Below are 71,555 nucleotides of genomic sequence, written 5' to 3'. Positions count from 1 at the left end.
TTGTTTTGGAACACCAACATGGCCGCCGTTTCATTATTTTGGAACACCAACATAGCTGCCGTTTCATTGTTTTGGAACACCAACATGGCTGCCGTTTCATTATTTTGGAACACCAACATAGCTGCCGTTTCCTTGTTTTGGAACACCAACATGGCTGCCGTTTCATTATTTTGGAACACCAACATAGCTGCCGTTTCATTGTTTTGGAACACCAACATGGCTGCCGTTTCATTATTTTGGAACACCAACATAGCTGCCGTTTCATTGTTTTGGAACACCAACATGGCTGCCGTTTCATTATTTTGGAACACCAACATAGCTGCCGTTTCCTTGTTTTGGAACACCAACATGGCTGCCGTTTCATTATTTTGGAACACCAACATAGCTGCCGTTTCATTATTTTGGAACACCAACATGGCTGCCGTTTCATTATTTTGGAACACCAACATAGCTGCCGTTTCATTATTTTGGAACACCAACATAGCTGCCGTTTCATTATTTTGGAACACCAACATGGCTGCCGTTTCATTATTTTGGAACACCAACATAGCTGCCGTTTCATTATTTTGGAACACCAACATAGCTGCCGTTTCATTATTTTGGAACACCAACATAGCTGCCGTTTCATTATTTTGGAACACCAACATGGCTGCCGTTTCATTATTTTGGAACACCAACATAGCTGCCGTTTCATTGTTTTGGAACACCAACATGGCTGCCGTTTCATTATTTTGGAACACCAACATAGCTGCCGTTTCGTTGTTGTGGAACACCAACATAGCTGCCGTTCCATTGTTTTGGAACACTAACATGGCTGCCGTTTCATTGTTTTGGAACACCAATATGGCTTCGTAATGTCATGTGAAAAGCTCTATTGTGCATAACGATATGAGGCTCAGAAAAAGTATCTGTGTGTGACATCATTGGCAAAATTTAGGAATGCAAAAGAAGAAAAGAAAAAAGTAATCTATTTTTGTAATTAGGTATAGGCGTACGGACCGGGGGGTGCTGGGGCACTGCAGCTCCCCCAAGATTTGTGTAAGTCAGATTTTGGGGGGCAGCAGGAGAAATTTTTTAAAGAAGTTTCGATGTTTTTTTTTTTTCGAAGAGATAGTTTTTTTCTATTTCAACCTGAAGTCGGCGTGGTAAAGCCAGTTAAATTCTCACGAGACATTGTTTGCCTAGCACGTAATGAGTTTCTGGTTATTAGAGAAGTGGATCATATGTTGATATACATATTTGCATTTTTTTATTGTTAAGATATGAGTCATGCATTTGCTAGGCAACCAATGTCTGGTGTGAATTTAACTGGCTTTACCATTTGCTTATGTTCGAAAAGCCAGTGCAATTCACGCCCGTAGTTTCGTTTAAACGTGCGCGACACTGGAAACAAATACGCATCATACATGCGATTTTTTGTTTAGAATTCGCCTCTTGCCATATTAAACATGTCGAATCCAGCCCCACAAGAACGTTATCGGGTCTCTCGCCATCGCGTTACCTGTTCCGAATGCAAATCAAAGGATGTCTACCGGTATATTTTAAGTTTGTCAAAAAATGAAAATATCATTTACGAAAAAAACAAAACAAAACAAAACAAGAAGACAAAAAAACAGAAAAAGAAAAAATTTTCCGACGGCGAGAGTCGAACCCTGGACCATCAACGTGATAAGTGAACGCGTTATCTACTGCGCCACAACAGTTAGTAGTACGTACAGTTAAATTAATCATCCTTAACGCTTTTGCCCATAAAGTTCTGCCGGTCGACGCTGTTTGAAGCCCGTAGAGCGTTATTTATGAGGAATTGAAAGATATATTCGAGGTAAACAGGGATGGTTTTGACAGTGAAAGGTGTACTTTAACTCATTTCGTCGCCTTTGAAGAACATGGCCGACAAGTGTCTCGCAAAACCGTCGCAAAGTCGACCTCTTGCAACTTGCGATTCTAGGCGTTTACATGAGGACAGCCACTTACGATTCAGCAATAGTAAACATTTCCGTTTTTATTGAACAAAAAAACATTTCATTTCAGAATGATATTTCACTAAAAACCATGAGATTGGGAGTCTTGTCGTGAGAAAAGTTAAAACATCCTGAGACTCACGGCAGAATCGTGAGCTTGGACCACCTTCGCTTGGGAGTCGAAGAGCAATTGCTGATCTTATCGGCGTCATGTTTATCGCCTGGAAGAGTCAGAAAGCTTCAAAAGTTCATAAACGTCTGTCTCAAAGTTGGCCATACCTGTTCTGATTTGAAACATTCAAAGTCCACATGAAGACAATCGACTCCTGTGAAATGTACAAAAATCAGCACACCGCGGGACGGGAACGATCTACGACAGTTTTCGTTTTGATATCGGGCGCTTTCGTGTGGAGCCGAATGATTTACGAAAGGTGTCTACATCTGAGTGACAAATCTGCATATCGCATTGTCCGCAATAGCTTGTTCCTTACGCTACGCGTAATCCACAAGTTAAAAAGACATCGTTGCTGAGTACCGAGACGTTCATGTAAGAACTAAGCATATAGGCAAAAAAGGTAAGTTTACTGTTTCTCACTTGTGCCAAATCAATCGCAACTAGGTTTCACCGGCGGCGATGAAACAATCGACGCCGAAAATGTTGACTCAGATCTTCAGAACGACAGCAGTACAGATATACTGGATTCAAAAGAACATCGACCAACGGGGCCCGGCACGATGAACAACGTAACAGTTTGAGTAATAGCAGTGATGTACATAGAGGTAATTTTCTGGAATTAATTCACTTGCGGTGCAAGGTCATAGCTTGGCTATCGATAGCCGGCATCAGAAGCACGCGTAGTGGAAATCTCCAGTGGTACAAAACGAACTGGTATATTATCACCTTGGACCAAACATTAGCAGAACCGAACAAGTTTCACTTTGCCTTAGTTTCGGGCTGAATTGAACGAAGAAAAAAATATTCATTGGTTTCTACTCCACGAAATCAACCGAAGGCGAAGTACTGTATGAACTGGTGAAATATGCTATCACTGCATGAACAAAATCTTGACCTCAAAAACATTGTTCGTAAAACATTCGATAGGGTGGCTAATATAAACGGTGTACACAAGGAACTGTCAACAAGAATGGCAGAGTGCCCCGCTCACTATCTACGTCTACTGTACTGTTTATGCAGATATGTGTTCAACCTCGCCCTTCAGGACACTATGACACAGATTGAACCATTGGGAAACGCTCTGGGGATTATCCAGGTTCTGTGCAACTTCTTGGAATCAAGCCCTAAACAACACGCACTGTTTAGTGACACAGATCAAGAACAAGGTGAGGATCTGAAACTGACGCTAAAGTCATTGAGTGCCCCGCGATGGTCATGAAAGCCGGAAAGGCCGTATACGGGCAAATGGAACGCATTTATCAGTTGTTTCAACTGATAAATGGGAGCTTCTCCCGCGTTGCTAAATTTTACAAAAATCGACGGCGAGACTTTGGAGGCCGAGCAGAAAATGTACGAGAGTTTTGGTCTTGTGCGAGGATTAGGCTACTTGATGACTTTTTCAGAAATGCTGGAGACAATGCACGAGAATAATCTATTTGATATGTTTTCAGAGTTTTCTTATTTGGTACATATCCCTGCTGTGATACCTGCTACATCGCGTTCTGCACAACGATCATTCACTGCTTTGCGCAGATTGAAAACTTATTTCCGCAGCACATGGGGCAACAACGTCTCGGTAACATTGCACTTATTAATATTGAAAGGGCATATGTCAACTCTGTAGTCATAGTTCGTATCAATGATATCTTCCACCGTCGAAATGGCAGATCCTGATTTCTTTTAACGTGTTTCATGAGCCCATATGACAGATTTCTGTTCATATGTAAGAATATTTTCACTTCATATGAAGGCCTATGTTAGTGCATCGTATGAACCTCGTTTCTTTTCGACTGTTTCGTAAATATTCGGGAAACTTGCGAGAATTTTTTGGGCAAATTGTTCAACGCCCAACCATCTCCCCCCTCCCCCCTCTTAAACGGCCCGTTTGCCTACGCTTAAGTTACCAGTTACATGTTGTTACTTCTTCAAAAACGAGCGATTACACCGAGTTTTTTTCCAAAACACGGGTACCAAGACCACAAACTTCCTTGAAGGGCAAAGGGTTGCACCCTTATTTTATAGAGGCTGTATTAAGTATAGCACCCTATCAATTACCTGTTAATTAAGTCTTGCTATCTGTAATAAAAAAATTGAGACATAGGCGAAAGTAATCCTGAACTGGACAAGCCGCACATACACAGCAGCAACATAATGAGATACTAGATGATGATGATGAGGATGATGATGGTGATTAAGAAATGTTATAAACAATAAACTACCTTAATTTCGCATTGGTCAGAGTAGTACCGAAAGTTGGCACCGTCGTCGCTGTACTGCACTTTGTATTTAGTAACCCACTGTCCAAAATTATTTCTTCCTTGCGTTGCTAGACCAGTTAGTTTGGTGAGCTGATTACCTAGGTCAATTTGGAGCCACTGATCGAGGTTATTAAACCTAGCTGACCAGGATCCTGCTTTACCGGGTGTTGCTAAATAATGCAGTCTTCCCTGGACAGCCGCATGATTGACGTCCCACACTGTAGAGGCCGTAATTTGCCTATCAGATATATCACTGCTTTCCATGCCGAGAGCATCGTTGCAATCTTAAAATGAAGTGCAAATACTCATGAATAACTCATAAAGAAAATACATGTGAATCCTTGGGGGCGAAGCACAAACGAGCGAGCGAGGTGATTGTTATCTGGTAGCAGACCTTTTCCCGACACGCCGTGTTGAGTCCGAAGAAAAATAAAAACAATAGAAAGGAGAATGAAGAGCAGATGCAAAATATAAGAAAAGACACTGAAAAGGTAGACAGCATAAAGGGCAAAGTTCGCTGCGGAACAATGAAAGGTATTTTTGACAGAAAAAAATGATGAGAAAACGTTAACAAGCCTCAGTTTTTAATAATCATAAGGCCAAGGATGTGGGGGGGGAATGAAAAGATCTTTTACAGAAATTGTTCAAGCCATTTAATAACACACATTTCGTGCTTTATCAAGTTGAAACAGACAATCGATTCGAGTTTCTTCTCTATCCTCTTTTAAGTACTCATGACAACAAGCTCGTTTTATTTAACTTTACCGCGGCAAAACCCGTTCTTAAAATTAGTGAAGTGGGCAAAAAACTGCCTTGCAATCTCAAGCTATGAGAACATCAAAAATTAAAAGCTTCAAATCAAATTTTATGGCAATTGGCTGGCCTTTTTCGGCGTTATTCATGATCAACAGTTTATTAATGGGTCTCGACTGTAATAAACAACTGAGACATTACTGTACACGTGCATATTATAAAGAATACGCGTTTTTCTCACTGGCTAAGATATATCTAAATCTGTTAAAATCAAGATTTAGCAGAGAGTTGTACCTTTAAGTTATTGGTCGAAATTTTGGCGAGACAGTATTTTAGACAGTGATAAAAAAGGGGCATTAAATTTCGCGATTCAAGCGTTCTCGACTTCATTTTATTTTCAGAGTCTGCATGTTTTTAAATTTCTAGACAAACTACTTACTTTACGTGCTTACTTTGTAGCTGAGATGTACAATGTTGTATGCTACTGAAAGACAGTGTCTTTGTACTGTGAATTGATAAATTTATGTGCCGTTTAAAGACGAGTGTGAGCCTGGTTTTAGCTACTGGACACTAAAAACTGTAAGTGGAGTCATAGAAGTGACGTCGTTGTAGTGACCTCTTTTAAACGGACACCTCTCTAATACGGACACTTTGCTCTGTCCCTTATTAGAGAGGTTCGACTGTACCAAGAAGGTAATTAGTTGTTTCGATCACAAACAAGAAAATACTCAAAAATTTCAAGCAGAGAAATATGACTGACTATTTAGCAGCATTGTAACATTATATATCATCTAGACTTTTTTCACTAATTTATGTACCACGGCTTTGAAATGTGCCCGGCGTTCAAAATATACTTTCGATTTATTTTAATACATATGTTAAAGATCCAATTTGTTTTCAGATTAATTTTGATTTAACCTAGATTGATTCTCAATTTCCTTTGCCTCCTAGCCCTAGGAGACAAAAGAAATTGAGAATCGACCGAGGTTCAAACATTTCAGTAACACATACATATAGAGGTTTTTTGCAAATACCACACGGAACTGCTAACAAGTGCTGTGCGTAAAAACGTGTGCCAATCGCGCCGGTTATGCTCCGGCCGTTTATCCTTTTATCCTTACTTGTTGCTGTGGCAACAGATGATGCTAGTTTTCCTGTATCCCCGGCAACGCGGCTTGACAGGGGAGACGAAGTCGCTTTTCTCAACAGTTTGGTTGTAGAATAAGCTGACAAAAAGGTTTCCTTGGAAGAGCTTGTTAAATGAGGGGTTGCCATGGCCGATGACCTTGAATAAGTTGATAGTTCCTTAGTGGACGACATCAGTAGAGATTTGTGTCCCAATTTCTTAGAGGTACCTCTTATCGAACCTGCTATCATGATGGAAGTCCTTGTTACCTGAGGCCTTTCCAAGGGCGCTGCTGTTGGCAAATCCTTGACAGATAAAAGCAGAAGAGATGTGTGTCCCAGTTGCTTAGCATAAAAACTGGTTGCCACTGCTACTATATTGGCAGTTCTTGGGCGCTTTCAATTCAACAAAAATTTCGGTTTGAAATTTCGGTCAAAGTGGACTACCTTCAAAGCTGGTCCCGAATATTCAGGTCGGACCGAACCCAAATGACCCGTTCCATTTGATGTACGAACCGAAATTTCCGGAATTTTTTGTTGAATGGAAAGCACTTCTTCTTACCTTAAGCGCTTTCAGAGCTACTGTCGACAAATGGTTCATTTCCTGTTGTGTACCGGTCGTTGGCCACGACGCGCGTGAACTGAATATCTGTCCTTGTGTGACAACAGTGCTGTTCGTTGGGACTGTTTAACGGGAAATAAATAATGCATTTTTAACTAAAAATAAACACTAATAAAGAATCCCAGTACCGTTTCAAAAAAAAATAGCCTGAATAACAGTTGTCATTCACCCAAGCAAGGAAGCCCACTTTATTAGGCGTGTATATGGGAGGCAGTGGTCTAATCATTTATGCTGAGTATATAACTACTCCTATATCGAGAAATAGATACAGATGTACCGGTACATCAATTTAAATATAGGGGAGACTACTGTTGCTGTATTCAAGAACAAGATTACACGGCAAAAACTTAATTTAAAATCACTTGTCTCGGCTTCCAATGAATGGTGAACTCATTTCGAAGCGGGGATGGAAGGTGTCTTGTGACTTGAAGTGGGGATGCGGAGAACTAAGCGTTTTTGAAAAGAGGCGCTTTTGGTGACAGTTTACGTAGAATCCGTGTGGACAATAGGCTAATCCGGAGAATAATACCTCCGTTTTCAAACAAAATCAGATATCTATAGACGGGGTCTAAAGAACACTCTTTGTGCTCGCACTGTTTCTAGTTGTTCCCTGACAAAGGCCCTGAAGAGTTCGGACAAATGGCCCTAGGCTAAGTGCCATTAGGCCGGAGAGCTGCAGCTGAAGTTTGCAAAAGTGTTCAGAGTGTGACTTTTTAAGATGCAACTCCACAGTTGTTTATAAGTGAATAAAGTAGTCTACTAGTTACTGCTGTTCTTTTCTAATTCCAGGAAGTCAGGCTTTTCCCACTGGTACCACGCCTGAAAGCAAGAAGTTTCTTTAGGGTTACCTTCAGGGTTCCCTTGTTTTTAGGCTTAAATATAAGCTAATATGGCCTGTTCCAGGCGTTCAGATAGTAGAGCTCCGGTAAGTGGGGAGCGACTTAAGTTGTACTCCGGGAAAACGGGGGGGACGAGGAGAGGACTCCCCCTTTCCCCCTCTAGTCTTCCCTCGTTTTTTTTCTCTTCGTGAATTTTTCTCCCGCGCTCTACTATCTGAACGTCTGGAACAGGCTAGCTTAAATATAGGATTTACACCTCTACGCAAGAATAATGTTTTCGTTGTAATTCTGTTTGCCAGAATTATTATCCGAAATGACTCTCCCATCCCCTCTCCTCAATAATCAAAAGGTCAGGGAGCGCCATGGCAGTGGGGACGAGATACGAGACTCCTTCGATTTGGAGTAATCCTTCCGCCATCTTGTCTTTCTGCATTGACGTGCCGACGAAGTGGACTTTGCCATATGACTTTGACTTTGGACTTTGCCATATGACTATGACTTTACCATAGGCAGCCCATAAACGTTCTTCTATCAGTCGTCACTCACTACACTCCTTCATGCCAACCCTGACTTTTGCCGCAAGTTTAGTGGTCTGCGAGTCTATGGGGTGATAGAAACTCTCCAAGCATAGCATTCCAACCATAGGGTTAGATGAAGTGTTATGCAACGGTCATCCGAAGAGAAATACTACAATGCGGGTTCCGTAAAAAGAGATGAGCCAGCAGCTAAGTTAGCCCTTCGATATGAGTTACAGGCTAGTCTCGTACATATAACCACTGCAATTATTTTTCAAACGTGCAAGATCCTTTCTTGGGGTGGGGAACTACCTTATTTGGCCTAAGCAGGTATGTGCCGCTAAACAGGGTGTGGTTTTCACGTTCTTGAGTCTTAAACAAGGTATACAGTTTCACTAATTCGTGTCTTGAACAGGGTGACTTTTTGCACCGAAAGCATTAAGAACAGTTAGAGGGTTGGCAATGTGCGGTGTACATGGATAGTACCAACAATTTGTTTTGTTTTGTTTTGTTTTGCACCTTGATTGCAACGAACGATGGCTCCTTTATATCAGTACAAACTGCTTTGCATTTACCTATTCCTTTATTTTCTCTAATCTACAGCTTTGTGGGGTAATTGTGTTTACACATTGGACACTATATGTGGGATCGAAAACTGTGATTTTTTTCAGCGTTTTAATGCGTCTCGCGCCACCTCCTTTCGAATAATGCCACTCCTGCCTTTACAGTGCGAGTAAATAGATATTCTACTTAAGACTCCATCTCTTTGAGTTTTTCTATTTCGTAAAGCTCTGCGCTTTTCATTACACCTGGTTGACTCTGGTGAAAGTGAAATAGATGAAAAATACTGAACGTTGCATCAAGTTTTATGACTGTTCCTTTTATTTTAAAAGCTTCTTCTTTTTTAGTCTATTTGGGTGTTTAGTTGGTATTTCCTTCGGCAGCTCTCCATTTTTTGGTAATTAAAAGTAATTTTATTAGTAGTTTAATTGCTCTGTGGTGTAGTTCTCAAAGTGTTTATATACTCTCTATCTGTGAATTTCATTTGTGAGAACTGCGCCTTAGCTAGTTTTTCGTCCATAGGCAAAAAAGACCTCTTTTTCTTCAACGTGCACGCGATCCCCGGGGAAGGGAGAGGAGGGGGGGAGCATTCAAGGGAAGTTTAGTTATAGGGGTGCCGCCGAGCCCTTCAAACTATCACCCTGTTAAGTAGCGATCTCACAATAAAGTGGCTTGGCTCCCTGTTGGGATTAGTTTGATGTTAAACGACATTTTGTCTGGACTACCCTGGGCGATAATTGCAAACGACCGTTCTTCAAAAGTCACTTAAAACTTCTCCTTTCATTGTATGGCTTAGATATCTTCCGCTCGAGGACCGTGTTTTTAATTCGAGGGAGGAGCGACGCTTGAGAAAATCAGTATAAGTGCAATTTGTTTACCCAAGAAGCACTTACGAGTTCTTACGAACTCGTTTAAACGTGTCCGGGCATTCCAGATCGAATTAAGTGGAATTTGGAATTGTTGGTTTTTGAGGACAGGGGAAAACCGGAGTACCCGGAGAAAAACCTCTCGCAGCAAGGGAGAGAACCAGTAACAAACTCAACCCACATATTGCGTCGAAGCCGGGATTTGAACCCAGGCCACATTGGTGGCAAGCGAGTGCTCTCACCACTGCGCCACCCTTGCTCCCAATCAAGGAAATATGTCTCTTATATCCCTTAAAAACGCCAATACTAAATCCTACATTGTAACCCGGCGTTTAATTGGAGACACACGCGTTGCTCTTGCAAGTATAATAAAGGACTTGTTCTTCCTTTAAGTTGTATAAGCTGCCAATTTGGCCAGAGACCTTGATGGGCCAATATAAATTTGGATCACGAAGTCTTGACCATGCCCTCCCCGCTGGTTAAGTATACAGTGTGTGTAAAGTAATATTTAGCGCTAATACCATAGTTGTTATAGTACAACAACCACAGTGATGCACAGCGCATACAAATTGGGTTTTAAAGCCCAGCAGGAAATACAAATTTCAGCTATCTATTTCAGTGCAAATATGGAGAGAGAAAGGCAGAGAAATGTACAAAAATGCAAGGCAACCGATCCAAAGCCGATTACCAAGGGGACTGGTATAGGGGAAGTGTGGTCCATCGTACGGCACCAGAGATCTGGAGCGTCATGACAGCAAGAAATTCAATGGCCATATATAAGTGTACATGTATTAAGGGGAAGAAATCATTTTAAATTCATCTGTTCGCTGCGGTTTGAAAATATGTTGCAGAGAACTGAGCGTGACCCAAACTGCTGCTTAACGTCCTCAAACGGAGATAAAATTTTCTTTTAATAATTTCAATTCTTTTGACAGGTCTTATCAACTTAATTTCTTTAACCAGTTTTTATCCTTAAAAAAGCAAAAACCGAATTAATTAAAAGGGCCACCTCTGGCTAAACTATTCCTTGACTGACCAAGACCAACGACGATCAAGAGGTAAAAGCAGGCGCCCGTTCAACGGTGATTATCAGTTTGTATACACAGGGCAAATTTATTTCCTCTTCGAAGAATTATGCCATCTGAATTAGAATTGTATAAGTGTATAAATTATGGGTTAAAACGTTGACGCTGCTTTGAATGTTTCTCCATGTTTTGCTGGCAAACAGTATATTACTATAAGAGGGATGCAAAAGAAAGACAAGAAAACGAAGTAACTTACCAAGAGGCCCAAGCTCAACCACACGAAAGCACTGACAAATAATCACAAGCATAAAGCAGACCCAAGTCATACTCACGGAAATACCTAGAGGAACAGATGTTTCAAAATAACCAATATGTTTGAAATAATGTTTCGAAATAACTTACATGTTTGGGCAGCAAAACATAAATATTGAAAAGATAACGCTAAATTTCTGGATAAATTACCCCGATCGATCTTATACTGTTCACCCCAAAAACTAGTGACTATTAAGCGTTCCGCGCTCTTGATTAACATTTAGTAAGGCATAATATGATAATAAATACTTACTAGATAAGCGTCACCTATAAGACATTGGGTATGTATTCAAATGCTAAATTAACGACAATGATGGACGTCATGAGAAGTTTTCTGTATACTTTTAATACTAATATATAACTTAAAACATGCATAGGCTAAAAAAAGGTCCAAAAAAAATCATTCATATATAGTGCTAGCCTGCGTAGATGGCGATAATGTGTTGCTGCGATTACAGTTTCCGCCCCGTTTCCTGTTTCGAAAGAATCGTTTTTATCGTACTTGGTTTTCTTTCTAAGTCTCTTTCGTGTTATAGTTCTTTATTGACTTATGTTAATGAACCAGTCTCTGGGTGCCAACATCTCTTTCATGCACGATTAAGATCTATTTTTTTCCTTACCAAGCATGGGCTTCGTCGTGTCATGTGCAGTGCTTGTCACTTACCCTGTCACTGTTGATATTCTTTTGAATGCTTTAAGGCATTTTAATTTGTCTTGTACGCTTTATGTTTGCACGCATGCTGCTTTTCTAGTTGCCTTTTTTTCCTTTCTCCGCATTTCTAATTTGGTGCCACATTCTTTGGATGATCTTTTACCCACAGCAATCATTTTCTTCGCAGCAAGGATGTTTCCTTCACACCCACTGGCGCAATTTTACAGTAGCAAAACTATTCAGTTTCGTAAGCTCTTTCTTGAGATTCCTTTACCATTTATTCCTAATTCGGTTTTGTGCCCCCTTATTGCATTGTCTCGTTATTTACGCTCCGTGCCAGCGCCTCTGTTTCTTGTTTCGCAAGGTGCCAGCCTTCGGCCTACCCTCGCGGCGCATTTCTATCAGTTTTTCAAAGCTTGCGTAGTTTCTGTAGGTCTTAACCCAGGTTTTTTCTTTTCCCGGAGTTTTCGTGCTACTTTTGCTTCCAATTGTGTCGCTTCTACTGAGCTGATTAAAGCGCAGGGCGATTGGCGAAGCGGCGCCTGTTTAATTTATCTCAAGGTTTCCACATAGGAGAAACTTGGCACTTTACACTCCATTTCTTCCCGGCTTGCTCATTTATCTCTTCGTTAATTTTCCCCCCTTTTTCATTTCATTTTATTTTTTTTTCCTTCCACTTCCACATTCTTTCCCCTTGGGTTTGAGGTTATTCCTTTCATGCTGTTGTATTTCAGCCAGTTACGATTAAAGCATTTCATTTGGCCCAAACTCGCACCTTGTCCTTGTGTTATTGTAATTTAGGGGTTTTGATCTGTCAAAACACTTAATTGGTAACACACCCCTTCTTACGTCAGTTGCCTATTTTCATTCTGTCAAGTTTCTTCTCGGGGTCATTTAGCCTTTGTCATGGTAAAAACTACTGAATCATAGTTTCCACCACAAGAGAAATGGTGATTTATTTTCACTCGTCGACAATTGAGCGAATTCTGTCAAATTTGAATATCTAGAAAAGGAATAGGAACTCTTCTTTATCTTTCTTTCAGACCTTCTTTCTTTCTTTTTATCATTTTTTTTTTGACAGGGTAACGTGTTAAACTGACATAAGCATGTCGGGATCAAATTTCCCGTAATGAGCCGCGCATGAAAAATATTTGTCTCCAAGTAAATCGACAGAAAGCCAACGAGGTCGAAACAAGAAGATAGTTCAGTGTCAAAGAAAATTTGAAATTAGTTCAGATCAATTAACAAGCAATAACCATTTCTTGGAAAAACAGAACCTTAACGAAAGGTTTAATCATTTCCAGTTTAAGCGACCTCTAGTCGTCTCATTTAGCCATGAAAAACAGAAGCGACCAAAAGCAGGGTTAATATCTCGAGAAGACAAGCAAGAATGTACCCTTCGTGTAAAAAAAATGCAAGCCTGTCGAATACATTAGGGATAATTCTAAATTATTTGGCTGGTTTGCAAACAGAAATACTTGCCATCAGCTCTAAATACACAGCAAATAAATGTGACGTGCAAGATCAAAGCATTTCACAACTATGCTCTTCATAGAAGCCGTAGGCAAGAGTTAATGTGTTAATACATTTTATGTTTTCACAATCTCCCTGTCAAAACAAAACGATATTGAGGGTTTGGATGGGGTGCGGGGTAAAAATGTCCGTTGTCATTTAAAATTTCGGCCATTTTTCAGTTGTCAGTTAAATTTTAGGCTTTTTGTCAGTTGTCATTTAAATAGTTATTAATGATTAACTATGAAACCTATTTCTATATTTTTGATGCGAAATTTGGCTTAAAAGGCACATATAATGTAAATTAAAAATCAAATTTGCAATATTTGTCACTTATGGACACATCTGAAATGTACCCCACTTTCTCTTTCAGAATATAATGACTTGACGCATTCTCATGATGACTGGTATTGTCCTAGCTGCCTCTCTGACACGTTTCCTTTTAATCATTTTGATAGTGATACCGATTTCTAGTTTGCCTTGTTAGATCTTCAATCTTCTGCCAATTTTGACGGCTCTTATTTGGGAACTAAATATTTTAATCCGTTCTTGGAAGACCCTGATACTTATCAACTTCTTCACAACTCTGACCTTGATCCAGATATCAATATGCTCTCATCAACTTCTAACTTACTGTCTAGATGTACTGATATGAACAGTAGACAGTTAAATGATCTGTTCTCTGACTCCTCTAACTCCAACTGCTTCTCACTATTTCACTTGAATATACGCAGCTTTAAAAAACACTCTGTTGACCTAGAGGAATACCTCTCCACCCTAAATACATCTTTCTCAGCCATTGGCCTCTCTGAAACCTGGCTAGACACCACTTCTAATGATTTGTGTAGTATCCCTAGTTACCATTTTATTTCTAAACCCAGACCTCTTGGATCAGGAGGTGGTGTTGGCATATTTCTTTGTGATACTTATGAATACAAGAAAAGGTGTGACCTTGAATCTATGCATTGTGTCCTTGAATCTGTTTTTGTTGAAATTGTCCAACCAAATAGTGAGAAAAATGTCATCTTGGGCTGTTTATACAAACCAACTAACGTTCTGACTGAAATCTTTAATGATAAAATTAAACAAGTCCTTTCTAAAATTGGCTTTGAGAACAAATTATGTTTCCTTTTTGGTGACTTTAACATCAATATTCTTAATGCTGACCCACATGTCCCTACTAATGATTTCATTGATCTCATGTATTCCAGTGGTTTCTATCCTCTTATCTCTAAACCAACAAGGATCACGTCTCATTCAGCTACTTTGATCGATAACATCTTCTCCAATGACCTTGACAATCACAAATTTAGTGGTATCCTTTGATCTGACATTTCTGATCACTTACCTATATTTCAGATCACTAATTGTTCCCTTAAACCTAAAACTAAATCTTCAGTTTATCATAAACCTCTTATAACTACTCATAACATTGAAAATTTTCGTTCCCATCTTTGTTCTATTAATTGGGATTTCTCACAATCTTCCTCTTCAAAGGCATTGTACAATTCTTTTATGGACTGTCTTTATCCAATCTATGAAACATGCTTTCCTGTTAAGATTAACACTGTCAAAGAAAATTCAAAACCCAAACCTTGGTTTACCTCAGGGCAACAAAACTCCTGTCGTAGGAAGTACGCTCTCTGTAAACAATATTGTAATAATCCTACACCAGCTAACAATTAAAGCTATATATACCAAATTCCGTAACAAATACAACTATCTAATAGAACTATGTAGGAAAAAGCACTACCATGATAAATTGTCTTCTATATGTTCATCACTAAAACAAACCTGGTCCTTAATTAAATCCGTTATCTCTTCTAAACATTCCAGTTATGGACCTACTGCCATGAGGGACAACAGAGGTAACACTATTAACAACCCTCAATTAATTGCTAATAAGTTTAATGAATTCTTTACTAACATTGGTCCTTCTCTTGCCACTAAAATTCCCCACTCCACTGTTGACCACAAATCATATTTGAGTGGTTCTTTTAGTGATAGTTTCTTTGCTTCACCTACTACCCCTGATGAAATTATCAATAAAGTGCCCTCTCTGAAGAGTAGTAACAGTGAGGGAGTGGACGGTATTAATGTTAATGTGATTAAGGCATCTATTGATCTCTTGGCATCTCCCCTCTCTCAAATGTGCAATATCTCCTTTTCAACTGGCATTGTGACTGATAAGCTTAAAATCAGCAAAGTACTTCCCATATTCAAAAGTGAAAATAGCACTAACTTCACTAATTATAGGCCTGTCTCAATCTTACCTTGCTTCTCTAAAATCCTTGAGAGTGCCATGTACCGTCGTCTAATGGACTATCTCACTAAACATAGCATACTCAATAATCATCAGTATGGGTTTAGAGAGAAACATTCTACTTTTATGGCAATACTGGAACTTACTAATAAAATATTTGATTCATTTGAGAAGAACAAATTCACAATTGGCATATTCATTGATCTAAAGAAGGCATTTGATACCGTTAATCACTCCATCCTCTTAGATAAATTACACTTCTATGGTATTCGAGGCACACCTTTTAACTGGATGCATAGCTATCTCCTCTCTCGCTCTCAATATGTTCAAATTGATTCCTGGAAATCTCCACTGCTTTCAATTAAATGTGGTGTTCCACAGGGATCTATGTTAGGGCCACTTTTATTTCTTATATACATTAATGACATTTTTTCATGCTCTAATTATCTCTCATTCATCCTTTTTGCAGACGACACTAATATTTTCTTTCAACACAAAAATATCTCTGAACTAACCAAAATTGTGAACCATGAACTTTCTTTTGTGGCTACCTGGTTCAAAGCTAACAAGCTAACTTTACATCCCGGCAAGACTAAATTTATTTTGTTTCACCCTGCAAGAAAGAAAATAAATCTTGATGGTCTTTCTATTAACATTGATAAGAATAGTATTAGTAGAGTAGAACACACAAAATTCTTAGGTGTTATCATCCATCAAAACCTCTCATGGCAGGCTCATATAAAAGCGATTTCTTCCACAATTGCCAAATCCACTGGGATTATTATCAAATCACGACAGTTTTTCCTTTCTAATACTCTTTGCACATTATACAACTCTTTAATACTCCCATATCCTAAATACTGCTCTATTATTTGGGCATCCACATACTCTTCTCATTTACGATCCCTTTTCCGTCTTCAGAGTAAAGCTTTAAGAATCATTACTCATTCTCCACCACGTGCACATACTTACTCGCTCTTTAACAAATTCAAAATACTCAACATATTTAATATTTATAAGTACCAAGTTTCTTGCTTTGTTTTCCTTCACATGCAGAAGCTCTTGCCCTCTTCTCTTTCATCTCTTTTCGTTCTTAACTCTGATTGTCATCAATATCCCTCCAGGCAAAAAGACAACTTACATCTTCATACTCACATATATTCTTTTTCTCTTCGGGTACAGGGTCCTCAAATTTGGAATGACTTTCCTCTCTCACTTCGTCATTCACTTACTCTTTCTAGTTATAAACATAAACTGAGAGATTATTTTCAATCATTATAAGTTTAAACTTAGTTAGGCTAAAAAATTTTTATTATTATTATTTTTATTTTATTTTTTTTCTCCCTTCAAACTCTTTTCTTTATTACGTTTTGCACACTATCATTAATTGTTATGTTTATTTTGCTTTATATGCAGTAATAATTCTTTATATGTTGTAATAGTTTTCCTTTTCTCTGTAAATTTTGTACTTATTAATTTTTATTCTCATTGTAACTTAGCAGCACATTGTAACTCTCTGACCTACGCCATATAAGCCTCTAGGTTTGGCATCTTATTATCGTTAACGTTGTGCTTTGTGTACTAATTTATCAATAAAGAATCATTATATTTTTGCTAAATTCGCGAACTCAGATGCCACCAATGCAAGCATTTCAAGTGGTACTTGGCTTTTCTCAAGTCTTGTGTTACTCTTCTCCACTCAAACGTTTTTGCTGGCCAGAGTCCAACATTGCCAACCATTAAGCTAATCAAAATTTATACCTTCAGAATACAATGAAACCTCTATTAAGCGGACACCTTCGGAACCTTCTCGCGAGGCTCTCTGCGCTTGCCTAAATAGGAGAGCTTGCTCGCAGGTTAGTGTCCGCTTAAACGAGTTTTGTAAAAGTTGCGCAATGTTTGTTAACGATTAAGTTTCAGCGGTTACGCCTGTGGACTAAAGACATCGATCTCACGCATCAAGGACAATTTGTCACGCCTGACAAACAAATCTGGACAAATTGTTCTTAACACATGATGACTTTGTGTCCTTTTTTGTGTTCTAACGAAATCATATCAAAGCACGCTAAAAGTGTCGTCTTTTAAGTAGCTTCGGAAGTGCTCAAATGTCATCTGCAGACATTTTCGGCAACGTTCGGAAGTCTTCGGAAATTCGTCGGAAATCTTCGGAAGTCGCCGGGACGTTTCCGGAAATCCCGGTCATGACAAGGTGAAAATCTCACGCATTTGACTCAGAAAAAGTTGGCAGGTATAATATTGGGACGTAGATCATAAACACTTGCAATAGACCTTTTTACCGATACGGCGGCCATATTGAATTAATTCGATTTAAGGAGTATTATAGGATGCCAAAGGCGCATGAGCATATTTCGTTTGTATTTTTGAGCGCTTTTCGGGACATTTTTTCTTAAAGTTTTCTTAGAATAAGATTCTAATAATGAAAAAGATCCTTGTGCCGTATTTTGATGTAATAATGATCGCCTTTTTCCAGAGAAACATACAGTGAAACACCATATTTCTAATACTAAACTAGAAAAAGGCGATCATTATTACATCCAAACACGGCACAAGGGTCTTTTTTCCCATTAGAATCTTATTCTAAGAAAACTTTAAGAAAAAATGTCCCGAAAAGCGCTCAAAAATAGAAAGGAAAGGTGCTCATGCCCCCTGGGCATCCTATAATACTCCTTAAATCGAATTAATTCAATATGGCCGTCGTATCGTTAAAAAGGTCTATTGTCTTTGTAAGCACAGGTAGCCCAAGCTCGAAATATGAGCATCGGCGAGCATCGGCATTGTTGCGTAACATTCGAAATATAAGGATTTGTATGGGAAAAAAAACCTATCGTTTCTGTAACCTACGAAAATGAAAGGATTTCAATAAAAAACAGCTTACCTTACTTAAAATGTGTCTTACATCTCTGCTGTGTGGTCCACGGGCCGATTAATGGCCGTTTTATGGGTTTTTATGTAAACGGTTTTCTCTCGAACTGTTTTTTATTGAAATCCTTTCATTTTCGTTGGTTACAGAAACAATAGGTTTTTTCTCCCATACACATTCTTATATTTTGAATGTTACGCAACAATGCCGATGCTCGCCGATGCACATATTTCGAGCTTGGGCTACCTGTGTTGTAACGCCCTTATTCTGAGCAGCCATCGTATACTGGACGCGTTCTCAGAGGAGCGTAAATTTGAGATCATAGGTCATTAACAACAGATGATGGCACACATGGATTTTACAGTAAAATCATTAAAGAAATATGACACTTAAGCGTCTTGCTGGTTCCATTAGAAGTGCATTATCATGGAGCTTTGGAAATATCTTGAATTAAGTTCTTTTGACAAACAATTGTTCTGCGGCTGGCCCTCTTATTTCTCGGATTCAATTTTTGATTTGTCCACCTCAGTTCAAAATGATGCTGGAGAGAATGAAAGAGCTAATGTTATTTCTGTTTTTAAAGCTGATGCTAGATGTAGTCGAAAATTATCGATCTATTTCATTACTACCCATTCCGAGTAAATGTCAAGAGAGGATTGTGTATAATGCTGTATATTCGCATGTGGCTCCCTATCTGACAGATTGGCAGCTTGGGTTTGTGAGGGGACGTTCATGTGCTACTCAGTTAGTTCTGTCAGACCATCAATGGTCAAAGACCTTAGATGAGGGTAAACAGGTGGACGTTGTTTACCTGGACTTTAAAAAGGCTTTTGACAGAGTGGCACATAATACCCTGCTGCATAATTGGTGTGATTTTGGTATCTCCGATCCAGTGCGCTTTTGAATTGGTGTAAGGATTATCTCACCGACCGAGAACAGAGAGTTGTTATTGAAGGAATGAGTTCCACATGGTGTGCTATTCCATCGGGCGTACGTCAGGGCTCCTTATTGGGCCGTTTGTTCTTTGTAATTTTTATTAGTGATTTGCATGAAGTAGTAATACCTGGGAACTGTCTGTCATTATATGCTGACGACTACAAAACATCCAGGATTATAAACTGTCCAGCTGATCATTCCGTATTTCAGTCAGATCTCAACAATTTATATTCATATAGTCAACAAAACCTCACGGAGTTTAACGTGAAGAAATATAAACTAATGCAAATTACTAAAAGGAAAACAATTATTCACTCTGACTTACACTTAAATAATAATATCCTGGAGCTAACATCTAACCAATTGCAGTCTGTCTTGGACACTCATAACGATAGAATATCGAATAAGGCCAACAAGATCCTAGGTCTAATTAATAGAGGGCATAAAAGAATGTTTTTTTTTTTTTCAAACTATCCTTTCCTATCGTCTTAATCATTCTATTATCCACTATAATTGGCGCCCTGCGAGCAGAGCCTCTATTTGCCTTCTTCAGTGAGGAGATAAAAGGAGGCTCTAACAGAATCGCGTTAAGTCTTTGAAGTCGCCGCAGCCCAAACTTCTAGAATCTGGTCTAGTCAAGCAGGTTTTTCGAGTACGACTATCTGTTGATTGATAAACCGATGGTCATAACAGAGCTCGCTAAACCAAGGGAACGGCTATTAGGTCTCTATCCTAGCAACATGCAGCGTATGCTCAACAGAGATCTAACTCGGTCAACTGGGTAAACTGTGAGTTAACAGCTGTTTTCTTTAACTGGTGGTCCCCTCCACCAGAGCATAGGCTCCTTGTCTGGTCGTCCAAATTCATGGAAATGCGAGGGAAATATACTACGAGCGAGCAAAATCACGAATGCACACGAAAATCGCCACCCGCGAGGGAGAAACTCGCGGAGAGAAGATAGAAAATAAGCTCCTTAAAACAATTTCCGCTTTTCCCCGCGTGACAATTTTCACGCGTGTTTGCTTTTTTCACCCTCTCAACTATCCCTGATGAGGGACTGCTCGTAGTCTACAGAGAAAACGTTTCGGCGCAACTGTAAGTGAAGGTATTTAGCTGGAAAAATTCCCCCAATGACATGACTGGAAATCAGGTAAATTCCCATATATAGCCCAACAATTTGGGAAACCGGCAAAAATTCCTTAGACCACAATTTCCCAAAATAACAGAACAAAAAGATTAAAAACGATGTTGTGTTTTCTGAAATAATATGCACGGGAGCATGGTTCTTCTTAGTGGGACACCTCAGCAAGATACAATGTGACAGTCAGTAAGTTTTCTTGCTGCTTTTCACATATTTTCAATCCCTCCACAGAGTGATCTGGCCTTACTAAAACTTATTTCACTATTGCGTGAAAACTGTTAACAGGTGACGTTTGCAATGAACAGATAGGAAAGAATTGAGATTACTTCCATAACGTAATTGAACCTACACATCCATTTTAAATATATCTTGAGTTGAACATAATCAAGTTCCTAAAATATGAATATTAAATATTATGACCTTCTCAAACTACATTGTGTTTTCAATAAGACCAAAAATGTAACTGTAGTCAATCATTTCGGGATGACAAGTGGTTTACTTTCTAGCCTTGGTCTTAAGGTTAAAGCAACGGACGGTCCCATCATCTGAACATTAGTCTGCACAATGTATTTGTCTCCGGTCGTTGAAAATCTTCTGAGGGTATTTTTGTTAAGCCTCACAACTGCACCAACATCAGCAAGCCGCTTGCGAACATTATCGATTGTCTCATCGTCATCTACCATGGACTCAGGAAGGTCTCCCAACAGATCTATGAAATCTTCATTAGACACAGTCTTTTGCGAAGCTATCGTTGGCGCGAGTAAAGCCTCGGGTAAATCACCCAAGAGATCTAAAAGTTCTTCGTTAGAACCGTCATCAGATGCGACAGAGGGCGGCTTACTTTCGAAATCAGGTTGATCTCCCTCCATGGCTACCTCATTAACATAGATAGCTTCAGTGCTGATTACACACTTAGCAGTCTTCTCATTTTCTAGTAAGGCAAGCTTAGAAGATGAAGAGTTTACAGGATCCCACGTTTCAACGATGGCAGGGTAATCAGAAGGTAATGACGTGAAACTACCAACACTGTCTCCTTTTATCTGTGATTTCGATTCGTTTCTAGACCTGTCATAGAGTTTATGTCTAAAGCCAACATTTCCAAGCCTTCGCTTCAGTATTTCATGCAAGCGATGGATTCTCGTTAAGTAGTACTCCTTGATGAAATCACCAAGCTCTGCGTCTGCAAATTTACCGCCCGAAAGTTCCCTGACGCTTTCATAGGAGTCGTTTAGAATCGCCAAAAACATGTTGATGAGGATAAATGTCATGCTAAGCATAAAGCTGATTATGTACGTTGGACCCAAGATACGGTTACTGTACTGAAGTTCATAAAAATATACTTCATCTCCAAGGAACTTTTGAATAAGGGTGCCCAATGCGTCTATGAATGAATGGTACGATATATTGTCATTCCCGAACACAAGATATCCAAGGAGTGCGAACGAGATCAGGTTAATGAAAAACAGAACAGAATAGGACGCCACGTTAGGCGACGAAATCTTGAGGGAGGCAACCATTTGACAGACGTGTCTGTTGAACCGAATTAGCCGTAGAAATTTTACGGTGACAACGAACACAACTACTGACAATACAAGTAGCTCCAGATCGGACCAGAAGAGGGCGTAGTCAACACTCACTGTCTCGAAAGGGTTCGCTTGTACTCGTTTTACAAACGATGAAATATACTTCTCCTTGAAAAAGAAGAATGCAATTGTTATGATTGCTGAGACAAGTTGAAGCAAATTCATCCAGTTCCAAAATGATACAAAGTACGAGCAGCGTTGGCGATAAATCTTTACAGCCTCGAGTATAAGAAAATAAGCGACTAAAATTAACAGGATAATATGACAGGCAACGAAGAGAGAACGCAGCCTGGGATCAGAAGTGCCATATATGGAAAGCGTGTGAAAACGTGCACGGGTTTCTGGTTTTCCAGTTGGAATAACTTCGTAAAGAAGCTTTGCCACGCTAAACAAAGACGTCGAAGGCTGAAAAACGGTAAATTCTATCAAGACAGCTGCGGTCTTTTCATCAATCCAATCGTTGCTTTCCAAGTTACGAACAACTCGAGACGCTGTTCGAGAATTGTAGCCGAGATCAGCAATGTATCCTCCACCTTCATACTTAGCATGCTTTCCGGAATATGACAGAGTATCAAGCTCCACTGATGTATTATACCGCCAAGGCTTCGGGCAGAGTCTCAGCAATTCATATACAGAGTGATATTTACTTATATTCGTCACTGGTACCCACCCAGGTAGATTAAAACGTGTATCGTCTTCATTATGTGGTGAATATAGTGGAATGCATCGCCCGAAAATGGCTTCTACCTCCGAGTAAACTTTAGCAGTCTTGCATGCTTTTACTAAAAGAAGAAATGAACAGAAATGAACATGATATTCACGTCTCTACAAGCTTTAGGGACTGTGAATTAGGCTCGTCGAAGAGATTCTACTTAACGGTTGCAAGATAAGCTTAGCTGGATAAGCGCCGTTCTGCCTAGCCTGCGTGCGTGAGGAAACTGGACGTCTGCGCGCAGGCAACGTTCTGTCGAGCGGGAGGCCGCTGGTTCAAACACCAGCTGGAACAATACACAGGTCCTTCAAATGAATGAGGAGAAATTTCTAGTTTTCTGGGATAAGGACGATAAACAGTAGGCCCCTTTTCACAACCTGTGCACGCATAATACATTCTTTGGGACGTTAAAGAACCCACATTGGTTCAAAAGAATACGGGACTTTGTCCACGTAAGGGGGTATTTATAACTCTTTACTTCCCTCCATTACTTGTAAACTGCGCCAAAAGAAGTCGGACAAAAGTCCCCCAACTAGGGTTGTAAATTTTCCCTGAAAAGCCTTGAGTGGAGTAGATAATGAGATATTAACAATTTTACCTGAAAAGCCCTGAGGGGAGCGGAAAATGAGGTATTTACAATTTGCTATTTACATGTACGCTTCGGCAGCAAAAAGGTACGATGCGATAATATTGGATTTTTTTTTGTGCTAGAGACACTGGAGAAAGTCTATTATTGCGACGAGGCTTTGTGATCAAGAAGCGAGTTTTTATGGCCTATCCGTTATCTATCAGTGTCTGTGTTAATTACCTAACTATCTCTTACTAAACCCTACCTTCTTTAATTCTAGTTTGCTTGAATCTAGGCATGCCCACCAAGAATGCTTCTCGAGTGCTTAGAAATCCCTCCGGAGCAACAAAACTTTGGTCATTATACCACGTAGTGTCATAAATTCCAGGAATGAATGACTCCTCGATCCAACCCCAGAATGCATCTGTAGAATCAACCTTGAAGACAAAAGCCACAAATATTCCCTGAAAATTAATACTTTTTTTGGTGGCCGATAAAAGAGGCATCGGCAAACTTTCAGAAAATTTCTTCAATTTCAGCTTGTAGCTGAGTCGCTGCAATTTTAGTCTCGTCCTTGATTTTTTTATTTCCACATCCATACCTAGTTCAACAAGGGTTGCTTCGGCAACTGGTCATTAGCAATCTGGCATTGGGCATTTGGGCAACGGAAATAACTGCAATGCTTTGTTTTAGCGACCACCAACAAGACCTTCCCAGTGTGCAATTCTCAATGCCTGAAGCAATCGTTTTGGAATACTTCTCCCACCCTTTCAGTTCCATTCCACGCTTTTTGCCACTTCTACTCTAGCATAGTGAAAATATCACCGTCACACTATTAATTATAAGGAGCTTTATCAAACATTTCTAGGGACCTTCACCTCTTCAAATGACTCCTTAAAAATGTTCTCGAGACTGGCTGTTAGTCGGTAACGACTGTATCCTCGATTACCATACACTACCAGAAAGAGACAAATAACAAACACTAAAAACATCACGATCTCAGCAAGAGTACTGACGGTCTCTACAACGCTTTCCCTCGTTTTCCTTGCTGTGGTGAGTTCGTTTCCCTTCGGGGCTATAACTTTAATGCTTTGGTCATCGCTTAAAGTGGAATCATGAAAAGATTGTGCGGTCTTTTCCTCGGGTGGTTTCTTGAGGATCAGTGCAAGAAATAAAGCCAAAGCGATAACTTTTATTGGCTGCATGACTGCTATATCTTGGATAACAGAGATCAAAGCGGACGTAAGCCATTGGTTAGCTATTTCTTTTCCCCAATGAACGCTATAGAATATGATGAATGTCCCTGCTGCAAGCGAAGAAAGAATGCAAAGTGACCAGGCAATATATACAAAGAAATGTGGAAGACACCCAGGGCGTTTGTTTAAATTAGTATTGTAAGAACTAGTAACAACTGAGCCTTCATTTTGCCCATAACGTGATGTCCGTTCTTGGTCGTTTGAAACCTTGATGTTTCGAAATATAGTTGCAATCATTAAGTTTAAAGGAACAACGATCAAAGCACTTTGGACGCCTATGACAAGCTGGTTTAAACTGAATCTGAGTGGACCAAACTTGTGCGTGTCCTCTTGTTTTTCACCAAACTGGTAAAACATTGCCCCTGTGAGCATCGCAGTTAACAACACGCAGACACAGCATGAAAGTCTCTGTGCACGTGTAAATGGGCTATGAGGTGGCCTGGTCACAACAGAAAGCCACAAATGGCTATCGCTTAAACTCTTTGACGCCCGAGTGAAGAACTTGTACTTGAACTTGGAGAGATCTCTTTCACTTGCGAGTGGTATGTCAGCTTCGACCTCCCCGTCCTCTTTACCAACTGCAAGCCACCGATTGCAAAGAAAATACCATTTTTCTTCTGATTCCAGGTCCCTTATTACAACTTGACTGATGTACCAGGATGGGTTATTACCGGAGTTGTCGTGCCAAATTTTGATCATGATCGGAGACAGCAGATTATCTGGTAGAGAAATCAAAAAGTTATTGATGCTTGCTCTAGCAAACAGTTTTTTGTCGGTATATCTGTCGAATAGATGTAGAGTTTCGCTGCGAGTTTCCTCCCCGTATATGATCATAGCGACGTTGGCTGATGTACCGGATCCTCTCCATATACCAGTATACACTGATAACTCAAACATGCGTCCCCCTTCCATTTGAAGGCGAAGATTTTCAACTGCCTGTCAAAAGAACACAAAAAGAATAACAGTGATTAGTCAGAAGTTACCCGAATACCGGGTATGTTTTGGAAAGTTCTCTGATCTTTGGAAACATACGTCCCGTGGAATCTGATCGAATGTGATAAGTAGGGAAGGTGGACAAATCACTTGCCTTATATGCATCCTTTTCGTCAGCTCGTCTGGCAATAAGGAGCCCAATAAACCACAAACCAAAGATGGACAACACGGTCGCTAAGACAACCACGTTTCCAGAATCGAAGATGTTAGGAAACTGTTTAAACACGTAATCGAAGTCTATTGGGTTTGGAGCCACAAGAAAGTTTCCACCAAACGAGGATAAGTGGTTACACAGACAATGTAAAGCTCTGGGGCTAGAGTCTGGTCCAACCTAGTTTCAAACAAAACAATCAAGGAGTTAAAGATTACAGCAAGAATGGGTTTTTATTAAACATCCCATTTTACTGTCAGTGGTTTTGTACTACCTAAGTGGCGATAGAAAATTACCTGGATCTAAATTGTCGACCATTTGTAAGTATTCAGCTCTGTTATTCTTTCCCACAACCATTAAGGCTTGGGCTGTACGGGTTTCTTTAAAATATGCTCTATGCTTTTTAATGCCTCAGATAATTCTCGTGTTAAATTAATTTTCATCCGACATTTACCAGGGTAATATTTTAAGAATTTAGTTATGAAATAAGCCTTGACTTTGCTATCAAATAAGACCTGTATGACCTACCTTACATCCCTCCGTGGTCCACGCTTGCGCAGTAACATTCCAATACTGACATGTCGCCATGCTCACCTGTAAAGTGTAATTTACATCCGTACCTGCGTTGTATGGTTGCGTTATTACCAAAACTGGGGGAGGAGTGGTTGGGGGATCCTTCACACCTACACAGGATCTCTTTTGACGACCATTATGCGAGCAATCTCGCCTTACGCGCTTCATTTGACCTCGTGAGCTGCTATTGCTTTTTTCTTGATTAGAAAGTCTTTCATTGGCTACACCCAGGTAGTGCGGCCCTGTATGTCCCGTTGTAGCAGAGGAGACAGTCACCGTAAAAATGTCAGAAGTGCAGTTTGTATAGCCTTTCTCCACGGAATAATTGCAAGAGCTGTAGTCTGGAACAGTCGCTGTAAAACTGTAATTCGTGAGCGTCGGTCTCTGCGCGTACCGTAAATATAGCTTAAGGGTTTCATTACCTATAGGAACAATTCTGATGGAGATAGCATACTCGGCTCCTGGAAACTCCAACTTGTGGAGCTGCATCGTTCCGTTGTTGCTTGGCTTTACGAAGTATTCCTTCACTTTTTCTACATTTTGGTTAATTGGAGACAGAAAAAGTTCCACTTCCTGCTCGAGGTTGTAGATATTGATTCTGTGGCCATTTTCGTCTTTCAGTTCAAAGTCAAGAACAACAGATTTGATGTCACTGGCACTATTGTCCCAAGTGTAAGGGTTGCTTTTAAATGTCACTAACTGAAGATTGATAAAAATAATAAAGCAATAGGTTACTTGAAAGAGTACTCCACCTTTACTCAGCCTCATTCAGCTCTCTACTATTGGATTTTGTTGTTCAATTGCAAACTCATTGTTTTTTTTTTTGGTTTTGTATTGTTAGGTCCTCTGTATTGTTCTACTGACAACCCTGCTGTGTTTTCGGTTGTCAAGACATCAGTTCTATCATCTTATCTGTTGCATGTATTGCCTGTTCTCAATTCTATTATGTACGTTATGCTGTTTTAATTCCCTTGAATTAAATGATGGGAACTTGGGAAAATATTGGATTTGGGGGTTGTTAAAGATTATTAAAATATGAAGTAAATAATTAGTAGACAATTACCAAATGGTCCACCACCACAACAAGGTGCCTCTGATCCAACTACCGGACTCACTGGTTTGTGTGTATACCATTTCTACCCTAATTTATTTCCTTCCTAAATCAACATCATTTCCTCAAAAAACCAACCGTAATTCCCCCTTAAGTCAAAAAAATTGAGTACAGCATGGTTACGCTACATGGATTATTTCGAAAAATTTAATCTTTGAAAATTTTTTGGGAAGACTTACCTGACTTGATAGATACTGCCCGAGATTTCCATCGTCTCCTACTAGCTGTTCAATAGACGGTATGACAACTTTAGAGCTCTCGTCCTCCAAAGCCTTGCCGCCAATTCTAGAGGGAATTTGACGATCAACAACCATGGACAGGGTCCGGGTCTTAAGAACGCTTGGTTTTTCATAGAGTTCTTTTATAGCCTCCACATTGCTGCCAACGCGATTCACAAGGTCCAGGATTTGTGTTGAATATGATTTACTCTAGAGATTTAAACAATACTATATTATATAGACTGTAAGTAAGAAATAAATACATTTACCCAAGACTTCGCATAGTTTTCTCGGAAATACAGTATTTAGTAATAAGGCAAAGAACGTATGCGTCGAAATCTCCGTCATATTTATGTCCGATGATTATTTTGTGTTTGATTCCAAGGGGTTGTTTCACTTTGGAAATTGGTAACCTAGAAAGAGCAGCATTTCACCAAATGTCAAGTGATCGCTTCGGGCCTGTACCACTGAATTTTTAAATCCTTTATTTTGATGTCTATCGATTATAACTGACGATGGTTCTTGAATAGTGTATTTTTACCTTTTCTCTTCTCGCAGGGGTACTGACAAACAATGATTCTTCATCCACGCTGTTGCCATCCCTTGCCTCGTGAGAAGTAATATCCAACAAGTTCCCCAGTCCATTCAGTAAAGCGGTCCCAGTTTGTTCTATGAGCTCCTCCTCTCCGTGTTTCGATTTTCCTGTTTCCTGGGTCATAAATGTGGTCATGTAGTCCAACATTATAATTGTTTTTTCCTAATGTGGAAAAGGGAAAAGCATTAATTTTGTTTCCAGAGTTCTGATACCTTGGATTGGTGTACCCCTGCACAATGAATGTGTCAAGGTACAGCCATGTATATTCTTACCTAAAGAAACCCACATGCCAATTTTGTGTAGATATAACGAACAGTGAAACAAAGGTAGGGGGAAACATTTTGTTACGTGGCACAAATTGCAGTTTGTCGAGTCTTTCTAAATATACAATACAAAATAATAACGCCGAATACAGCATAATAGATCTTACACCTCTTTCATCTCATGATATTTCTTATTAATTTTGCCCTGAAATGTATGTGGATTGTGATTCTCTCTTTTCCTTGTAAATTTACCTGGGAATCAATTGAGACTTCATTTCTTCTGTCCGCCACACTGGCAACAACCGCTGACACTTGCGATACTTCTTGTAGGCTGGAAACGTTAACCGTCGACCATGAATTGACAATTGAATCCTTGATCTAAGGAAATAAAAGCAATTATAGTAGCGGAGCTCTGGCGCGCGAAGCGCGCCTGCGGAGCACCATGGCTAAGTAAATCTACCCATCCCAGAAAATTTTGAAATCACGTGACCGTACACCGCCCGCCCGCTGCCCGTCCGTCCGCACCACAGGAAAACCAATGTTCAATCCCACACTTTCTAGCTAGTTTGGGAGCACAGGAAGACTGATATTGCACACATATTGCACACCAGTGATGTGATCAATTGACAGCTGTCAAAACAGGGTATCCGCTGACCAGTATCAGCTGACCGTATCGCGGGCTCAGGTGTCGACCCATCAAGGTTGATTATTTTTGAAGTTATCCGCTGACAAGTTACTAGTTTTCAAATGATTGCAGGCTCAAGTTTAATTTTTTAAATTTATATGGAATATGTTGTGTTTTATATGTGCCGCACAATTAAAATTTTGATTTCAAACTGACCTCGGAAGCTAAGATTCAGCCAGTTTTTACAAGCAGGGAAGACATGCCAGTTGCTTTTGACTTTTCTCACCAAGGTCACGCGTTGGTCACGCCCTACGTCGAATGTTTATGCTCTGATTGGTCAAAATTTGGCAGGTGAGTTCATGCGGAAAATTTATGCAGCATCTTGAAACTTGTTTACTTTGAGTTTTGTGTCAACTTGTGATGTTGTTAACTGTCTTTTTCCACTGAACATTGTACAAAATGAAATTCAGCTCCTATCAAGAGTCTTCTGTTATTCATGGCCAATTTGTTTATCGGGTTTTTGGCTGAGAAATACGTCGCTTGTCAAAGTCGGAAATCCGATTTCGGATGGCATCGTTTTCGTTTTTCACCTTGCTTGATGGGTAAGAGGGTTAAAAAGTCTGAAGCCATTTTTGCCTTACTTGATAGTTTTCAGTGCATCTCGAATGGTAAGCCTGAGTAATTATTTTATTTGATGTTTGTTTTTTATATCTTATTCAATGAAGTCGAGTGTAGTTTATGGGGCTATTTAGTTTATGCACGTTTGTAAGATTTGAGACAATGATCTGACCGAGTATCAGGTTTGATAAGCTTGTAGAACTTTAAAAAGCCTTCAGATATTTTCTCACAGCAAATAGAAAGAAAACGTTCCAAAGTTATAATTCTGGCTGTAAAAGAAAGCTTTGAGCGATTTTCTTGCCTCGAGTTCATCTTTGAAAAAAGCAAACACCGGGACGCCGGCTTAAAACATAAACAATAAACAAGGATTTTCAGAGACACTTTAATACTTGTCTTCGTGAATGAAAATTGTTGTCTCTGTATATGTTTCACCGAATTATTTTCCTGTTATTATTGATTGTTAGTAGTGTCTTTGCAATTTTAATCGCTGTGCCGTTTGTTTTCAGTCGCTTATGAAAATCGCTTGCAGGAGTCGTCAAAATGCCACGCGTATCAAACGCTTTGGAAGATTACATATCGTTATAAAACCATTAGATAAAAAATAAACATAATAAATTCTTTATTATGTTGACGCGTATAACTCTATTAATCTTAATTTAAACAGTCGACTTTGGCGCTTGCCAAAAGTGAGAACACGCCGGCATTTTTTAACGGTTTCTGTCCGAGGTCTGTATGATAAAAAGAGCGCCTCATGGTACTGTTTCACCTCAGATGTGATGTATAAAAAGTATAAAAGGTTGGTTTACACGTCCCCAGACTTGTTGGCAAGATTTCGTAAAGTAAACTTGTCGAACGCAAAAAATTCGGCCTGATTTGTTTTCCAGGCGTAATCTACTGTGATCAAGAGCCATTATGGCTATGCTATTTTTAGGGTGTACATATAAGGCTATCAACTCGATGAAAGATTAAGTTCACTCTCTGCCTTACATAGGATAAATTCATAGGAGCTCATTCTCTCGTGATATTCACAATGAAGGTTGCTCGAGTTATTGACAGTAAAATTACACCGCGTTAGAGATACACTTATGAAGGGGAGAGCAGAGGTAACCACCTTTAGATCGCGTTCGAGTGATCCTTTTCAGAGATAAGAATACAGTCTAGACTATTCAGGAATTAATCTTTTATCGAAAATAAGAATGTTTTGGGGATCGAATAATATACTTTAGTAAAATCCATCTAGTGGTCTATTATCAACGCGGCGTTCTGATTAGTTGAGCTACTACTAGGCTATATGTTATAGCCCCCTATTAGCGAAAACCGCGGGCTTTTGGGGGCAAAAAAAGCTTAAAGTCTAGCTTTTAACCAGCTAAAAATTTTTAATTCTCGATATTTTTAACCAACTAGTTGAATTATACTAGAACAGTTATTCCTCTCGCCCTAATGGCCTCCGAGTCAATAGCCGATTCGGCCTTAGGCCTTATGGGCTATTGCCTCAGAGCCCATTTGGGCTCAAATCAACTTTATTGGTACATCCAATTAAAATGGGTTTTCACATACCAATTACAATAAAATCTAATATGAACAATAGAAATTCAATATAATTGAAAGTGAAAAAACATTACCATACTATTTAAAAAAATATAAAATATGCATAATTACACCTATTGAGTGTCAATGGCTTAAAAACTCGTCAAGGGCACGTCCTTTAATCGCATTCTTAAAAACATTAAATGACTCTATGTTTGCTAAACTTTCTGGAAGGTCATTCCAGAGCTGAACAGCCCTATATGAGAAAGATCGCTGACCTGTTGCTGATCTAAAAGATGGTACATGAAGTTTATCTTTATTCCTAGTATTTCTAGTATGCATCTGCCTTCTTGTCGAAAACTTATTACACAAGGATGGTGGGGCTAATCCCTTTATACATTTGAAAGCCATTAAAATGTCTCTAACCTCCAGTTGCTTAGCAACCGGCAACCAGTGGAGTTCCTTTAACATCGGCGTGATGTGCTCATACTTTCTTGTGCCAGTCACAATCCGTGCCGCAAAATTCTGAACTTTTTGAAGCCTAGCAATGTTCTTTTTTGTTGTACTAGACCACATGGAGGAACAATAGAAAATCTTGCTGAACACTAATGAATTTATGATGGTTATGAGCGTAGACCTATCAAACAAATGTTTCACACGATTGATTTGGCACAGGCTACCTGTACACTTAGATACAACATCGGTCACATGTTCGTCAAAACTAAGGCGCGAGTCCACGATGACCCCCAAATCTTTTGCAGAAGGAGACGGTAGAATCTCCTTACCGAGTAGCGTAACTCCAAAATCCTCCGGCACACGAGCTAACATCTGCGGGGTTCCAAGAAGCAATAACTTAGTCTTATCTGGATTTATCAGCAAGCTGTGTGTGCAACACCAGGCGGCAATCCGTTGCAAATCTTCGGATAAATGTTCCACAGCCATGGCTGTCTCCTGGACAGGAAACGAGAGATAGAGCTGGGAATCATCCACGTAACTCTTTAGTGAGCACAGGTTAGGGACAGCTGGAAGATCGTTGATGTATATATTAAAAAGGGCTGGTCCCAAGATCGACCCTTGAGGTACACCATAAGCTACCTGGCGAGGATCTGACACCTCACAACCAATCCTCACCCGCTGATTCCTGTCCGTCAGATAGCTTCTAAACCATTCCATGGCCTGTATAGACACACCCAGTTCTCGAAGTTTACGTAATAGGATCCCATGCTCGATACTGTCAAAGGCCTTTGACAAGTCCAACAGAACCAACGCTGTGACTTGTTTTCGATCCATTGCTTCGAGAATCATATCGGACATGAAAATATGGAGTGTTTCTGTCGAGTGCTTCTTCTTGTTTCCATTTTGATGTTCAGTTAAACAGTTCTGACGTGTTGTGTACTCCGTTAACTGATTAAGAGCTGCTCGTTCGCAGATCTTAGACAGAGCGGGTAGCAGTGATACTGGCCGGTTGTTATTAGCAACCTCATGATCTCCTTCCTTTAATATCGGTATCACCACGGACTCTTTCCAAGCAGATGGAAAAACTGATGTTAAAAGCGATCTATTTATAAGCTCTGTCAGAACTGGAAGTATAACTGGTAGGGCATCCTTGATCACACTCATGTGTAACTTATCCATTCCTGGTGCCCTGTTTAAAGGAAAAGACAAGATGATCTGGTGTACCTCAAAGGTAGTGACTGCGCGGAATCGGAATTCATCTAGTTGGAAAAAGTTCTTGGATGAGGGGGGCTTATACGCTGGAAGAACGTTAACTGAACCAAGCCTCTTAGATTCAGCTGCAGCCCTTGCCCCCACAGAAGTAAAGAACTCATTGAACTCGTTCGCCAGTTCCGTCATATCCCTTGAGTACACCGGTTTCGATTTCTCTTTTGACGGGATACAGTTCCGTATTACCTTCCACATAGCACTACTACTCTGATTGCCATTCATCTCCTTTTGAACATGGACCCTCTCAGCATCATATAGCCTTCTCTTAACCTCATTACGACACCAACGGTAATGCTCCCAGTCCGTAACAGCGCCCGACACACGAGCAACTCTGTGTACTTGGTCTCTCTCATCCATCAGCTCCTTGATCTCTTGATCTAGAAATGGACATTGCCGATTTCTGACTTTCCTTTTCCTGACAGGCGCATGACGCTCCAGGACTGCCAAAAATTTCTCATTAAAATGTTCTACTTTTTCACTAGCATCATCAATCAAAGCATTTTCATACCATGGCACTTGGGCAAGATCATTCACAAAGCTCTCAGAGTTGTAATTCTTATAACTTCTAGATATAACATAAGTAGGCAGTGGTTTCGGCGCCTTGAAATTCAGTACCGCATAAACCAGATAATGATCGCTAATGTGTGTTTCAACCACACCACTATCGGTAACTAAGGCTGAATTGGAAGTCATGATGACATCAATCAAAGACTCGGATGTTGGAGTCACCCTAGGAATAGGACAATTTTGGGCTCCAGGAATAATTGTTAATTATTCAGGAATAATTGTTAATTATTCAGTTGACTTGTTTATAAATAAGCTTAAAACTAAATTTAATAATCTTTTTTTACAGAATGATTTTAAATACGAAAAGCTCACAACTCCTTTTGAAGAAATTTCCCCGCAAGAGCTAAACAAATGCCTTCAAAAGTTTAATTTAAGTATACCCTAAAACAATTATTCACCTCAGTGTCGGTGAATAATTGTTATATATACTAAAACAGTGAGACAATTAAGCACAAAAATGATGATTTTTAACTCATTTACGGTTGCCAACGTTGACAATTTTGGCGCGCAATAACCGAACAGCCGCGGCCGTCGACTTTTCTTGCCGACAAATAAAACTTTTGAAGGCATTTGTTTAGCTCTTGCAGGAAAATTTCTTCAAAAGGAGTTGTGATTTGTTTTTGTAATTAAAATCATTCTGTAAAAAAGATTATTAAATTTAGTTTTAAGCTTATTTATGAACAAGTCAACTAAATAAAATAACGCAAGACTTAAGCTTAATTTGCATTGTAAACAAAAAACTTTTTTCACCGGTTTCATCGATAAATTCAAGTCAAAAAGACAAAGCTTTACCTGTTAAAACTTCCAAACCGAACTTCGTCACCTTCTTCGTGTTTTTCAGGAACAGCTTGCTTGATTAGTTGTGAAATTTCTTTGTTTGTTACGGCAGCAAACCGGGAAGGCATTTTGCTCGCAGCTTACGCGAGTTTGGAGTCGCTCGCTCGGAGGAACTGGAGGTGAATCAGTGAATAGTGCAGGATATTCACTGATTGAGTAGCCAATCAGAGCGCGCCAAAAACACTATCCACCTGTTTCAGTAGGCTAAAACGGATTATTCCTTGTATTTCTTTTCTAGATTAACCCAAGAGCAATAATGGCTGATAAACGCCAGTCAATCGGACGCCATCTTGCAGACCAATACAATGAAACGCCGATAATGCGACCATGCCACCGTTGGGCCATAAAAGCCTGGTCGTTGTATAACTAGGCGGTCGTATAAAACGGGGTGGTCTTAAGGAGGGACTCCATTGTGTAATAATAATTTATTTGGAATCATACACGCGATTGAGAAAGCCTAATCTTACCATAATTTTATCGCGGAGTCTGAGCTCTTTTTGCTGAGCATGATTCACAACTGATAAAACAGCAGTAGCCCTTTGAGCCGCCATCTCGATGTTGTTGTCCTTCAGGTATTGGTTCATTGGTCCTTCCAATGATACGTCATCCTCCAGCGTTTGAATTGTCACCACTGGCTCAGTAACCTTAGGAGAGGTAAAGTTGGTCAGCAAACAGTCATCCATTTAAGTCATCAACATACTTTGAGATATTAAAACGGCTTTTTAAAAACAGAAATGGTGGTATAATTAGATAGCCTTTTTGTCCCCATAATAATTTGCCCTTTATGTCTCTTTTCAAGAAAAAACTTCTTTGTCATCTCTCAAAGCGAAACGCGCAACTCCTAATATTCGAACCCGTCCCAATGTTCCTCATACTTACCCTTACACTAATCCAAATGTCAACTGAAGATCCCAGTGTATCAATAACAAGAACGCACACTTGAAGTTTATAATTCTCACTTGGATCCCCAACTGGCAACTTCCCTGTAGCCTCATGGGAAGTACCCGACATGAAAACCATTTCAATGCCATCACTGCTGTTATAGCGAAATTTATATGTCAGCGGTAAATCCACGTCATGCCAGCCAGTGCATGTAAACACAAAATTTGTTTCCCATGCTTTTCCCTCAGGTTTATCAACTTTGCATGTCCCTCCTGTCGGGGGAGTATTTGTAACGAAAGAGAATGTTGCAGAAGAACTGTGTCCTTTAGAAGTCACTCCTGTCACTGTAACAAGGTAGGTGGAGTTTCCACGTAATTTTCCCTGCCTTGTTACCAAGTTGGGAGAATTTCCGTACGTAAGTATTAGGTCATCAAGGTTGGTCACTTCCTGCCAGTCCTGGTTATGTGTGTTGCGAAGTTTCATCGTCCAAGTGTAAACAGAGAGTTGATGACACAGCAAGCCTGTACAATTAGTTTCCAGGATGAGCCGAGATGACAGGATAACATGACCTTGGCAATTTTGAACACAGCTGTGTACAACAAAGTAAACACTTTTATTACAATAATATCAATTATAAAGTAACATAAATAACGTAACAGAGATTATATACTTCACCAAGTGAATCTGGTAAATTGTAAGCCATAATGAAACGCAAGCGTTTAAATCTGATTGTAAATTGGAAATTAATGGGTTGAAAAAGGGATTAGCTGAAGAATCTAGCAGTGCATGACAGTTCCTGTGACAAAGATTAATGTTTTACACTAAACGATGACGGCGACGCTTACACCGACATTGTTAACAGAGAATGGAAGCTACTATTCGTCCTAAAGCGTTTCTACTCTAGATAAATATAAATGAGAAAGCAAAGCTTTCTTATTTCTTAAATCACTATGCATAATTCTATTAGCAGTCCTCTTTCACAGTCCATTTTTCGCCAGTATGGACGCCATTAAAAGAAAGTCACAAATAGAAGGAACAGGGATTATTTTTTGGAGATAAAAGGAACTCGTGGTGAAATTCGCTTTAATAAATACTGCTTATGCTACTTACAATATCTGCAAGTGGATCTCCTCTTTAAGTCGAAGATGATGAGCAGTGGTGATTGTAAGTCCCCTCTTAGTCATGACCAGCACTATAATGTAACCTTGATCTCCCTTCATCTTATCGATATCAAGATCAACAATGTACGGAGCTACAGGACTTGATTCAAGCTTTCCTACCCCGGTGCCATAGCAGCCACCTTGGTCAGGTGAAACTTTAGTTGACCCGGAAGAAGGACGGACGACTGGAAGTGAGGCAGTGTCATTAGGAAACAGCTCATAATCTCTTCTACAGAGCCAAGTGAAAATTATCCCCGTGTAATCTCCTTTCCCTACATCCGGATCATGTGACTGTGAGCCATTAAGGGTGACTATTTTATTAATACCTTGAGATGCTTGGGTGGCACCAGTTATGTTAGCAATTAACGCTGTGGATGTCACTTCTACATAACCAAAGCTATTAACCCTGGTTTCGTCCTTTCCTTCAATGGATCCCGTAAGCTTGATGTAGTAAAGTTCGTAATCGAAACTCTTACCAATAATGGTTTCATTTAAGTCCCCTACAGTGGTGCCTATTCTGTACACTTTTCTTTGATACGATCCAGAATTAGAGTCAATGCTGTACATTTCAATGTTATATATTACTCGAATAACACCGGAAACCCTACAATCGACTTCGAAATCCACTTGAAATTTGAAATTTTCTGATCTTTTCATTTTAGTTGGTTTTGCAAAGTCCTTGGAAAGTGACATCGTAATGTTGGGAGGACTGCAAGAGGGATTGCCTACAAAATAAGAAAGTGTCAATGACGAACATTGGTAATAGCATAAGTCTAGAATAAGTGTCTTCTTTGGTGCGTCCAGTCGCAAATTTTCCAAATTCTTAATTCAAGACAGGGATCACGTAGTTGATGTATCTGAAAACATAGATAAAGCAAGGAAGAATGAGGAAGAATGGTTTTGAGTCTAAAGAACCTTCTGACTTTCATGCTGATTTGTAACTTTTAAACTGTTTCGATGTTTTAGAAATGGGAAATTCTTCTGATTTCTCTGAAAGGGAGAAATCATGGCTGTGTAAAGAACAATATTCTATGCCTACCTCTGTTTTCAAAAGACTTGGACGTCTTATCAAAAAAGCCCACATGAGTCTTAAGTCTCTGAGTGATAACACTAATTATGTGATTTGTGCTGTTCCTCGTAGTACTGAGCAGGATTTCAGCCGTCACTGAACGTGTGCCTGATGGACTGGTACGAAACAATAACAATAAAAACACGAACTAAAATGCAAAATATCTCAGTCGAAGGAATAATGGTTACAAAAAGCCGCTTCCACGCAAAAGATGATAAATCCTAGCTATAGCATACCCATTAACCCTTACTATCAGCAACCCACTCAATCTCCATAGCCTTACCGTTGACGCAAAAAGAACACCAATTATAAACACAAAATTGCAAGGAAGACATTGTACCACACTTTTAATAGCTGCCTCTAGGGGGCAACACAATTTTGTACAATTTGTCAGTTTCTCCTTCCCACAAACCCATATCATTTATGTGGTTAAAACTTGTTAACACATCAAGCATGGCATACATACCTGAACATCCTTAAAGCGGAACCAAAGAAATGACCTTTTTCTGTAATCAGCATGTTGTCTATCTGTTCACAGAAATAACATGCAGGAAGTTTACGAGCCAAAGAATGGAATTTGGGTAGATTTTATAGGAGTGCCTCAGCTTAACTGACCATGCAACGGGAAAACAAAGGAATAAGTATACAATTAACTGAAAAAGAATGACTGTGGCATTTTTTAAATGCATTAACGGTCCGACCAATGTTGATGTTAATAATACTGGTATTGACAAAAGCGATTCAGGTACTATTTCTTGCCAAAACACCGATCGGTCACAAACAACATTAACCGGACTGCTAGATGGAGAAAGTTTGTTCCACTAACACGAGGGTAGTACAGGGTGTCCCAAAAGTTCGTTCCTCTAATTTCATGCGCTATAACTTTTGATCAAAGCTTTATTCAGGCATGAAATTTCTAAAAAATGTTTATTGCTTTATCGAGTACATGTATTCAGAACTTCAGTAACCAGCATTCCGCTTTTGTTTTTTTAACACATTCTGTAGCCGTTGCGGCATGGAGTGGGATATAGCATATAGAGCCACATATAATCTATTTTGAGCCTTTTTATCACCTGGTACGCGGGAGCCACTTCGCCACTTCGACCCCCCAAACAACATTTTTTTAGTTTAGGCAGCTGAAAAAAATAGACTTTGAGCATTCATCCAAAAAAGGATAATCATCCCAGCCCCTATCCAGAGTAACGCTTTTGTTCATCTTTACAAATTTGAGACTAGCTGATCGTGTTTGGCAGACAAAGCAGAGGTTTTGTTGTCATCTCTGGGGCCTCTAGCCTTCGCTTTTCATGAAACTGCTCTGGAATTGGCTTGCTAACTATCGTGAGAGCTATCTCACTGAGTAGTCTCTTTTATATCTAACCTTCTTCAAAACTATTTTAGCCGTTTTATTCAGGACTATCAGTCTTCCCCTTCTTTTTTTGTCTTCAAAACCTTCATTTCTCGATGAACATTTCACTAACCCGACATTCGGATTTTTCCAGTTTTTTAGCAGTTATTTCTACTGATAAGCCAGTAAATCGAAGTAAACATGCTTATGCTCTCATGTAGCTGAACGTTTTTGCGTTTAGAGGGTTTTTTCTTTCATGATATTCACAAAACACAAGGAACAATTTTGAGCAAATTGGGCTACAGAATACGAAAAATATGTGGCGGGAAAATGTACTCGCGCACGCGCACCTTTAGCGCGAAGTACACAAATCGAATATTAGCGTCACAAGATGGCACGCCAAGTATAAAATATTAAATTATATAATGAAACACAACTTTTGTTTCAGCGATTTGCTTACCAAGTCCAATCGGACTACATTACAGTCTTATAAAGTAGAGGAACGAACTTTTGGGACACCCTGTAGTGGAGGTTCTTATATCAATGTTCTGTGATTAAGATCATTTTTACTCATACCGCATCGAGGACCTCCTTTTCTGTATTTTGATACTGAGTGGAACTTTGATTTGCAAGAGGAAAGGTGAATGTCATGTTCTTCAGGTTTAGCCACACAACCAGGAAGAATCCAGTTTCTGCAAAACCAAGAAGCAGAAGCAGATTTTGTTAATTAAACGTAAGAGGAACAGATTGGAAATTTGAAGCAGATGTCACATTTTTAGCTGGTAGCCCACGCCCATAAAACGGCGATGAAAAAGGATGAAAAGTGAGGTTCCACATAGACCAGAGGAGAACCCAATAACCCCATTTCTCCAATATGGGGTTGGGAATCATTTACTTGAAGTTCAAAATAATTCAAAATAAAAACGTGATTGTTACATCGTACTGGCAAATGTATGATTATAACGCTCACCTTTCTCACACCGTGATCCTGCAAACTTAACAGGACATCTGCACGTAAAACCATTCACAAGGTCTGTGCATGTACCACCATTACGACATGGATTGTTGAAACATTCATTAATTTCTGCAAGGCAACACGGAAAGATACCTACTGAACATATACCGCGTTCACCGAAATCAACAGACAAGCCCAAGCTTTGAACGATCCCTACATAAGGACAACCCTCATGAACCTTGCATTCGATCCGTGAGTAAATGTAGTGGTCAGAGGGTAAAGAAGATTTGATGAGCTACTTCGGCTAAAATAAGACGTAAACGTTTTCGAACGGGTTTCAGAGATGGTAATTGTTTGGCCCTGAGTATCCGTATCGTCGGCTGATAGATATTTATTTCATTTTATTTCATTTCATTTTATTTTTTCCATACCATTATAAATAGTACAAGATAAATCAGAGTCAAACGTTAGAACTTGAGTCATAAAATGTTTAATATGTGATAAAGTACAGTTAAGATCATTACCTCAGAGACGTTTGTCACAAAAAGAAGAAAGAATGAAGAATGGAAAGGAGGGGGCCACATCTACAACGTTGTCTGAAAATGGGTTTAAAATAAAAATACAGACTTATACTATTTTCCGTGTTCTCAAATTGTTCCTTTTTTCATATAACTGCCCAAAAGTCCATGTCTGTACTTTCTGCTTAAATTATGCGTTATTTTGGAAGGTTTTATCACTGCAACAGTAGTATACGCAAATGTGTGAGATGGTTTGTTGGTCTATTTGTGGGGAAAAGTTCGAAAAAGTTTTTTTCTTGTTATTTACGTAGGCTTGTTTTGTTTTACAGTGAACTCCGACTTGAAAAGATAGTGCTACAGTTTAGTAAAAGAAGTTGATTTTAGTTGTTATCGCCTTATTTAAACTGATTAGGGCAGGTCACATGACCAAACGGGAAGCTCGGAATGGTCACACGATCTATTTAAAAATTCGAATACAAACGATCGTTTTTCTTAGGGGTGCTAGCAGTTTAGTGATTTCTGTACAGTAATGACTTGCTCATCAACTTAGTTTAGAGGTAGAATCCTTCGAAAATTCAAGGCAAAGAATGGTACATGTCATAACGTATAATCGTTGGTCATGGGCGCTACCGTTGAGACACAGACACATTTCTCAGTCACATTTCTCACTAAAGAAAAGTGATTTTCAAACGTATTATGTGAAATTCGTACCGCAATCATAACGAAAATATAGTCAGAGTGATCCCATTTCCTCTAGACGGACATTTTTTTCGCGCTTTCCAGGAAATATGTACAAATTTCAACATTTTTCACCTCAGAATTAACAAAAAAGGAATGAATTTTAATTAATCTTTTACTGTCATTTAGGTGAGAAATGCTTAAAGAGCCCCATAACGTGCTTATTGTGTACAAGAAACGAAGGGAAAAGAAACTTAAGACAATGATAAGTTTTACCAAGAGTGTATTTTAAAGAATAGAGCTCCCTGTAAGTTGCATTTCATACAAGACGGCCCATAAAACAAGTGAGAAATCATGATGCGCGAACTGTTCAGAGCAACTGTCAGGCAATTCCTTGTTTCCTAAAAGTAACTTACAGAAGAATTCTAGCGACATCAAAGTTTCTTTAGGGCTACGAGGTTGCCCCCAGGCAGAGTAACAACTGACAAAGTCATGGGAAATACAATAAAAAGCGAGGACTTCTGTAACAGTGCACTCTAAGTTAATATTTTGTTCGGTGACCTCTAGACATAAGTACAGTTTCAATTCTGTGAGTTACACTTGATATGAGACTATCGATATCCTCTGGATAGAAAATAATCAATCATCAAACGCTCCTAAACTTATGCATTAAGCTGTTTAAATGAATCCTTTGTAAAAATCTGTGTTACAGCCTCTTCATCTAAGTAACATTTGATCAGGCTATCTAAATTTTCTATGCAAATAATGGACGCATATCAGTCTCAGTATATCCTCTAGGGCCTAGCTTCTTCGCACGCTTGCTTGTTTGGGTCGTTGTCCATTAAAAAGAGTTTTCTTCCGTTTCTTTTCGGCCTTGCCCGATCAAACGCTATATTAAAATGGTTCCTTATTCAACTGAGCGAAGAAATTGCCGTTCATTTTCTCATAAGTTACAGTTAGTGTTACCCCTTTTCTACAAGCGATGGCTTCACCCAAGTCCTTAGAACCTTAGTATCACCTAATAAAAACGAAAAGCCTTCTCCCTTCTGTCGCCATATCAGTGATTTTTTTTTTACGTTTTGTTGTATTTGTGGACGATGGACACGGCATCTAAATAAAAGGCCACTTCGATTCATTCGTCCAAATCGGAGGGTTTTCCGCAACTGGACGTTTCAGGTTTTTGCGAGCGCCGAATCGTACACGCAACTTGCGATTATTTTCACTTAGAAGCCCATTTTTCTCTGCTTGTAAATATGCGTAACCATTTTCGTGTGGATGATGTGGAAATGTTTTGTACTTGCCATTTCAAACCTAAACCCACGATACTTTTTGCTGTAATGTTTTCACAGTTTGCCCTTGAGTACGTTGAGGATACTTAACAAGCATGCATTCGAAACCGTTCATCTATGCGCCTCCGATCTCGGAATAAATAGTACAAGGTAACACCTGGTAACTTTTTTAAGATTGCTATACCTATAAATCCACAACTTTTCTCTAAGTTTCGTTATGTTTAAAACTCGTTTTCCTATATATAGAAGGGGTTTTCTGACAACCCTGGTCAAAACTCTTGGGACACTAACGAAATAGCTCGTCAAATTGAGGCATCTTCCCTTTCCCCTTCCCCCTCGGTGCAGTGTTGACGTTATATATTCAAGTTTTAATTCAACACAATCAAAACTTACTGCTTGGGGGAGAGGGGGGGGGAGCAGAAATAGCCCCTTATAGCAACATCCCCAAGCGTTTTTAAGAGGTAGAATATGAGTTTATTTAGCAAATTAAGTGCGTCTTTGTGCCTAATTTCCTCAAGTGTCCCAAGACGTTTTGACCAGGGTTGTAGGTCAACTTATATAACCGTTAAAATAATGTAATATAGGAAACTATTTCAGGTTCTAATAAATAATGATTTAAGTTAAAAAACGACGGAAGAAAAAGTGGAAATGAATAAAAATAGATGTTTCACTAGTATTGAGCGAGATGCCAATGCAAAAGTGCGTTTTTAAACGTTTTTTAGTTGGCTTATCTCTGACCGGTTGTTAAGTTAGTCCGAGGTACAGATAAAGCTTTTTGATCAGAAGAGGCATTACGGGCATTATAATTATTTACCTCAACTGCTAGTGAAACAGATAAATTAGGGAACGTTTCATGATACTTGAATAATCATAAAAAAGTAAGCATGTTTTCAGTTTAACAATATCAGAAAAAGTTTAACAATATCAAAAAGCCTATAAGGACACGAAGTGTGGATTTATTGATCCCATTATAAAGGAGCATCATTGATAATACGAACCGCTTTTTGCTTTGAAATTTTACAATTTGAGAAAGAGGAGCATTATAATTATTTCCCCACAGTATACAAACATAAGTAAGATAAGGATACATAAGAGAATAGTACAGACTAATAAGTGTTGCAGTTGAAACGTAATGCTTTAACTTAACCCGTTATATTTACATTTTTGCAAATTTTTCTACCTATGTAGTCAATAAGGTCATGCCAGTTAAGGTGTCAATCAATTATACACACCGAGATATTTGACACAACCAGAAGATTTTTCTAAACAGACTTTTTCAAAAGTTAATGGTAAAAAGAAGCTGTAATTTTCCTTTTGGCCGGATGCATAAAAATAAGGTGCTTAGTTTTTAGTCAAATTTAAGGTCAGCCTATTACTACATAACCATTCGTAGACAACTGGTAAGTGATTATTAATATCACATAGTAAGCTGTCAAGATCGCTTTCAGAAGCTGTCAAAGATGAATCATCTGCATATAATCTAGTAGAGAAATACGTAAAATACTTGGGAAAATCATTAATGATAAATAACAATGGTCCTAGTATTGATCCTTGAGGTACACCAGTAGCACAAGAGATTTACGAGTTATGGTTCTTACTTGACCCCTTAAAATTACTTCAACGGCAATGGAAAAAGCGGATTGTGTGAATGGACTAACTTTGCAAGAAATCGTCGATTATAGAAAATCGTTAAATGATACGGACGTTTACTGTAAGAATTAGAACCTAAACTAACATTTTTTTCTTCAGTTTTATGTTAAATAGCCGTGAATTACAGATTATAAGGCCCACTTGCTGCTACTACATACCAGTCTCACACGATTTCCCAGAGTACCCTGGCGCGCAGTGACACCTATAGTCATTCACTTGGTCAGAGCATGTCGCATTGTTGAGACAAGGGTTACTAGCACATTCGTCTATGTCTGAGGAAAGAAAAGATTTGAACAGCTAGAAATAGTAAAAGCTACAAGTACCACCGCTGATAAGAGCCAAGGCGAGCGTGATGAATGTTCGCTGACATCCCTGCAGGACTCATGTTTTGAGATGTTTAAGGTCTCTATATATTTAAGCAATAGACCACACCTTCTATGGGTTTACCGGTGTGATAACCCACTTGGGATGTTGGGAGAACAAGCTTTTCGAGTGTTCTCCCAACATCCCAAGTGGGTTATCACGCCGGTAAACCCATATAAAGTGTGGTCTATGGCTTCTATAAAATAGCTTTAAGTTTCCTATGAAATTACCGGCACAATGAACGATAGGTTTTTAGCCAATCAGAACGCGCGTACCATTTTTAGTTAGTTGTTATAGTCAATGAGACTAGTAATATAAATGTTATAGGTCAAAATTAAATTCAGGTTAGAATTTTTTACCCTTGGTTGATTCTCAATTTTCTTCGTCTCTTAACCCTGATTATTCATGAATTAGGGCTAGGGCAAATTGAGAATCAACCTAGGTTAATATTACAGACACAAACGTACTTATCTCACAGTCCGTGCCGTTGAATCCAGCAGTGCAGTTACATTGGTAGCCTCGGATCTTTTCCCAGCAAGTTCCATTGTTTTGGCAGGGAATACTTTCGCACTCATTTCCATCTGAAACGTAAATGTTCCATAAATCATGGCTTACAGAGGAACAAGGAATCCTAACCAAGTATGGATCTCATGGTAGTTTATCATGAAGAAGGAAGATTTATCACCATGTACTCATTGTTTTCATTTCTTCGATGCAATCAGAATTGTTTACATAATTGCTTGTAAAGTAAGCGATAACATTATCTCACACTGAATTACCATAACTTTACCAGCCTTACCGTCAATTTATTTTCATGGAGAATCGGGACGACTCGGCGGGAACGGCGCGCGACCGAACCCAGTTGCACTTTTAAAAAAAAAGAGTAACTTGCATCTCCTATTAACAAGAGTATCATTATAACATTTCCTGCAAGAATCAAACTAACATACACTTACCTGCGATGCAGCCGTAAAGTTCAAGTCGAATAGCAAAGTTGTTCTCCCACTCAGTCGGAATCACGTGGATAGAAGTAAGCATCGCTGGCAGTGGAACATAGTGCAGGACAATAGTGTTGTTATCGTCGTTACCATTAAATTGCTGAAAATAAATGTGTGTAAGTAAGCATCTGTAAAACCGTCATGAATTAAACATTGTGTACATTATAAATGAGCCAGCAAGGTGCTGGCGGCATGACTGCTCTGGAATCTGATCAGGTTTCGGATTCTCTCTGTATATTGAAATTACAATCAAATTAACAGACTGCAGTTGTTAGATACTTTATGGCCACTGAGGATGGTAACAAAATTTGTAGCTGTATCTTGCTTTTGACCTGACTGTGGATAAGAAAGCGAGTCCACATTCGCATCCAACCCTTTCTCGGCTTTTATTAAAAGAATATTGTCCATTTACCTTAGTGGTGATTCTGTTTCTCTCCTTAAAGAAGTGTGTATTGGATCCAAATGTATATCCTAAATTGTATCCTTTGGTCCACTCTTGTATATTTTCACCATAGTAACCTTGAGTCGCAATTCCTGTAACGATCATAGCTTTGCGAAAGTTAACCGTAAGTGCGGGACTATTTTGGGAACCAGGCTGTGCTCGGTAGCCACCTGTGCGGTTTAGTCTCGCGCGACCAGGTCCGTACAGTGTCTTATTATTGTTAAAAATTGAATTGGCTACCATCTGAGTTTCGTTGATGCGACCATCAGCTATTCCCTGAGGTCCGTAGCAATCTAAAGGAAATTTGAACAGTAAAAATTGGTTGTTGGTGGGCATAAGCACCTAAATCGAGTTTTCCCAAAGTAAGGACAATAGGCAAGCTTGTAAACAAACCTTGAAAGTAGGGACCTCTCCCCCCCCCCCCCCCCCCCCTCAACCCTACTCCGGTTAACGTTCTCATTCCCAAGATCACCGTTATTAATTCACAGATTCCTTTGAAACTACGACCAGAGGGGACCACATCATAACAGTTTGTTTACTGACCCATACACACCATGAAGTAAGATGAAAGCGGTGCGTTTGATAAAATCAATCAATGTTAAATAGTATTTCAAATGTACGAGCCGGGGCGTATTCCTTATAATGGCCTTTACTGGGAGGCTCCCACGGAATTCAGGCTTCAGGTATGAAAGGGTAAGGATTTCAGTATTTGAAGTATATGAAAGGGTAGGGAAATCTGTTATTTCTGTCTGTAAAATAGCCCAAAAAGGTCAAACAGATGCATTTTATGGCTGGGAAAAAGTCGCAAAAACGTTCTGGTTCTGTGATTTATTCATATTTAAAAGACAGTCCATTAATAGCAGTTAAAAGGGATGTGCAAACGTCTATACTAGGTGTGTAAAAGAGATACCTTTTTTAAATGGAAAGTATACAAAAAGGGGTATCTTTTCTGTCAAAAATGTCATTTAAAAGGGTAAGGGGTTGGACCTTGGGTAGAGCCTCCCCGTATAAAACTTTTTTGTTCACCCCCAGGGTGAAAGAGTTACCGTTGTCTAATAGTACCAAATGAATAGAAACAACAGCTGAATCGTAAATAACAAGAAACGCTACTTTCGAGCCTTTCGGTTAAAAGGGGAATGTTCGAGAACGTCTTCAAAGATTTGACTGGGAGCCTTTGTTAAAACAAAGTGTTGTTAAATATGATAAAACAGTTACGGGCATCAAAGAAGAAGACTGTTGTTTATTACATCACCGGCTATACAAAAGGAAATTGTTGGTTGAACTTATCACTTGGATCACTTTGCTTTTCCATTGTTTTTTGGGTATGGTGATGTAATGCTTATGAATTTAAAACAAAGGAACAATAAAAAATTAACAAAAAAATTAAAAATTAACTACGAAAGATGAAACTGAGTGCATAAAGTGATTTTGAGCAGTTGTAAATATAACGTTAAGTAAATCCAAAAATCGACAAAAACATGTCTTAAGATAATATGAATTACTGACTCCATTGCGATTTCATTTTCGAGGCACCAGTCTACAACAATCAGAAGATGTGAACTGAGCCTCAAAACAAAAGGAATGATCAACTGAGATAAATCAACGTTAGACTAACATCAAGGCTTGCGAAAGACCACTAACCTCCACAAAATACTCCATAAAGTTTCATTACGATGATGCACGACATGAAGTAGAAGAGAAAGTAATTTGCTGTCTTGGAATACATTGCACAACATCATCCACAATGGAGCTCGTCTTTTTGTAGAAAATGTTTTCTTTACTATTTGTGCAGTCTGACAAATCTGTATCACTCCGGCCGAGAGGGCTAGTTGTACTTGTTGATGAAGATGCGAGTTTAAAGTAATAGAAAAGAGGACGGCGCCTTTGAAAATACTTAAGCCACAGTGTGTTGAACAGCTTCTTATCAATATCGATTTAAATTTAATTTACGCATACTTAGGTAGTTAAGGTGATTTCTGGTCCAGCATAAAGCTTCTTGTATGACTTTCATGACCTTTGAATTTTTAAATGAAAAGCTCTGATGTCATTGACAAAAAGGATAAACATGTCAAAAAATAAGTATTATTATGCATACTTGAAGTAACCATGACATTAGCAAATAATGCGCAAGACATGTCATAGTAAAGTTTCAAGAGAACTTGACATCAGCTTCGAACTTAAACAGTGTAAATGGCTATCCGCTATTTGCGGAAATTGTTTATGGCACAAGTAATAATGCACTTTTTCTTTTCTTTTTATCTCCCCTGACTATCGGGCATAAAATAGAGTTGACGCTAAACTCTAATAACAGATTGATTCATATTAATTACGATCGTCTATCAATGAAAGCTGCTGTTATAATCAGTGATAGCTCCAGTCCGTCCTTGTCAGCAGTCTTCAATACGCGATTTCCCATTATTTTATTTAACGTCAAATATCGTGCAAAAAGAGAAAGAAAACTAAACTGAGCTGCACTTAACAACTTGACCATGTTTGTTCAAGTTTGCATTCGTCGCATACAATATCTCCACAAATTATTATAATTACTAATCATAGGAATGATCTGTGACGTAACCATTGTTCATACAAGCCCGCCCATACCCCCAACAGTGGTGTAAGGGCCTGTTTACATGAAGGTGGGGGACCCCAGATAGGTGACGTAACCCGTTTAGGAGGGGTAAAAAAATAACCCTCCTTCTACGTGCAATCTTACAACCAGCCATCACGGGGTACACTTTCTGAATGGTCGCTGAGCACGTAAACAAGAAAAATGCTGGCAAGCCACGTTTTTTTGTGATTAATGCTCTTCTACACTCACTTGCTGCTCTTGCTGCAAGCTTCAGTGCTGTGGCATTCTATTGTTACCTTTAATAATGATGCAAAGCCACCGCAAAAGTGAATTTAGCGCGAATTCAGTATCGCGAGTCCGACTCCGGCTAGGCGGGTTACCCCACTTTGAAACGTTTACATGGCAAAATTTGACCCCGGCTGAGAGGGTTACCCGGTCTGGCAGACCGGGATACCCGCCTTGGCGGCTCACCCCACCTATCATGTAAACGTGATCAAATTAAAATGAGAGATTATATGGACAGGCGGGCTACCCCACCTTAGCGGGTTACCTCACCTACCTGGGGTCCCCCACCTCCATGTAAACAGGCCCCAAGGCAGGAGAACGTGCAACCACCAAAATAAGAAGAATAAAAGAAGAAAATAAGAAGATAAGAAGATAAAAGACAGCCTGTAATAAGCTCTACAAGATGATATAAACAATGTCATAGTAATATAGCCTTCGCTACTGGGCACCAGTGGCATCATTGAAAATGGCCACCCGTTATTTTGACCATGGACTCAAGCTTACCATTTTCAAGCTCTTGATGTCAAACATTTTAGAATTAAAAATTCTGCTGCTTGTGGTACTGATTTGTTCGTTTATTTGGCTTGCGCTCATTTTACAGAAAATTTTCGGAAAATATCTGTTCGGAAGACAGTTTGAGATCTAGAATTTTCAGAACATTTGTAATTTTCGAAAAGGTAAGTTTTGATTCCTATAATTTTCGGATCACTAGACTTTCAACTAGGAAATCCGAGCAGATGAAAAATTTTTAGGGGATAAAAATATGGCTATATCTACCGTTTAAATACTAAAATACGTTTAACAGTGCTTTGTTTAAGTGGTTTTGAACTATATTCTCGTCATTGAGTGCCCCTGATTTTACTCATGACCTTGAGGCTCGTAATTACAGCAAATGGCCTTCACTAGATTTTGCTGAAATATTTCCAAGGAACAAATGAACAACAACTACTGAAAAGACGACGCTCTGACGTAAAATCATGGCTAGTCTACCCCTACTAATGATGGCATGCAAAATCGAATGGAGGTGGAGCCAAACTATGGCTTTTAAGTCCGAGAGAAAATATAAGTTATGATCATTTATATCTTCTTTTAAAGTGACATAGGTGTTGGGAGAAATTATAGTGAATAAAAGAGGGCGATAGTATGACTAACTTACTTAATTAAGTCATGATAGAAACAAAGAAGTCAATATGGAAATATAACTATTCCTGTGAAATGAATGAAATTCTTGACCGGTCAAATTGCAACGACTGATTGCGGCTTTCTGGAGACGAATCCAGTGGAAAACCATATACTATCAATTAATAACAGGACGTTTCGGTGTATTTAGCCAGTTAAGTTTTAATGTTTGACAAATGTCGAATTTCTTGGACTTATACCAAGTTAATCGCTGCCAAATATTGTTAAATATATTACTTCTTAAATTAACAAATATATTTCATGAAAGAACACTAAATCACAATTTGGGAACAGCCACAAATAGCACTGACCACTCGTTTACACAAATTCTGTTATAGGAATCCTGTCGCTTACAGCGTTTAACGTTTTTCGTCGGTAAAACATGACTGTGGCTTTAATAGGAGTCTGTACGAGACGAAAAGTGAAAAAATTTCGAGAAGGCAATTATTATCTACTTAAATCTCGAAAATTACAGTTAGACAACTATTAACTGTATAAGTCGGACGATGATAGACCATGATAGTGAACTGTAATACTATAACTTTAATTAGAAAAAACAAGCTAAACAGACAAGACTTTCACTAATCAAGAAAAATACTTTCAGATATATTTCATGTTCTTACCGACTATTAATTTTTCGCGATTCTAAAAAATCGAAAAGTAATAATCCTGGTGAAATATAATATCCATGAAGAAAATTCAAATCACAGAAAAAAATAACTGACATCAACAAAACATAAAGCCTTATGTTCTCAGTCTTGGTAACATGTAATAACTAAAACATATAAAGGATATGCACCACAATTAACTGGTTGTATCTATGAAATAACAATAATACGCTTAAAAGTCGTAGGAAATTTACGTTTCTGAGCACAGATTTTTCCTTATGAAGTAATTTATGAGGCGGCATATTAATTTGTTACTTACTGATTGCATCGTACCGCATATTGTTAATTCCATATGGAAATTTTCTATGAAAAGGTGACCTCTTAGAAATGCGTAGCTCCCGGACTTTCATTTTATTACAAAAGATATGTGGGTTAAGTGCCCGTAATTAGTTTTACTTCAGACACTGCAATTCTGAAAAATCCAAGTAGTGCAGTCCAAAGTTGGGTTTAAACATGATCAAAAAACGAATGAAAAGAACAAAACATTTTGATATTAAAACAGCATAAAATATAATTATTTAATTTATTATTTGTTAACAGTTCAGTTAAACGCCGCCTTTTCTAATAATTGAAAATATAGACTCCAAGGGCAAATATTATCACGTATTACTCGCACGTATTACTTTCAATACAAAAAAATCAATACATTCTGCGTACAAATATCCAAATAATGTCTTGGGTCAAAGAAAATCATTTCATTGAGGACGAAATCAGCAACTTGTATTGCTTGCTGAACGTAATTCAATCACTTTTTTTTCTTAATCGGTGGCGCTTATTATGCCATAAGCGACCAATACAAAATTTGTGAGAAAATAATGAGAATTTATGCGATTATATATATTCGATATAAAAGCTAATCTGAAACTTGGGCTCATTGACTCTTAAAATACCGTCTTGTTACGACATCTAAAGCAAAGTTCAATGAGCTCAAATCCAAAAAAAAACGACCGGCTAATTAAATGGATCTGCGACGAACAGGTTTTTATTCAACATCATTTTGTGTCATTGTTAGCTGCTATCACTTCTTCAATAAAGGAATACTTATCACTTCCAGGTTGTCGCTTTTGCAAAATATAAACAAAACACACAAACTAAAACGAACCGTAAAACAAAACAAATATTGCACAGTTGGTTGATACCAGTGATATAGTTATATATAACGAACAGCAGTTACTTCAGTTAAAAGTACGTCTTCATCAAAGATGAATGTTTCAAACGTAATGATCATGCAGGGCGGTCAGTACGATTGACAATGATCCCCGGGCAATGATCGCGTGTTGGAAGAGCAAGGATGACATTACATCACTGTCTGTGATTTCTGTGAGCGATACGCCGTCTATGTTATCAAAACCGTCTATGTTTTCAAAGTTTGTTAGTTTAGGTAGAACAAATATTGTGTTTTCCACCCTTCTTGTACGCTCAAATTTAGGAATAAAAACATGACGCACTAATCTTTCCGTTATATAATAATGAGACTTCGGTAAAATTTTTAATCTAATACATAACACATTCAAATGTTTGATCATTACTAAATGAGCTTGAAAGCACCATTTAGTTTCCACTTCAGTCTGTTAATAGTGTTAAGTAAACGAGCGTCTGCAAAAGTGTTCAATCCGAAAACATTCTTCGTGTTCTCTTATCGCTGAAATATTGTTCTTTGTAATTAAAGCCGCTATACTTTCAAAATTAAGTCTGAGCTCTTGAAATTTCAAGATAACCAGCTTAACGCATACTAAAGAATGGCTGATTAAATTGGACAGACAATTAGATCAACTGACCAAAACATGCTTGATTGAGATTCTGAAAGCTAGACAAGGTAATTTTACACTTACGTGTAAACACAGTTTAACTGGGTACTTTTAAAAGGATTTTCGTGTCGTATTTCGGGCAGACAAATCCTGAATATAATAATATTAACTGGACAATGTGTTCCTGACTCCGTGTTCATATTGTAGTACAGCAAATCGAATGCAGGTTAAGTTATGCACACGGTTACTGTACTAAAAAGCAAACCGCATCAACAGTTTAAAGTATTCAAGGTAAAAAGATCTTTCATACTCACCAGGCCCAATGTAAAAGGAGTGAATGCGTCGAAAAAGAAAAGAAAGTGTGTTTAAGAGGATAATAAATGAAAACACTGGCGCTATTCTCATTTTGATGCTTCTTGCCCACTCAGGCTCGTAACGTTGTGTTGACGACACCCTCCTGATGTCATGCTATAATCTGAAAGACAAGGTCGAAAAAAAGGTCAAGCATGGTAAATTCCAAAGTTTTCTGATAAACTAACAATCCACGAGATTTCAAGAAACAAAAGGGAAAATGATTACCAAAAATTAATACAATAACTGGTAAGATATATAAAATATTAAGTTGTAGAAAAACAGCACGAAAAAACGAAATATTATTCATTTCGTAAATGGGTTTTAACATGAATTTGTCGTCTTTCTTATTCTTAAAAATTAGATTAGATTAAAACTTCATGAATTCCTTTTCTGTTTAGTGTTTTCAAACCTGCAATGAATTTTGACTTCATTTTCAAAAAATGATTCGGATTTAAAAGGGTCCCAAAGGACCGATTACCCTTGGTGTCTGCCAGAGAGTTTATACTGCTTTGAATTAATGCAACACAGCCGGTGCCAGAGTTAACCGATGATGGCTTAGCACGTTAACTACCGATAGGTAGTCAGTTTAGCACACAGTTTTGAGTTTTTTATGTCAAAATTCCCATTTATAACGTCCCCCCACTTAATTACTAAAAAAAAGTTACAATTACCTTGACTTTTGGATGGATTAGAGGTATAATTGTCCAGTGATTTTGACTTTTTATATCAACTCATCAACTGAATGATATAGTCTAAAATCAAAACCAAAATAAAAGATCATTTAATTTGAATAATTTATAAGGCAAATAAAAACTTCCATTTCCCAATTCCCTCCCTCTTTTGGTCGAAATTTTATTTACAGTCGAACCTCCATGTGCGACCACCCCTCGTAAGCGGTCAGCTCCCATAAGGGACCACTTGTCCAAAATACCACAACTTTCCCAGTCAAAGCCTTACAGTTGGAACCAGAGTTAGAACCTCTAGTAAACGACCACCTCCTGTAAGCGACCGCGACCAACAACGTTTTTGGGTCTGAAAGTTTAATGATTTTCTTTCATTTTTAACCTCTTGTAAGGACCACTTGACGCATTCTCTGATCTCTATGTTCGCTGTGTATAACAACATGGGCCTGCACATGGCGTAACTTACAAATTGTATGCAAGAAATTATTTTCCATAAAGTAGATGTACCCGGACCTCGTCTTGGAAGAAGCGCCCTTTTGTTCGATTCTTGTAAGCGACCTCCTCGGAGAAACTGTTTGAATGCAGAGGCCCACACAACGCGTAAATATAACTGACTGGTTCCCCTTGCCGCATCTCTAATTAAAGAGATGCTGTAGGCAGACGTCACTTAAAGGGGCTGTGTCACGGCAGTCCAGTTCATTTTGTTCAATTTTGCCAATTACTCGCCCTCAATCGCTATGGAACTTAAAGTAAGCAAAGAAATTACATGTAAATGACAAAATCTGAGATTCGAGACAAACAAATATGTCTCCTGAGCATTATTTTTGAAGTTGCAAACAGCAGAGATCAACTTTGAAAAACTGTTAGGCTGAACAGTTTTCAAAAACCCCAATTTCAATCCGTTTCGATCTTCTTCAGTTTTGCCCATCCGTGGCAGCTGTTGTATCTGTTGTATTATTTTAAACTTCCTTTTTAATGTTTTAAGCGGTTATTTTTACGTTTCTCTTAATTTAACGGGCATTTTGTAATTGCCTAATTTAGCTGAATTTCGTGACACAGCTCCTTTAAAATGTAAAATAAAAAAAACTGAATGCAGGGTTGGCACCAACCTCGTTCCCAGGGTCTCTCATCTTCCCTGGGAACGAGGTTGGGTTGGCACTACGGCAAAAGGCTGATTTATTATAGGCCAATATTTCGGCTTCCTCAGGGCCAAAGCTATACCGAGAGAAAATATCTTTTAACGACCCCTAAAATTTTAATTTAAAATTTACACAAGTGGTTAATAACTAACCACAATTATTAATACTAGATAGAATAATGCAGGTAAATGCATATCATTACACAATAAAAATAGAAATAGAAACAGTTCAATGTTCATTCCTTCGGTTCAGACCGGGTGGTGAGAGGGTTTTGCCTCTATCTATGAGGTTTACGGGAGGTTCGACTGTACGTGCTTTGCTATTACAGATCAGTATTATCAAAGCGTACTTGATATATTTTAGTTGCCATTAGGATGTAAAATCAGATACTTTTTGTTCGCTCCCGAAGGGGGTAATATGGAGGGTGTCGCAAACAAACTTGAAGATCATACAGACAATCACAACACGAACGTTGCTCACGTGATGAAATGATCTCACATGATGAAAAACTGAATAAGGTTATGATTGCCCGCGACGAGGCAATCAGCATCTCAGATTGAGTTTCAGATATCAGAGAAGAGCCAAAACCTTAACGTGAATAGATTCCAGTTTCCCTACATAACAATGACGGCATAGTAAAACATACGTTTTGTTGTTTTTGTGGTTATTGTTGTCATAGTAGCTAGTTGAACAGACTGGGGGCCACGAGGGAACGAAGTCCATGAAAGGAAATGCGTGACCTAACGTGACATCTCCCCTTTTAAGTGACTACTCTGAGAAAGTTCATAGCAAATTAATGTCGAAATAAAGTCAACCGTAAAATAATTACTTCTAACAAAGTTCATAACAAATAAATGTCAAAACAAAGTCAACCGTAAAATTCTTTCATGACTTAAGCTTAGCAAGCTTGTAACAAATGTCTCAATAAGACGCTGGGGTGCTCTTCGAACCCTTTGACTCCTTCCTAGGGGTGGCTCACCAACCTGAACTTCAGACTGCTCATTCTGACTTGAGTGCGGTTCAGTCCTGCCTGTTTCAACTCCATCCTCAGTGTTCAGCAGCAAAGATGGGCTGGGCTCGTTAATGACTGGTTCTAAATCCGGCCCTGCAACATGAACTGCCTCCTTAGTTTGCTGGAGGTGGACCGATTTCTACGCATCTGCGTGCCATCCGACGTTGTAACTATATAGGAACGAGAAGCCACATGTTGTTTAAGAACCACAGTCGGTTTTGCTCTTGCTGTATTCTCACTGCTTCGCCCTGATGCAGTTCAGGTAGGGCCGGGTACCACGGTCATAGAAGTTTTTCTGACTTCGTTGACGGGACAGCAACTGCTGGCGGACTTGGCATTGGTTGAAGAAGGTACTTAGGAGTTGGAGGTCTCGTCCTCAACTTCCTACTCGTGAGCAATTCTGCGGGGGACTCCTTCATGCCATTGATAGGAGAACTGTGAAATTCCAGTAAAGCAAGAAATGCATCCTGCTTGGACCCATCTACTTTCTTAAGTAGCTGCTTGATCGTTTGCTTATTCCTTTCTATGAGCCCATTAGAACTTGGGTAGTGTAGACTTGAAGTAACCACCTCAATCTCCCTTTCGCTTGCAAAGTTCTTAAATTTCAGGCTATTGAATGGCATGTTGTCAGCAATCAATCTCTCACGAATGCCGTGACGCGCGAACATGTCTTTCATTGCCAAGATAACTGTTTCACTATTCTTGCTGGTACGGCGAGCTACTTAAGGGTACTTTGAATTGTAGTCGACTACTAACAGACAATCTCTCCCTTTGTAATAGAAAATGTCAGCTGCAACCGTAGTGCAAGGTCTCTTTGGGACTTGCTGTGGTATCAAATAAAAGGCTCTCTCTGGTCGCTTCGCTGATGTTTCTGACAAGTACTGCACTGAGATATCACCTCGTCAACTGCACCATTGATACTGGGCCAAGGGAGGTGCAGTGTGCACCTCTCGCTCGTGCTCGACATTTATCTATTCCAAAATGACCTTCATGAATGCGGTGAAGAATTTCTGGTCGCAAACTATGCGGAACTATTATTCGATCACCCTTGAACATTAGTCCTCATAACAACTTATTTCATTTCTGTAGTTCCAGTATGGCCTGGTTTCTGCGGGTGTTTTATCCTTGATTTGCGGCCACCCATCCATGACAACCGTCTTCAGCTGCTGAAGTTCTGGATCCTTTTGTCTCATCTTTCAGTTTCTGGAGCATATGGGTTCTGAAAAGTTTTCAGAGTCCAAAACATGAATTTCAAACTCATCAGGCCCATCAGGTGTTTCGATAGGTAAGAAGACTCTGAATAGAAGTATCTGCTAATACAAAACTGCTTCCTGGTACATATTTCACATTGACTGCGTAAGGCTTGGTTCGAAGGATCAACTTTTGGAGACGGAGAGGCGCTTGATGAATGGGTTTCTTCAAGATTGCTTCCAATGGTTAGTGGTCACTTCCTACTGTTACAACATTCTGTCCGTACAAGAAATCATGGAAGAGCTCGCAGCCAAAAACTATCGCCAGCATCTCTTTTTCTATCTGCGCATATGTGCATAGTTTTGCTGGCTCTCCGTTAGGGTTTTAGAAGCGTAGGCCACTGGCTGGTTGTTCTGTAGGATGACAGAACCTAAGCCCTTTGAACTGGCATCAACACACAGAGATACTGGCTCTTTGGGTTCGAAGAACTTAAGGACTGGTGTGGATGAAATTGCTGTCGTAAGGCTTTCAAATGCTTTATTTTCTGCCTCTCGCCAGGAACATGCAACATCTTTCTGAAGTAGCTGGCGCAGTGGAGCACTTTTTTGGGACGTTCTTGGAATGAACTTGGACAAATACGTCACAACACCCAAAAACCTCTACAACTCTTCGCGATCACTTAGGGATGACATAGCATTAACTGCTCCGACTTTTAAAGGATCTCGTTTTACGCCATCAGCACTCAACACATGGCCCGAAAAACTCACTTCGGATACACGAAAGGCACTTATCTTCATCGAGCTTGAGATTCCGTTCACGACAACGGTCTAACACCTGTCGAAGCGCTAGCCTGACATCATGCTTCTCAGTGTTCTCTCACCAGGTCATCCACAATGACTTCCACACCTTCTATATCATCAAACAAGAGAGACATGATATTCTGAAACACCTCAGGAGCTGAAGCAATTCCGAAGGGTAAGCGCGTGTAGCTGTATCTGCCGAAAGGTGTGTTGAAGGAAGCTAGCTTGCTACTGTCCTTATCAAGCTTAACTTGCCAGAAACCGTGGTTGGCATCCAGGACAATGAACACCTTTGCGTTGGTCGTTCTGCTAATGACGTCTTCTATCTTTTGCATAGGAAAATGCTCACACATGACGGCTCGATTGAGGTCGCTGGGATCCCAGCATACTCTAGTTTTGTTGTTCTTTTTCTTTACAATTACAAGGCTGTGTACCCAAGCGGTGGGGTCACTGGTTTTCATTATAACTTTAAGCGTCTCCATTCGCTGAAGTTCCTCCTTGAGCGGTTCACGAAGGGCAACAGGAACTTTGCAAGGGAGATGAATAACAGGGGTGGCGTTGGGATCAATTTTGATTTTGCGCTGGGCACCTCTTATCTCTCCAAGGCCCTCAAAGACGTCAGCATATTCGCTCTCTAAGCTCTCTTCTTTGAACCTGTAAATCTTCTGTACCAGTCCAAGTTCAAGACAGGACCTAAGGCCAAGAATGGGTGGCAAGTCTTGCTCGACCAATATGAACTCCAACACTGTGAACTTTCCTTTGTACTCACAAACAAGACTGCCTTTTCCTTTGGGCGTAATTTTGCGACCATCATACACTTTCAGCTTTGCTTTGCACTGATCATCCTGTTTCTGAGCCACGGGAAGTCGATCAAACAACGACGCAGAAATCACATTACAATCTGCACCAGAATCTAGTTTAAAATTCACGTTAGTACCTGCAATCTTAAGCATGACGTGCCAGTCATCCTGACGGGGCCATTCGCTACTCGATTCCACTGAAAATGTAAACAGATCAGCTCCAGCGTCGCTGTCGTCTGGCTCTTCAGCCATGGCATGCACTGTTTTCCCACCAAGATCTTCCAATTTCTTTCGGCACACGCGGGCAAAATGGTCTTTTCTCTGCCAATAACCACACGTCTTACCAAAAGCAGGACAAGAACCCCCCAAGTGAGAAGAACCACAAAACTTACAATTTCCTTGTTGCGATGTGGGACCTGACCCTGGTTGGCCAAACTCCAAAAGCTCTTGTTCCCTCATACGTTTATAGCATGCAGTATTGTCGCATTAAATTCTAGAGTAATGAAAAGCCATATTTGAGTTCGTTTCCTTTCAGTAAGCCTTATCAGTGGATGATAGTTCATGATTTTTACAAGACTAAACACCATGATAGTGCTTGTTTCAGTAATACGTTAAATGCTTTGAATGGCATTCCCAATCTTAGAGAAACCAAGTCCTACAATTAAGTTTGATTTTTTGCATTAGCTTTGCATTTACTAAAATGATCCTTTATATTTCCAAAGATTGATTACCAACTTCAGTTGGTTTAGATTGTCTCTCCTGTGAATGAAATATAACCACCATCTGAGAGAAAATAATTACTTTACTTAGATTTGCCTTTACGACGTTAGCTAAATGAACATTGACTGATCAGTCAATTCCTTAGTCCAGTATCAGATATTTGTGTTCATTTTCTTCAAGTTGTGTTATAAGATGGTCAAATAAACGTAGGGATGGGGATGATGTTTTCCTCTGGTCACACTTTTGCCCCATGGACAGGGTTTTCGAGAGTCCAACACCCACTAATCTCTATCCCTTAAAGTTAGGTTAGTCAGGAGGCCCACCTACCTCCTCTCTACCCCGGAATGATCACAGACTCCCTGAGGGAAGGCCCACCTACCTCCTCTTCATCCCGTCATTGTGTGCATCCTCTTGGGTTGCAGGTTTGTTTTGCTTGACACTCCCGGGGTTCATTGGGTTTAAATATTAAATATTTATAAAGTTTAAAATTGATTACTGAGTATTTTGTCACCCACTTCTCCATTTTCAGCCACACAAAGTTGTTGCTGTCCTTCAGTGGGAAACAAGGGGACGTTGACTAAAAGGGAAGCGGGACGGAAAAGGGCACCTAAACCTTTCGAGACGGCAACAGTTCCTTTAAGCACATCCGAACAGATAAATAGTTATTAGGGAAGCTCCAAATCAACCAAACCGGCTTCTAATGCATAGAGAAAACCATTTGAAGTATGTCTGTCTTATCTGGAAACATTCGATCGTTTGGTGACCCTTATTTTTGAATCTGGTCCACGTTAATTTTCCCAAAACTTTCCAGGCCGTCCATATCCGTCTTTATAAATCACGTTGGAAAAAGCCCGTCAATTTCAAGTCCTCTTTGCTTGGTTCTTCTCGGCAGCCAAAGAAGAACCACTGTGATTAACACTGTCAGCAAAGGACAATTTCTTATTTAAAATTCATTCCGTTTTAATTCGGACTTTTCGTCATCCTGGAACCTACCGGAAATTCGGTTTAAACTGATTAGATAGCTACAAATTTTTGTTTTTATATTTAGTAGGTGTAAAATAAGAACAGTATTTCATAACAAATTTTAAGAAGACTCTTACCTCGAAGTAATAACGGTCGTAAAGTCAACAAAGCGATAGAAACTAATGCCTGATTCGATATTAAACCAGACAAAATATATTAAGAATGGGTGAGATTAAAATTCTTTTCAATTGATGTTTGCTTTTCTTGACTTTTGACTTCCTTTTCACGATTTTTTAAATTGCTAACTTGTTTGAACCTCTGCTCATGCATTTTATCTGGTAAATTTTCAGAGGGTTACTAAAACAGCAACAAAGTCTGAAGAGCATACGCCACAGTCAAAGATGCAACGCAGATTGCAGCCGGTTAATTCGAATAAAAAGAGGTCATTAAAAATGGGCTAATCCTTGGTGGTTTACTTCGAATGAATTGTCACGAGTCCTATTGGAAACCTTCCTAAGTAGTCTTTTACTTAGTAGAATGTTATTTAAGTGTAGCACTTACCATAATCACCAAATTTATCTAAAATGCCTGACTTTTATGCCATTTCTAACACTTTAGTCCTCCTAGTTCACAATGCTAACCGTGTACCGATAATGATTTAACGAATCAATGACTCGGCTCGTTGAACATACGATACATAAATATCACCCGACCCCAAGGATAATAACCTCTATGACGCAATTTCAACTAAATAAGCGTCAGTCAGTCAAGATATTGCTGTTAGGTCGATTCAAAATACTGTTAAGTTTCCCAGGTTATTAACAAATGCATTCAGACGTCGTCTGCAAGTAATCCACTCAACAAATATTGACTTTTAACGGTCGCTTCATAAGCCTAAGATAAGAGAAGCCGTTGTTGTCTGACGCACTATTTATGAACCAGTTTAAAGTGCGCTTGACAAACAGAAACGAGGTATTATTGCTCCTGGCTTTTCGAGATGTATTTTTTGAAATTAACAAAAAACGATTAGTGTTGATTAATCAGAACTCAGGGTTTAACTTCAACGGCAGGTTACATTTACGTACTAGGTGATCGTGGGGCGAAAGTCCCTTAAGATCACCCGACTTCTTCCCGGCTTCATCGCGTAAACCTCACCTATAGCTACCGGTCGTTATTGAGTCTACATGGTTCGTGCCCATCAAAACAGTTTTGTCCACAGGCAGCCCAGATTCTACGCGAGTTCGTTAAGGTGGAAATCGTATTTTTTGAGAGAATAAACGAAATACGTTCTAAATTACACTTTTTGAAAGGATTCGTGAAAAAAAGGACTCGCCTCGTTTTTTTTTTTCTCGGGCCACCTCGAAACGGGTTTGGTGAGTTTTAGATTTTTAAGTACAACTCGAACGCCAAAACGGCTTCGAAAATGGCTCTAAAGGCGAACAAATAGTAAACGACACAACAAAAAAAAACAAGCTGAGTCATTTTTATTTCGAATCTTTTTAAAAAGCGGAATTTAGAAAGCATTTTGTTTATTCTCATACATTCTCTTAAAACATTCAAATTCCAACGAGCTAGAGTCGGGACTCCCCGTGCTTTTTCGCTTGGCGCTAAGGATAAATTTCGTAAAAATAGAAACTCTGCCGCAAATCGCCAGTTATCGACATAAAAACACAAATAGGACCCAGTTCCACTGCGGTTTGTTATGTTTGTTTGTTTTTGTTTTTAAATTTTGTTTTCTCGCTCTCTTTCTCTCTTGGGTTTCTTCTCTTCATTCCTACTACTTACCCTTCACCTAAACTACGCGAGGTTCTGCGATACACGTACAAAACCCTGCGAGCTGAGGCTTCTTTCCGCGGACATGGGGTTTAGCATTTACGAAGTCATTCGCGTCGAGGACATGTGCGCAGTTGGCTTGTTTACCCCCTGACCATGCCGAAAAGAGACCTCTGCTCGCAGGGAATACACACTCTAATTCTTGCAATTTTCTTCGGGCAGGCCTGTCCTTCATTTATGTGAGAATATTGAGCCACTAGAAAAGAAGCAATCATGTATACTCGTCAACAAGATCAAAATTATCAGACATTTATATTTAAATGAACCAATTTTTCGTAGACGTATATACATACATCACATGAATACACACAAAAGGAAAACTGAAATAACCTTTGTGAAAAGATCACAGGCTGACGTTATCAAAGGATTTGTATTACTTTCAACGGTATACTGAATATTTCTGTCTCCAATTTTTAGTAAAAATTTGATTAACAAAGCTACGTCTTCTCTTTCATTTTGCACAATAAATACAGGTTTAATTGTTACCGATAATAATGATAGATAATATATAACCGCTCAATATTCTCAATATTCCTCAACTGATGTCAGGAAATTTATCGTCCGTAATTCCCGGGTGCCTGAAATAAAATAAAATGAATACAGTAAATTATTATAATTTGCAGCAATAGGTCACTCACTGTAACAGGCATGTATAATATTACCCTGCGACCAGAGGTTTCTCTCTTGCATGGCTTTTAGCGTTTACGTAGTCGTTTGCGTGGCTGGTCTATCGCGTAGTTGAAATGTTTACGCCCCGTTCCTCACGTTTCAAGGTTTCATGGGTATACGTCTGTTAGCAAAGCAAATTCAAAGAAAAGCTTACATTATAGCGAGCTTCTTGTGCAATTACGCAAATCCGGCTAGGAGTACTTTGTTTTAGGCATGCCGTTTTCATTTTTAGGGCTTAACTTTTGAGTTTCAAGCGTACGTTGGCCATGTGGCTACAGTCGATAACGTAGAACGATCTCTGATGTGCCTTGCTAAGGTGAAGTTGTTGGCTTATCGCCACGAAAACTGACTTTGAAATGCATCGACGCGAGAAGTTTCGAAAAACGTCTCCGAGACAAAAGTCGATCTTCACACGCGACTAACTAAACTAATGAAGTATTATAATATATATTTCAACTCGTTTGGAAGAAAATTCATTCCTTACCAGAACTAAAATTGCTTTTTAGCCTGATTCAGTTGATCGGTTCGACGCGTTATTTTAAGTTCCACGTCTGACCCAGCATCTGAACTTAATTTCGGTCGACCCACATTAGAGTTTGTTTCGGCTCATGAAAAGTTCGATGTTTCAGTAGTTTGACGTAGGCCTAAGCTTTCTGGAGAGAACTATGTATATGCAATGCTAATACCTCTGTAATAATCCATTAGGTCTCATCGCTCAAGGTTTATACTCTTCGAGGCGTATGGTGTATACAGCAATACAGCTATTTCAAAAAACGGAGGAAAAACGGAAGAAAAGCAAATGGTCTTCAAGCCAAGACCCCAAGGTAATGTGGGTAGTTTCAAATCCGTCTTTTTAGAGCAAAAAATCATAATACTAAACTAGCCGTTGATTTGTATTCACCATTGATACTAAACCATAGTTACCATTTAAAAAAAAAAACAGTAGAAGCGTACCCTCGTTTTTACAAAGGCCAAAGACAAAAAAGCGTAATTAGCGTAATGCACGTGCAAAGTGTTTCTTATGCATGCTATTCTAAACATGTTGATTTTTGCCGTTCACGTTTCCTTCGCCGTCGTATTTGGTTAAACCCGCTACAGTTTGAAGGTCCTCCAACCACCTCTAGCATCAGAGTTTTTCAGAGCGTAGGAATCTCCCACATAACGTTCCAGCTTGTTCTCAGGAACAAACGTAAAGTGGTTTCTACTCCATGTACCTCATACCCCAGCACTTCCTTTATCATTATAAAAATCCCATACTAACTTGCAGTCTTGGCTAAAGGCTTCTTATTTTTCTTATCACTATGTTTTTTGATATAACTGTATTCACCATTTTCACACAGGCCATAATGCACCTTGTTTACCCCCACAATTTTGCATAACCATTGTCGGCTTCAATTTCTCTTGGGACGACCGTGATACCCAGTAGAAATTGGAAACAATGGTTAAGCAAAATTCTGGGGAGTAAACAAGATGCATTATGATCTATGTGAAGATGGTGAATGTACTTTTAGCTTTTGCGTAGATGTCGATAGATGGTAAGGTAAGAGCATCGAATTCTTGCTGTACTCCTCCTGTTACATTTGTTACAGTATAATAAATGCATACTTACTTTTTCTTCCATTCTTCGCAGATTTCTAGCAGCGTCTTGTTGCGTTTTGGTCTCGAGCGTCTATGAATTCTGGAATCACAAAGCCCATGATCAGAAATAACCGTGGACTGAACTGTTACATTGTAAAACTGGGAATAACCCTGGTAGAGGAGTATGATATATACTACACCACTGTCACTCGTTTAGATGTTAAAAATCAAGTGAGATGGTATATATGATATTACCTTGGAGTACAAACATCTTTTTCTGTCAATTCTTTCCTTTCAGGTTTTAGTTTCTTTTTCTGACCTCCCCCCTCAGGTGTTAACCGCGGCACCCTCACACCAGACCCGGCCAGGCTAAATTCTCCAATCATCTGATGCACCAATGTCCGAGTTTGTTCGATCTCACTCAACGCCCCTTCGATTCTGTCCAAAGTGTGCATGGCTGTCGTGAAGAAACGAATACCATTTTCTATCCCAGTTCCACCGGCTGTAAGGGGCCTAGATCGAAACTTGAACTCGGTAGGATCGCAACTCTCTTCAGCTTCTTGCTGTCTATCCATGATTACAGAACGGGCCTTACTAAGATCTGAGCTCAGAATGTACATGTAGTTGTCGAGCGTCATAAAAAGGTAATTAGTAAATGGCTTTAATCCAAATTTCTAATTAGTTGCTCAAAGACAACAAACCCTTGAGCATTAGTTTACTTTTCTAAAAAATGGTCTCTATGTTTGTCGGTGGGCGAAGTAAAATTTACTTTTAACAACTGTCTTGATAAAGGTATATTTTAGACGCTAATGTTTTAAACTAACTGGTTGGGCCTCTACTGCAATCGCGCTAGAAACTTTAGCCTTTCGTTTCTTTTGTCTGTCTGTGTCACTCTTTCAACTTAATTCGATGAATCAGTAAAATGTCCCAAGTGAAGTTTTTCTTTTGAACTGATCTCTTTTTACACTATACTGAAGAAAAGCTCTATCTCATTTTGTTTTGTCATAGAGCATCAAGCGGGTTAATTGTTTAGTACGCACCGCATTTTTAGCTATTCTGCACCGCTTTTGGTGTTGGTCACTGACTGAGTTTCTTTATAAGAACTTCTGATAAAAGGAACATTTTTTCAAGAAGTCAAGTCTTACGATGAAAATTGACCGCGGCACAGGGTGAGCCTCCTGAGCGTTTATAAGTAATGTGCACCATTTTCTTGTTAAAATAAGTTCTGTCTTGGTGTTACTTCTTACTAGAGTCTCCCTCAGGTAAAAAAAGACTAAGACATAAAACCTTTTACCACTCCTAGAGGAACAACCAACTTTGAAAGTAATTTCTGCTCAGGGAGTTTGTTGCTCCTTTACCTTTTCTGCGCATGTCGTGACGTTGTGTCAGGTACCAGCGACAACTTAAGGTTAATTTACATAACTGATCATTTACCGCTAAACCTCCGGCACTAAAGAAGAGTCAAGCCAAGGCAAGCATCGCTATTTTAAGTATCACCTCGCTGAGAATCGTGATGGACAGTTTTAAGATAGAACTGTTACATGGTGATTAACCGTCAAAACCTGCGCGCGGAAGAAAATCGCCCGCGCGCAAATCAGTCGAACTTGATTTCATAAATAGCGTCACAGACGCATTCAAGCGCAAGAAAAGACCAAAATGTCAAAAGAGCGTGATCGTTCGTATCCGTTTATCCTCTGTGTTCCAGAGATATTAGACATGATTCTACGATATCTTCCGGCTAGAGAACTACGCACAACAGCCAGAGTTAACATCTTGTGGAGGAATATTTCTATGCGCATTCTCCATTCACGTACCTCATGGAGCATTTATTACCTCGCTGACAAGCTCATCACAGGTAACGAAATTGACACTATAATCGAAAACATGTACACGGAACCACGATTGGTTATTCACTTAAGCCATCGAGAAATCTGGTTCACGAGGAGAGAACCTCGAAGACGAAGAAACGAAGAGCGCCAACTCGTACGATCTGTGTTCAATTTATACTCCAAGCTTCCGCCAGGATGCGTTACGCTTGGTTGTACTACCGAGCGTATTGTCTTTCAACAGCCCATTGACGAGTTTACCCCTGATCAGATGCTTCACCTTAAAGCTGGACACGCTTTCATGTGTGCACCTTACATGCCTGGTGTGAAATACCATCATGTCTATTTGCGCACACCAAAACCTCCTTCTGCAAGTAACTGGTGTGCGATGTTTGATCTGCCCGCTGATACACCGGTAAAGTTGGTGATCCTAATTGCATTGTCAGCGAGCAGGGACTTTATTCCTTTCATTGCTGCAGGTAATGTGCGTTTTATTCTTGACAGTTAACTGAAATATGCTTATATTCCAGTAAAAAGTTTTCTGCTTGTGTTAAAGGTTAGTTCGGGCATTCCTCGCCAACCTGACTTCCTAAAACATTTCTAAAAGGGGGTGCCAAGTCAATTTAATTCTTTTTTACGCCATACGGGACATTTCCACACAATTTTGTCGGGACATTTCTTTGTAATTTTTTGGATTTTAGGCAATTGGCGTAGATTCAAGGGAGTTTAATACAGAAAATAACTAAGGCAGATTCATGTTTTTTTCTCGTTCTACATTCTGCATTTGGCGTATACATTCGTCACGTTGTCGAATGAGCTCGTCATTTTGCTTATGCATTCAGTTAGTTTTTTCCTCTATAAAGCTACGGTCCCCTAAAAGTAACGAAAGCCTTTTTACGCTATTTAGACGGGCGCATGTCCAACTTAGTAAACTAATGTTTGAACTTAGCGGAAAGGCGCGGTTTGGCTAGCGATTGAATTTAAAAAAATGACTGACGGGTTAAATGCGTTCAGCTATTGATGGGTACGTAGCAGATGGTAGACACAAGACCAAATTTGTTTCGCGCAGTATTGAGGAAGTAAAAGGTGACAGTTAAGCTGCAACAGTATTGTGTGCAACAAATTTCTCCACAACGCAGTTTACGCTATTGAACTCTAAAAAGTGGTTCGATATTTAAATTTAACGTTGCAACCATTTCCATCCTTGCCAAAGAAAAATTAAGACTTGCACTTGTTTTTAGGTTGAATAGAAGAGTAATTTTTAAAAAAATCGATTCTCAGTTTTCGGTTTTCTTTGTTTCCTGTGTTTTTAGAGTTTAAAGAAATACACAATACCAAATAATATTATGAATCGTGACACTTTCTTTAACGTCCGACATCATACGGTGCAAAACAGAATCCCGGCATTTGACCTGATTTGACATAATATACCTTCCGTTTCAGGAATCAGGGAGACATATGGTAACCAAGTGGTCGTTTTTGCCGGGGTTGGTCACGACCGTTTATTCATCGACGGACTGGTAAAAAGAGCAAGAGTTGTCGCTATTTTCATTTCTGGCGAACGGTTCCGAGCATGCGCCGGAATATTAAACCGCGGAAACAATGCCGACTTTTACACTCCGGCTCACGAACTCGTAGAAGAAGCGAGGTTAGAAGGATTTTCACCAAAATTCTCGCTACTCTTTACTTCTAGATTCGTTCACAAAGGACAAGCTTTCTATTCTAGCTCTCAAACTGCTTTTAAAGAAGGGTTTTCGAATATTCCCATGCTCGGATTTTATTCATACGGTGAATACTGTCTGACCCCGAGTGACTCTGGGATAACAAGGATTAATGAATACAAACGACATATGAGATACAACTCTGCTATTTACTGCGTGTGTTCCCATAGAAACGAAGCAGAGTAGTAAACGATAAAGTAAAGGAAAAATTCTTGAATATTCCATTTCTATATTTTTTTAGAAGTCGTTGACCAGCAATCCCGAGTAAAATATCCGCCAGCGGAAAAAAAATACAAAATAAAGTAACTTTTAAAATCATGTTCGAAAACCATTTTTATTTTCTCCGAGGTATTCAAGCAAACATGTCATCTATACCTCAACTTGCATCCTTAATTTGGGACGGAAATACAAACAATTTTAAAATTAAAGACCTGGCCCCGGTTGTTCAAACGCTGGATAGCGCTATCCACCGGATAAAAATCTATCCAGTGGATAACGCAATTGATTTCCCTAATACTTATCCACTGGATAGTGATTTATCCGGTGGATAGCGCTATCCAACGTTTGAACAACCGGGGCCAGGAAGAAACAAATAATTATAATATTTTAATAGAACTTTAAACAACAGACCAAAGTTTCTACTTTTTCAGTTGTATTTATAGTTCCCTGCATCTGAATTTACCGTTATGATAAGAAAAACGTTTTTCGAAAATCAGGGCGCACCGTTTTGTCTCTCAGTTATTTCACAGATAAAAAATAATAAATACTAAATAATTACATAGTAAAGACTAAGCACACCATGATATATCGCGTTGACACATGGCTTGAAACCACTGATGCATGAGCTGATTAGGCGAACTCAAACTTAATGCAGGACTATCTTTCCTTGTTTCTCCTGTGTGAGTCTAAAGCAAAATAAAAGAAAAACAGGAAAGAGAAAGAGGATTGAATAACAGATATTCAACAAATTTATACTAATGATAGTGTGACGAGCTTACTTTTACTAGGTTTCACAAGAACGACCAACCGCTATCAGATTTGTTCTTGGGCGTGCACGAAAATCCTATGGGGTGTGTGGACAAAATTCTCTGATGTAACATTCTAACCTGCATACATGTAGCTCCCAGTGGTAGTTTGGTTTGAAAACTAAGTTATTAGAGGGGGGGAGTATATAATTTGAAATAAGTTCGACACTACTGTCTTCGTCGCTAAAGAAAGACTCTATTTGTCTACTCATGCATTAAACGAGCCGCGAAGCCCACGAGAGGGAAAGTTGTTTCTCCTCCTCATTTCTATCGGCGGCTTCGCCACTCGTTTAAACAGCAAATTCTTCACCGCACTCTACCGACGCCACCTACGCAGGCAAAAATAGTCCAGCGAAACATCTTTTGTTTGTTACCGTTCATCACATTATTGCACTTACCAGGGGAAGGGGGTAAACTCTACGGTATCCTCCCCTGTGGTGATGCTCTAAATACGCAGCTTTGATAAACTCTCGTTCATTCTCCCTAAGACAAGGGTAACATAGACGACATTTCTAAGGAAAGAAACAAAAGACATGGCGCGGATTAACTAGGAAAGGTTAAGACGGAATCCACCAGGAAATTGGGTAATTTTAATTTTCAGTAGACAAAAATCTTGTACCAGAATAGTTTAAAGCATATTACATTCTTTTCTACATTTTTCAAGGACTAGCGCACAGGTTGTCGAAACGTCAGTCAATGTCAACAACAGTCCTATTCAGGACTACGTTCAGCCGGACGATCATACTCAGCCTATTTATGAAAAGATTCCAAAGCAAGGATAAGATGATGACTGAAAATAACCACAGGACACCTACCTCACTATAACAGCTCTTGGAACATTCTTTACTTGAACAGGTCTCGTACAAAACCTGGGTGTCGTGATCACTGACTAACATGTCTTTTTCAGAAGGCGAGCTTTGAAAGCAAGGTATCTGTTATTAATACAACTGACTGTGAATTCTTGACTGTTAGCAAACATTTTAAGACTTTGGAGGAGTTTCCTTACCTGTACTTCAAACTATGGTCCAATCTAGTAGCTACTCCCACTAAACCAAGAAGATTAAACACAACCTAACAAATATAATAGAAAGTTAACATTAACCATATTTAAAAATGCTAAGTAAACCCAGTTTCACTTATTTACATGTACATCTCATTTACATGTACATCTCATTAAAAATACATGGTCGAGTTGTTCAAAGCTGGGTTAAGATAACCCAGGGTTAGTGCGAGATTTGAATTCAGATTTGAAAGCTTAAAAAGGTTCAGTTTTAATTCTTTTTGTCTACAAGTTGATGTTTGAAAGCTCTAAATATGACAGAGAAAATTATCCGAGAAAATGCTTTTGAACACAAGAAAAAGAAACCCGGGTTAAATTTAACCCCCGGTTAAGCGCTAATCGGCCTTCGAACAACTGGGCCCTGAAGTATAACAAAACAGCATATTTGTTAAATTCCTCTTTCTTTGTTCACTCATACCGGATATGGCTTCTGTTCACACACAAGAACGGTTTTGGTGGCGCGATTTCAGTGACGGAGTCAAGCTGCGTCGCGCCGATCTCGAAAGTGGAGAATCACATATCGGATAAGTGCAATACTTTGGTGCAGTGTGAACACCTATTCAACGGAAGTAAATAAGTAGTATCGAGAACTGGGCTCACTGAAATGGAAGTAAATATTGAGGAATAGTGAGGACTGGAATTTCGTGTAGCAAACGATGTGCGTGAACGACTTGTGGCGGCCTGGGGCCCGTTTCTCGAAAGTCCAGGTAACTTTTCGGGCCCGAAATTAAAAATTCAAATCGAAATATAAAGAATGAGAGCGCCGGTCCTGGTTAGCAAACTACTCCATTTTGTTTTATTAACTGGTAGTTTTATCATGTTCGATGCAAAACTATTGAAACCTTAATCTTTAATGTAAACGGAGACAGCTTACCGGGCCCGTTAATTATCGGGACTTTCGAGAAACGACCCCCTGGGCCGTTCCTGTTCATACTACACCCAATAGTTTTTCGTGGCGTCGCAAAAAACTATCCATTATAGTGTGAACATAGACTAGATTAGATTTCCCACAATCCCGCAATTCTGAAACCCAAACATGAAAAGCAAGTTATTACGGTACCACTGGTAAGTACTACTCAGTATCTCTCCCATGATTTCAATGGCCAAAAACTGGAACTACCTTGTACACCACAGTAAACCGTAAAACAGGAAAGTACTACTCAGTAGCCTTCATTTTAATGCTCACACTTAAGCTTTTCACCCACAGACTCAAAAGTAGAACCACCTTGCACAGCATAATAAACAGTACCACAGGAAAGCACTGCTCAGTAACTTTCATTTTAGTGGTTACACTTTTTCGTTTCCGCCCACAGAATCAACACTGGGACAACTTTGCATGGCATAATGTAAAGTACAGGAACGTACAGGAAAGGCTAATGTTGCGCTCGACTTGTAGCTTTCACTTGAATTAACATTCAAGATGAAAGTGTTAAGGTACGAAAAAAACTACAAACAAAGAAACCAAAAACGAAATACTACATGAAAGTACTCCTTACACACAGTTCAAGAACAGGTCTACTCAGAAGCTGTGATTATGGAGGAGACTGAGAATACTGAGACAAGCTACTAGCATACCTGTTCATACATGAGTTTATTATGTGAATGTGCTGCTGAAGACAGGTTAGGGGACATATTCACCTAAAAAATACCAGGTAATATTAGGATTAATCACATTACATTGTATCTCAGCCATGATGCAGTTAAAGGCTGTAACAACAAACACTGATTACCTCCATAAGCCATACTTTCATGTCGGCGTCAAGGATAAAATCAAAACGAACCATCTCAAAGAAATTTCTGCAAGAATAATCAAGATGGAAAACATCAGTAGCCTATTCATGTCTTTATACTCGTGTCAGTAATTTCAACTGTTATCTATCGTTTTTACGGACTTGCACCATAGTACCAAGTCTCCCTTTACTAGTCGTTCACTGTTCATTATATCTATACAAAAATATGTAGTTTTATGCCATCGTCATCCATAAGAATTTATTTTGAACAGTTTCAACACTTTCTTTCCTACTGTTTGAACTGAATTGTCAATTTGAGACTGACGCTCGCCAT

At 39.2% G+C, this 71,555-nt stretch overlaps 5 protein-coding genes across 12 annotated transcripts in view; 1 reads left to right on the top strand and 4 right to left on the bottom strand.

Moving 5' to 3' along the window:
* Positions 1-19,336: 19,336 nt before the first annotated feature.
* Positions 19,337-60,453, bottom strand: LOC140942712 (polycystin-1-like protein 2). 5 transcript variants are annotated; one of them, XM_073391680.1, is made up of 22 exons: positions 60,341-60,453; positions 53,143-53,223; positions 52,432-52,592; positions 45,639-45,961; positions 45,185-45,326; positions 44,696-44,809; positions 44,024-44,137; positions 39,746-39,859; positions 39,352-39,467; positions 37,897-37,958; positions 37,401-37,546; positions 36,312-37,086; positions 35,199-35,790; positions 34,787-34,963; positions 28,673-28,798; positions 28,104-28,319; positions 27,524-27,772; positions 26,189-26,932; positions 25,600-25,840; positions 24,139-25,448; positions 23,526-23,697; positions 19,337-22,762 (listed from the first exon to the last, which is right to left on the bottom strand). In XM_073391680.1, the coding sequence occupies exons 3-22, from the start codon at positions 52,520-52,522 to the stop codon at positions 20,871-20,873; spliced, it is 7,716 nt and encodes a 2,571-aa protein (XP_073247781.1). In that variant the 5' UTR covers positions 52,523-52,592; positions 53,143-53,223; positions 60,341-60,453; the 3' UTR covers positions 19,337-20,870. The 5 variants fall into 5 exon arrangements, with proteins under 5 accessions (XP_073247781.1, XP_073247783.1, XP_073247782.1 ...); XM_073391682.1 differs by lacking the exon at positions 60,341-60,453 and adding an exon at positions 58,489-58,509; XM_073391681.1 differs by lacking the exon at positions 60,341-60,453 and adding an exon at positions 55,277-55,430.
* On the bottom strand, positions 55,587-55,982 carry LOC140944454 (uncharacterized). Its single transcript, XM_073393595.1, has one exon. The coding sequence runs from the start codon at positions 55,980-55,982 to the stop codon at positions 55,587-55,589; it is 396 nt and encodes a 131-aa protein (XP_073249696.1).
* A 1,506-nt stretch (positions 60,454-61,959) lies between the features above and the next one.
* LOC140943246 (uncharacterized) lies at positions 61,960-64,637 on the bottom strand. Of its 2 annotated transcripts, none has more exons than XM_073392314.1 (3): positions 64,115-64,637; positions 63,891-63,959; positions 61,960-62,190 (listed from the first exon to the last, which is right to left on the bottom strand). In XM_073392314.1, exons 1-3 carry the CDS (start codon positions 64,495-64,497, stop codon positions 62,148-62,150), a joined length of 495 nt encoding a protein of 164 aa, XP_073248415.1. In that variant the 5' UTR covers positions 64,498-64,637; the 3' UTR covers positions 61,960-62,147. The 2 variants fall into 2 exon arrangements, with proteins under 2 accessions (XP_073248415.1, XP_073248414.1); XM_073392313.1 differs by lacking the exon at positions 61,960-62,190 and adding an exon at positions 62,967-63,042.
* A 395-nt stretch (positions 64,638-65,032) lies between these two features.
* LOC140943245 (F-box only protein 22-like) lies at positions 65,033-67,623 on the top strand. The gene is made up of 2 exons (XM_073392312.1): positions 65,033-66,164; positions 67,129-67,623. The coding sequence occupies exons 1-2, from the start codon at positions 65,516-65,518 to the stop codon at positions 67,590-67,592; spliced, it is 1,113 nt and encodes a 370-aa protein (XP_073248413.1). The 5' UTR covers positions 65,033-65,515; the 3' UTR covers positions 67,593-67,623.
* A 374-nt stretch (positions 67,624-67,997) lies between these two features.
* The window catches only part of LOC140943244 (probable tubulin polyglutamylase ttll-15), a 10,711-nt gene continuing 7,153 nt past the window's right edge, over positions 67,998-71,555 (bottom strand). For all 3 annotated transcript variants that reach the window (XM_073392308.1, XM_073392309.1, XM_073392311.1), the window contains exons 11-16: positions 71,222-71,288; positions 71,067-71,129; positions 69,438-69,502; positions 69,247-69,346; positions 68,830-68,943; positions 67,998-68,311 (exon numbers count right to left, since the gene is read on the bottom strand). In XM_073392308.1, the coding sequence (XP_073248409.1) occupies positions 68,195-68,311; positions 68,830-68,943; positions 69,247-69,346; positions 69,438-69,502; positions 71,067-71,129; positions 71,222-71,288 (526 nt within the window). In that variant the 3' untranslated portion in view covers positions 67,998-68,194. The remainder of the gene's footprint in view (positions 68,312-68,829; positions 68,944-69,246; positions 69,347-69,437; positions 69,503-71,066; positions 71,130-71,221; positions 71,289-71,555) is intronic.

This window comes from Porites lutea, chromosome 7 (assembly GCF_958299795.1).
Source record: "Porites lutea chromosome 7, jaPorLute2.1, whole genome shotgun sequence".
Lineage (NCBI taxonomy): Eukaryota > Metazoa > Cnidaria > Anthozoa > Scleractinia > Poritidae > Porites > Porites lutea.
Note: the sequence above shows the minus strand (reverse complement) of the source record. Positions and strands in the feature narration are given on the sequence as shown.

Coding starts and splice junctions, on each gene's coding strand:
- LOC140942712 (XM_073391680.1), bottom strand. CDS start 52,522: ATGAGAATAGCGCCAGTGTTTTCATTTATTATCCTCTTAAACACACTT. Junction 37,087..37,400: donor CAAGTCTTTTGAAAACAGAG/GTAGGCATAGAA, acceptor CTTATTTTGTAG/GCAATCCCTCTTGCAGTCCT. Junction 22,763..23,525: donor GCAAACTAGAATTAAAGAAG/GTAGGGTTTAGT, acceptor TTCTTCTTTTAG/TAAAAGCATGCAAGACTGCT.
- LOC140944454 (XM_073393595.1), bottom strand. CDS start 55,982: ATGAAAGACATGTTCGCGCGTCACGGCATTCGTGAGAGATTGATTGCT.
- LOC140943246 (XM_073392313.1), bottom strand. CDS start 64,497: ATGACGCTCGACAACTACATGTACATTCTGAGCTCAGATCTTAGTAAG. Junction 63,960..64,114: donor AAAGATGTTTGTACTCCAAG/GTAATATCATAT, acceptor TTGTGATTCCAG/AATTCATAGACGCTCGAGAC. Junction 63,043..63,890: donor TGCGAAGAATGGAAGAAAAA/GTAAGTATGCAT, acceptor TTTTTGAAATAG/CTGTATTGCTGTATACACCA.
- LOC140943245 (XM_073392312.1), top strand. CDS start 65,516: ATGTCAAAAGAGCGTGATCGTTCGTATCCGTTTATCCTCTGTGTTCCA. Junction 66,165..67,128: donor TATTCCTTTCATTGCTGCAG/GTAATGTGCGTT, acceptor CTTCCGTTTCAG/GAATCAGGGAGACATATGGT.